The 72,089-nt window shown below is 40.5% G+C and overlaps 5 protein-coding genes across 5 annotated transcripts in view; 1 reads left to right on the forward strand and 4 right to left on the reverse strand.

The window, feature by feature from the left end:
- Positions 1-3,314: 3,314 nt before the first annotated feature.
- LOC310924636 (protein sel-1 homolog 3) lies at positions 3,315-16,375 on the reverse strand (the record flags this gene model as incomplete). The annotated part of the gene is made up of 23 exons (XM_083886424.1): positions 3,315-3,431; positions 5,129-5,225; positions 5,299-5,444; positions 5,896-6,005; positions 6,115-6,202; positions 6,525-6,615; positions 6,730-6,813; positions 7,493-7,620; positions 8,230-8,403; positions 8,485-8,547; positions 9,139-9,279; positions 10,193-10,312; positions 10,417-10,596; positions 10,807-11,003; positions 11,368-11,508; positions 12,337-12,463; positions 12,549-12,681; positions 12,762-12,823; positions 12,923-13,038; positions 13,448-13,569; positions 13,679-13,805; positions 14,653-15,136; positions 16,319-16,375. The coding sequence occupies 23 exons, from the start codon at positions 16,373-16,375 to the stop codon at positions 3,336-3,338; spliced, it is 3,084 nt and encodes a 1,027-aa protein (XP_083742550.1). The 3' UTR covers positions 3,315-3,335.
- A 4,971-nt stretch (positions 16,376-21,346) lies between these two features.
- On the reverse strand, positions 21,347-53,088 carry stim1a (stromal interaction molecule 1a; the record flags this gene model as incomplete). The annotated part of the gene is made up of 13 exons (XM_083886700.1): positions 52,974-53,088; positions 49,915-50,048; positions 44,741-44,871; positions 41,881-41,995; positions 40,069-40,180; positions 39,523-39,638; positions 34,943-35,120; positions 26,151-26,328; positions 25,854-26,021; positions 25,647-25,747; positions 25,052-25,284; positions 22,253-22,661; positions 21,347-21,857 (listed from the first exon to the last, which is right to left on the reverse strand). The coding sequence occupies exons 2-13, from the start codon at positions 50,033-50,035 to the stop codon at positions 21,347-21,349; spliced, it is 2,373 nt and encodes a 790-aa protein (XP_083742826.1). The 5' UTR covers positions 50,036-50,048; positions 52,974-53,088.
- Positions 53,089-56,846: 3,758 nt separating this feature from the next.
- On the reverse strand, positions 56,847-59,210 carry LOC310924637 (post-GPI attachment to proteins factor 2-like; the record flags this gene model as incomplete). Its single annotated transcript, XM_083886425.1, has 5 exons — positions 56,847-56,977; positions 57,388-57,496; positions 58,503-58,609; positions 58,696-58,945; positions 59,043-59,210. 5 exons carry the CDS (start codon positions 59,208-59,210, stop codon positions 56,847-56,849), a joined length of 765 nt encoding a protein of 254 aa, XP_083742551.1.
- Positions 59,211-63,633: 4,423 nt separating this feature from the next.
- LOC310924879 (post-GPI attachment to proteins factor 2-like) lies at positions 63,634-65,728 on the reverse strand (the record flags this gene model as incomplete). The annotated part of the gene is made up of 5 exons (XM_083886726.1): positions 63,634-63,764; positions 64,101-64,209; positions 65,032-65,138; positions 65,224-65,473; positions 65,561-65,728. 5 exons carry the CDS (start codon positions 65,726-65,728, stop codon positions 63,634-63,636), a joined length of 765 nt encoding a protein of 254 aa, XP_083742852.1.
- A 2,375-nt stretch (positions 65,729-68,103) lies between these two features.
- Positions 68,104-72,089, forward strand: part of chrna10a (cholinergic receptor, nicotinic, alpha 10a) — a gene marked incomplete at both ends in the record, with an annotated part of 8,583 nt that continues 4,597 nt past the window's right edge. Inside the window, 3 exon segments of the mRNA XM_083886426.1 lie at positions 68,104-68,170; positions 69,984-70,129; positions 70,251-70,373. Coding sequence (XP_083742552.1) covers positions 68,104-68,170; positions 69,984-70,129; positions 70,251-70,373 — 336 coding nt within the window.

Here is a 72,089-nt window from a genome sequence, read left to right on the forward strand (position 1 = left end):
TGGGAAGAAAAGGGTTCTTGGCGAGTCCAGAGGCGTGTTGGCACAGCAGTGAGTCCGAAGGTTCAGTGGTAGTAAAGAGGGGACGCACAATTCACCAGAGGGTTCACACTGAAGCAGGTGGAGAAGAAAAGGTAAGAAGTGTCGTAATCATCCAACCATCTCCCAAGGACATAGGGCGATAGGCGGGGTCACACCCTAGACAGGTCATCAGTCCATCACAGGGACACACATAAAAACAACCATCCACTCTCACACCTACGTCAATTTAGGCTGAATCCCAATTCCACTCCTTCCCCCTACCCCTTTGTCGGAGTTCCCCTTGGCCCTCAATACAGAGTTGAGGGTGCTAGGGGTAAGAACGTTCCCCTAAGAAATGAGACACACCTCCATTACGTCATCACGTCGTCCGGACTTGACGCTCGCGGACTGCTACATCACACCCGCTGCATTACCATAGCCACACACACACACGGTGCTGAGGGAGAAAGCTGCTCGCAGACAGAGCCGAGTAGAGCGGGGACAGAATCTCCTGTTCTGTCCTGAAGACGTAACTGTGCACTCCGACACCATTTGTAAATGTTAAAAAAAAAATAGCGATAGCAGCTAGCTAACCACTTACGAAAGGAACACCGGGATAGCATCGGCTACGACTAGCTAGTAATTCAAAACAAACTTGACCAGTGATTCAGAAACACCGTTGACAATTGAAGAAGACCGCAATACAATCATTACACATGACTGTCGTAATTAAAATGCTGAAAACGCATTTGTGCGAGTCTTTAACGGCCGGCTTTCAAACTTCGCTGACAGGTGACGCGGCGGAAGCTGGGAAATTCCTTGTAGCACTCCATTTCAAGTGTGGTCCTTCGGAAGCTTCATTTCAAGGGCTACGTAGCCCTACCCCTTAACCCTAATGAGAAATGAGACAGCCCTACCCCTCACATGAACGCGCAAAAACAAGGGGTAGGGGGAAGGGGGAGGGCTAAGGGGTGGAATTGGGATTCAGCCTTAAGCCCAATTTATACTCCTGCGTAAAGTGCTCTGCGTAGCTACGCAGAGTCCTCTGCGTCGACGCAGAACCTGTCGAAGAGCCTCTGCGTCGTCTCCGGGTGCACGGAATATTTTTTAAGTGTCCGTCACTCCGTCAAGGGACTACGGAGACGGCAAGAGCTGCGATTGGTCCTCAGGACAGGCCGAGCTAAGCTGCTCTGTGCCGGCTCTCAGTGCCCCTCCGGGCGTCCTGACAGAGGCGGAGCTGATCCCCGCCGATAACGCCGCTGCCGAACTATAAATACGTCATATCTTAACACACACAGCACATGTTTAGACTCTAAATGGCCAATTTCTCGCCTCAAATAATCTTAAAACTGCGTTCCGTGACACAGAAAAGTGAGAAACGGCCACTGTTTCAACAACAACAGTCTTTCTCTCTCTTTCTTTCTCGGACGCCATTGCTCACTGTAGCCAGAAGCACAACAACCTTGCGCAGCGACCCCTACTGATCGGGCGGGAAATTGCAGCGAGTGTCCGTCACCACGACGCAGAAGTATAAATGCTCAAGGCGTCTCCGTGGTTATCCGTCTGCGTCACCACGGAGACGCCTCGAGCATTTATACTTCTGCGTCGTGGTGACGGACACTCGCTGCAATTTCCCGCCCGATCAGTAGGGGTCGCTGCGCAAGGTTGTTGTGCTTCTGGCTACAGTGAGCAATGGCGTCCGAGAAAGAAAGAGAGCGAAAGACTGTTGTTGTTGAAACAGTGGCCGTTTCTCACTTTTCTGTGTGACGGAACGCAGTTTTAAGATAATTTGAGGCGAGAAATTGGCCATTTAGAGTCTAAACATGTGCTGTGTGTGTTAAGATATGACGTATTTATAGTTCGGCAGCGGCGTTATCGGCGGGGATCAGCTCCGCCTCTGTCAGGACGCCCGGAGCGCACTGAGAGCCGGCACAGAGCAGCTTAGCTCGGCCTGTCCTGAGGACCAATCGCAGCTCTTGCCGTCTCCGTAGTCCCTTGACGGAGTGACGGACACTTAAAAAATATTCCGTGCACCCGGAGACGACGCAGAGGCTCTTCGACAGGTTCTGCGTCGACGCAGAGTCTCTACGTAGCCTACGCAGAGCACTTTACGCAGAAGTATAAATTGGGCTTTAGGGTGCTTTCACACCCACAGCATTTGGTGCGCACCAAACATGTTTGGACCCTTGGTTTGGTTGCGTAGGTGTGAATGTAATCTCTGTACTTTGTTGCGCACCAAATCAACCAGTCCGGGACCTGCCTGAAGGGGTCGAAATGGGACAAAACAGTCTCGTTTAATGCATTATGGATATGAGATGAGATACGGGATCACCCCGAATTTCCACCGGGCGCGGAAAGTCAGCGCCACAGTTTTGTGCCGTCCTCTGCCCAGCGTCAAACCCTTTAGTCTTCCTAAAAATCACCTTTAGGAAGGTGAAGACAGAACCAGACTCAAAGATGTGCGACCATCTGCCTAGACAGGTTGGGGGAAAGTAAAAATTCAGGGACAGAGGAGAGGAAAGAGGAAGGGCAAGACATTGACTGTGAACATGAGAGTGACTCATCTTTCCGGTCCTCGTCAACACACGAGCAGCAGAGTTCTGCGGTAGCTGAAGGTGTGAGATAGGCCAGGAGATAAAAGCATTAGCATCTCCGTGTTGAGCGAGAGATGGGCGATGTTCTTCAAATGATAAAACCCTGTTTTAAATACTTTCTTTAACGTGTGGATTAAAACCATGCTCCGAGTCAAATATGACGCCCGGGGCCCGGGGCCCGGGGAAAAGGACAAGAGGAATTTAATTTGTTCGCCTCTCATCTCTTAAAAAGGAAGATGAGACGAGACTCAGAGTGCTGACAGCTGTCAGGCCTCCGGCACTCGTCGTTCATCTTCGTCTCAGCAACACAGTTAACGACAGCAGCCTTTATTACACGACAAAAGAGTGACAAACGGAGCAGCTCTCCTCCAAGATAACACGATTCAGTGTTTGACAAATGTATTAGACCACCTGTCATAAAAAGAAATGTTTCAAAAAATGGGTTTGAATGGGTTCCTTTTGACCAGATACAATGGGGGTAGTCACTGAAAACACCATGACACAGCACTTTTTCAAGGCTCTTTATTGTTCAGTCGAGTTAATTTTAAGTAAAACAGAACATTTCAACTTAAACAAAACAAAGCCAAATCCACCACTGTGATAATAATCCCAATATTCCCAATCATTGTGTGTATGATGACAAGATATTGCCGCGTCACTGTGTGTGGACTTTGACTTTGCAGTTGTTGTTTTCTTTTGTCCTCTGTGGAGACGTGTTGTGAATCACGGCTCTGGCAGAGACACAACTCGTCTCCTGAACGCGCTGCAGATGAGTAAGAACATTGTTGGAGCTGCAACCATGGCAACGGCAATGGAGATCTGTGGGCGATAACGAAAGAGTGAAGACCACGGTCACGTCTGCAGTGATGTGTTGGTGCTGGTGTTTTATATTTATATAGCCAGTGAGGTGAAATAACAAGGTACGTCTTCTCCAGCACTCTGTGAATCATCATCATAATAATACACCTTTTATTATTTATAAAAGGGTCTATTTTGTGACTATTGCACAATTAACACTACTCCCATTGTTTTGTTTTTTAAATATGCGATATAAAATCAATGATAACTTTGACTCAACAACATGTAAAAAGGCATTTTGAATATTTGACCTGTAAACACCCACCCCCAGGATGTCCATGTAAGGAGTTATGTATTATTCCCACAGGTAAGGTAAGGTCGGACAGGTCAGGTCAGGGTAGGGTACGATAACATAAGGCTAGGTAAGGGTAGGGTACGGTAAAGTCAGGGTAGTTTAGGTAGGGTACGGTAAGGTAAAGTAAGAGTAGGGTAACGAAATGTTAGGGTAACGTAGGGTAGGGTACGGTAAGGGTAGGGTAGCGTAGGTAAGGTAAGGGTAGGGTAGCGTAGGTAAGGTAAGGGTAGAGTAACGTAAAGTCAGAGTAGTTTAGGTAGGATATGGTAAGGTAAAGTAAGGGTAGGTTATGGTAAGGGTAGTTTAGGGTATGGGTAGGGTAAGGTAGGGTCAGATAAAGTAAGGGTAGGGTAGGGTATGGTAACATTAGGGTAGGTAAGGTAGAGTAACGTAAAGTCAGAGTAGTTTAGGTAGGATATGGTAAGGTAAAGTAAGGGTAGGTTATGGTAAGGGTAGTTTAGGGTATGGGTAGGGTAAGGTAGGGTCAGATAAAATAAGGGTAGGGTAGGGTATGGTAACATTAGGGTAGGTAAGGTAGGGTAAGGTAAAGTCAGGGTAGTTTAGGTAGGGTATGGTAAGGTAAAGTAAGGGTAGGTTAACGAAATGTTAGGGTAGTTTAGGGTATGGGTAGGGTAAGGTAAGGTCAGATAAAGTAAGGGTAGGTAAGGTAGAGTCAGGTAAAGTAAGGGTAGGGTAGGGTAAGGTAAAGTCAGGGTAGTTCAGATAGGGTAAGGTAAAGTAAGGGTAGGGTAATGTAAGGGTAGGGTATGGTAAGAGTAGGGTTAGGTAAGGTCAAGTCAGGTAAAGTAAGGGTATGGTAGTATACGGTAACATAAGGGTAGGTAAGGTAAAGAAAGGTAAGGTTAGGGTAAGGTAAGGGTAGTTTTGGGTATGGTATGGTAAGGTGAAGTAAGGGTATGGTTTGGGTAACATAAGGGCAGGGTATGATAAGGTAAAGTAAGGGTAGGGTAGGGCAAAGTAAGGGTAGGGTAAGGTAAGGGTAGTTTAGGGTATGGTAGGGTAGGGTAGTGTAAGGTCAGGGTAGGGAATGGTAGGTAGGGTAGTGTAAGGTCAGGGTAGGGTATGGTAGGTAGTAGACTACATAAGGGTAGGGTATGATTAGGTAAAGTAAGGGTAGGGTAGGGCAATGTAAGGGTTGGGGTAAGGTAAGGGTAGTATAGGGTATGGTAGGGTAAGGTAAAGTAAGGTAAGGGTTAGGTTAGGGTAGGGTAAAGAAAATAAGGTAATGTAAGGTAAGTTAGTGAGGTAAGATAAGCTATAAGCTAGGGTACTAAAAAGTACTAAAAAGATCAAATAGAATGAACATTATAGACATAAAGATCATGTAATTCAGGCCTCTAACCTTAATAGCAGCACTGTGTTGCTTTTGGAAAAACTGAAGATGGACTTTAAGGAGGGCGAGGCTGCATGGCAGGTAGGAGTCTGTGTCCTCTGAGTCCCTGCATCTTTAGGACAGAATTTAAAAATGTACTCACAGATTCATGTGATACTGCACTTTCACACCAGACACACAAACACAAGTCGACAAACCGTTTGTATAAAACACTCAGAAGCAGACTTTGGTCGAGCAGGAACAAATCTGAGAGGCCGAGTTCAGTCAGCAGTGACAGAGGGAGCGTGTAACCTTCTTCTGTCAGGAGGCCCAGGTTGTACCATCCCTGCAGAAGAACAACAGTGGGGATTAAAGGTGCAAAATATAAGATCATTCAGAATCTGCCAGTTTTTGAATGATCTAAAGTTGTCGTGTTTTTAACCATTTATCAATTTTCGGTCATTACCCGGGTGATAAATTGTGTATAAACGAAGGCAACTCAGCACAGGTGTCACAAGTCTCGCACCTGTATCTATTTTGTCACACTAGAGAACAGAGGCTGATATCCTGGGAGTGCAAAAACCATGATGACAAAAACACTTTTACAAAGCTTGAGACAAATTTACAAAAGAATAAGATTCTCCTGAACTGTTTTTTTCGTGTGAGCCCTCACTCTACTCTTGCCGCAGTGCTCTTTTTTAAACACTAGAGGCCGCTGTTGGAACACAATTTACATTCACAGTTAAAATGCACATTCACTCTGCTGTCAGAGGAGTTATTTTGTGCGCCACACAGACCTGTGGCTGCTTCCTCAGCGCCGCCTGTTTGTACATCTCTGCCGCCGACAACAAGTCCCTCTGACCTTTGACCTGACCCTCGTAGAACAGGTCACCCATTTTGATAAAAGCTGGGGGGACGAGAGTCATATAAAAAATCATGTGAATGTGTGCACAAACTTGCAAATTAAAGTTTAAACGTGAATAAAAGAAAATAAAAGAATACTCAGGGTTTTTTACCGTAAGTGTCTGGTTTTTGACTTTGCAGCGACAGATTATAATATCTGCACATGCACTGAGACGCAAACACTGGATCCAGAAAACTTCCCTGTTGACATGAAAAATAGGGTTAGTTTATAATAAACAACAATACATACATGTATCTCCTGCACTTTAAAATGTTAGTCTTACTTGATAATAAATGTTATTATTTAACAAAAAATCATATTTAATATTCTCTTTGTTTTCAACATAAAGGTTCAAATCAATAAAGGAATTAAATATTCTTATTTTTGATTATATTTTTCTCAAGTGTTCCAACTTTAAAGTGTTACAACACTTTACTTTAACCCCTTTCTTAAAAGAGGAGAAAACAACGCTTAAATGACTCTAAAGTCGCGTAAATTACGTAAAAATGTGGTATAACTCACCGCGTTTTGTTCACAGATGTACGCCACGTTGAATTGTGCGGCGGCGTATCCCGACTCAGCGGCCATCATGTAATACAACAGTGAGCTAAACCTGGGAAAAAGCCGTAATAATAATAAGAAAAATAATAACAACCATAATAATCGCAACACTAATAAGAATTAGAAGTATTGTGTCTATGGAGAGAAAACTCAGGCTGATAATTACTCGTCACCGATGAGATACGAATCCAAGGCTTTTCTTAAGACGCTGCCCAGGTGACCGTTGTGTTCTGCCGCCCACTTCACCCACCTGCACTCAGTCAAGACACGACAGCCACTTTATTAGGTACACGTCAAACTACAACTGTGTTGTTGTAATTAATGTTTTGCACATTATTATTTTTTTTTTATATGATCAAATGCATCATAAATGTTTTTTTTATGTGAAGTATAGAACGTTCCCCATCCAAACAAGCACTTTTATTTTGAAAGTCTGTGAAATATCATCATGCATATCTTAGTTGCGTTATCACAATGTAATATCCACACTTTTTTGCTTTAGCCCCGCCCCCCTCTTGGCCTCCAGGTCATTTGGTTGACAATATATTACCTACTCAAAGTGATCGGAGTCATCACTGCACGGCTTGCGTGAAACTGCCGTGACTTTGTTTCATATAGGCAACACAAACACTTGTAAAGCAGTTGTTTTGGGTATAACTGAATCACGAGAATCAGTTGATTAAAAAAAAGATTCATTAGAATCGTTCAGTCCTGAACTGAAATACCACTGAACGTGGTCGTGATTCGCTCACAGTCGCTAAATAAATACACCAGACTCCTCTGGTAAATATTGACGTTTTAGATTTCATTTGAGATTAACACGTGTTTAACAGGGTTCGTTGGTTCGCTTTGATTCTTGTGTCGGAACGTCGCGCTCATGACTCGTCCAGTGACGACGCTCTCTGACCGGTAGAAGACGAGTCACTCACAGAACCGCGTCTGCAGGACGTCTGTTGACGAAGCCTGGTAAACCTGTGCTCCACACTTCTGCCAGGAGAAAAGCTCCTCTGACGTGACCTCGGTCTGCTGACTTCAAGTAATACTTATAGGCCATGTACTGTGGGGAGAGAAAAAAAATAAACAGTGTTTAAATGTTAAAATACAGTGGTGTAAATAAGTCGACCACAAGGGGGCGCCTGCATTTGTCCATTCTTTCCACGACATTGTTATATAAAAATTATAATCTGATTCAAAATTAGTGTTTTTTTTTTTAACTTAATAATGTTCGCACAAAAAAATAAAAATGTTATGTTACTACACTTTTTAAAGGTCAAAGGTCAAGTTAAGCTATATAGCACATTAAATGGAGAAACAATCCCTGCTGTAATACTAATAAAAATAAGAATTATTAATTTAAACATAACTATTAAAAACATAATATGTGATGATTTATTTAATTCAATTGAATTTGAGAAAATTATAATTTCCAGGATTGATCAATATATTTTAACACTTTCTGATATTTTATGGATTAATCAATAAAGAAAATAATAGACAGATGAATCCATACTGAAAATAATCATTATCCTCAAGCCCTAAAACTACAATAACATGGAAAAATAAACAAGCACATGAATAAAAACAGTTTAAAACATATCATTATTGAGAACATTGTGGTTATCAGTGATATTCTGCGTTATTTTGCCGAGTAAAACGCTGAAATGACCTTGTCGGCGGCTCTTCCTGGATAGCGACCCTGTAAATACATCACCCCCAGGTTCAGAGCAGCGTCTGGACTCTGGAGCAGATCCGCTTGTTCCCACAGCTGCACGGCTTTTTCATAGTCCTGCTCAAAGTTCTCGTAGTACCAGGCCAGAGCGTTGAAGGCGGGAACAAAACCCTGCAGGGGGGAAAGAATATTTCAGCGCGCAGAACCGATGACAGACGAGTTTCTGTGATTAACATTTAAACAACACATAACCTGCTCCAATGCTTTCTTGAGGAACGTGAGAGCTTTGGGAACGTCCTTCTTGACGACGCGTCCCTGCAGAGAAAACACGTTTTCAGCCTCTTCATTTTTGGTTTGTGGAGAAAAAAAGACATTTGAGAAGAACATGATTTCCAGGTTTGGGTAAAAATAATCTACGTTTTATGACATTTTATGGACTACATTATTACATTTATTGTGGGTTTTTTAGACCATAAAATTAAGGTGCATCAAGACAAAAACGTGGAAATTAACTAAAGAAAATCATGAACTGATATGTATGAAAATGACTGATAAAAATAAAAAAAAAGGAAAAAATAAAATTATTATTTATAAAAAAATGTATAGCTTCGTTTTTTATGGACATTTTTGGGCTCAAGGGACTTTAACATGAGTATTTTAGGACATAGCCATTGCAAAAACTAAATAATGCATATAAACGAATGCTAATCTTTCACATTTCACATAACAGGCTGCAATAATCAAACCAAAAATAATCCCGTTTGGTTGAAGTATATGGAAAATAAATAATTTATTGTGTTGTGTTTTAGGCCATAAAATTACATCTTTGTGCTCAAGCGATGCTGAACCTTTTTTTTTTTTTTGACGTTGCATGAAAGGGTGAATGAGTTGAGTGTGTAAAGTGACCTGCAGCAGGACGATGCCATAGTCATACATGGACTGTGGATCTTTCCACTGAACTGCTCCCCTCTCATAATGTCTCACAGCTTTCTCCATGTCAGGAGAAACTCCCTGCTGACCCCAGAACAGCATGCGAGCCACTGCATTCTGCAAGACAAACGCTGGGTTATTGCACGACTTTAAAAACTTAACCTCGACTTGGTCTGATGTTAAATTCTTAGAATGTTAAAGCAAAATGTTATGTTTAATACTAAAATATAATTATTATTGTTATCCATGAATGTACTGTTTTACAAAATAAAACATTTATATGCACAAGAAGATTTTTCAGTTATGGTAATGGTATGTTTTTTTTTCAAAATTTTCTAAAGTTCATAGAAATTATTCTTTAAGAGGTTTGCAAATATTTTCAACGGATCCTTGTTCAGGGCGGTGCCGATTATTATGATGGCAAATTTCAAGTCATTCTGAGATACTTTTTGTTTTTGAGAAGAAAGTCAGCTCACTGTCAAAGTGCAGTGTCAAGTTGCCTGAATTTCAAAAATTCATAGAAATGATTCCTTAAGAGGTTTGAAAATATTTTCAACAGATCCTTTTTCAGGGCAATGCCGACTATCATTATGGTAAATTTCAAGTAATTCTGAGATACTTTTTGTTTTTGAGAAGAAAGTCAGCTCACTGTCAAAGTGCAAAGTGTCAAATTACCTGAATTTAAAAAAATCATAAAAATGATTCCTTAAGAGGTTTGAAAATATTTTCAACAGATCCTTTTTCAGGGCGATGCCGACTATTATGATGGCACATTTCAAGTCATTCTGAGATACTTTTAGTTTTTGAGAAGAAAGTCAGCTCACTGTCAAAGTGCAGTGTCACTTTTCTTCTGTCAAAAGAAAAAAAAATTCATATTTGGCATATATAATAATCCAGAGACGCTTTTCTGTCCTTTGAATGAAAACAGATGTAATAATAACAACCACGTTTTTATATACGGTATATACCGAGAGAACTTTGACACTGACCTAGACATTGTAAGAAAATTAAATCTTAATCTTAATCTCACCTCAGCCTGAGTGACTCCTCTGCGAGCCTGATGCTTCAGCCACTGGAACAGATGATGGTTCTCTTTGGTCTGATGTTTCAGCGCCTCCTCGTTGTTCAAATAAACAGCCTCCACAAAATTCTGCAAGAGAAAAAAGACGTAAAATGCGTCATGAGATTTGACGAGGCCAGGTTAGATTAGATTACAGGCGTCAATGTGTGTTTATTGAAATGTATTGAAATGACCTGCTTCGGTGAAGGATTCTGCAGGTCAATCGTCGTCTGCTTGGCGGCGTTTGCGTAATAAGCGTACGCCACGTCTGTGTCTGCAGGAAGACGGTGAAGTCCTCGGTGATGCAGGTGACCGAGACGAAGGAGAGACAATCTGTCTTTGTCCTGAGCCGCCAGCAGAGAGAGACGCCACGCCTGACCACAAACACGGGGACAAGAGGGACAAATATATGGACATTTGATCACTTCAGAGTAAATCATTTCCAGGATTCGTAACTTTCAGAATAAATCACCAAATTATTCATTCACAGGTTTTGAAAGTCTCTGCTCTTGTTAATAATTTACAGTTAATGTAAAAATCTGACATTACTTTGAGTCGGATGATGCAGGAAAACACACACTGACTTTATTGAGTTGTTTCTGGACTCCGAGGCCGCTGCTGTAGAGCACAGAGGCCACGTGCAGAGCTCTGTGGTCAGACAAACAGCCGGCCTGCAGCAGCAGAGGGACAATCCTGCTGACCGCTGCAACGCTGTCCAGTTTACGCAGAGATAACGCGAACAGAGCTCGACCCACAGAGGACAGACTCACTCTTTTTCCTCCTGAAAGACAAAGAAAAACAACGTATCGACTCAAACCGTGTCTGTTTGTTTGTTCATTTTTATGAATGGATTCATAAATGTGTTCATACTGTGAACTTTTTATGGTTTCATACGTCAAAACAAACACTTTGATTTTGAAATGACATGAAACATCATGATAATAAACACTGTTATGTAATAACACTGTCTTTTCTTCAAAAAGTTTTTTTTTCACTCGACTGCCATAGAGGAGGTCGCCTCGGGCGCCACCTACTGGAAGGACACTGGATGAACACAATTATTATTATTATTTTTTTTTATAAATATGAATAAAAATCTGCCTATGGGTGCCTTACTTCACAATAAACAGATGTATATGTCTAACCATGTTTAAGAACTAATCTCTTGGACAGTTTGGCCGCTTGAAGTCTTCGGGGGACAGTCGTCTCCCACTGCTCACACTGGGACTGTGATGGACGTCTGTCCTTCATCATCATCCACTCATGAAAGACATCAGGACAAGTCTCTGGGAAAACACACACATCACTGACAGTTATCTACAACAGAACATGGTCATTGTAGCACCATCTAGTGGACACAGAAGCCTACTACTACTACTACTACTATAACCACTACTATTACTACTACAATAACAACTGCTGCTACTACTACTATGACTACTACTATTACAACTATTACTATTACTAACACTGCAACAATAACTACTGCTACTAACTATTAGTACTACAATTACTGCTGTAAGTACTACTACTACGTCATGTACTACTACTACTATGACTAACACTGCAACAATTACTACTGCTACTAATTATTAGTACTACAATTACTGCTGTAAGTACTACTACTTCTACATGTACTACTACTACTCTTACTGCTGCTGCTGCTACTACATCTATTACTACATGTACTACCACTATGATCACTACTACTACGACTAGTACTACTACTAGTACTACTGTAGTACTAAAACTACTATGACCATTAGTACTACTACTACTACAGTACGACTACCACTACTACTACTACCACTACTACTACTACTATAGTATGACTACCACAACTACTACTACTATAGTACGACTACCACTACTACTAGTACTAATACCACTACTACTACTATTACTACTACTACTACTACTACTAGTACTACTATAGCACTACTTCTACTACTACCACCACCACTAGTAGTACTACTACCACCACTACTAGTAGTACTACTACTACTGCTACTACTACGACTATTTCTACTAGCACTACTACATTACTACTACTACTATAATCCTACAACCACCACTACTACTGCTAGTACTACTACTACTACTGCTAGTAGTACCAGAGTGTTGGGCGCGCAGAGCGTAGCCGCTGATCTTTGTGTTCATCTCCAGACGAAACGCTCGACACGTCCGTGTCCATCCAGTGAGATTCACGTCTCTGATCACGTCTGGAATCACAGAGTCCGACTGAAGAGGAGAGAAATCATTCAAAAAAAATCAAAAACAAAGAAACAGAAGCAGATCTGAAGAGAAAGTGCGGACAGAGAGTTACCTCGACGTGATGCGATGTTCTGTGACGATAGTAAACCACGGGTCCAAAATATCCTTCGACGCCTCTGACAAAATCTCCTCCTCCGATCACGAAATATCCCTCTGTGTCGTCCAGTCTCACCGTGTGTTTCAACCTGAGGACAAAAGAGCATTTTATTCATTCTTGTAAATACATTTAAAGACAGTAACAACAGAGTAAATCACAGCGACTTACTCATACTCTTTAGATTTGACCGTTCTCTGTTGCTGACCCATGCACACCATGGACAAGGTCACCTGAGATACGACAACGGCCACCATTTTGTTTCTCATTGATGACCATTATTTTACATGGTCGTGCATTACTGTGACGTCATCGTCATCATATCAACTCACTTTTCTCCCCTGAAGCGTCACACTGAGCCGACACCACTCACTCAGAGGCACTTTGAACATGGACAGGTAGGCGGACGATTGTCCGGACTCTCCACTCAGCTGGATGTGCAGCTCACCTGGACAGTGACAGCGTGACACTTTTAAGGTGCATTATGTAATAAATCTAAAGCAACTGGCCATAAAACCCTCCTAATATGTCACAGAGACTCAGGAATAATTTTCATATAACAAACTTAACTCACCAACAACAACAGTACAGACAAAATATTTTGCAGACTGCAAATCATGTTTATGTTTTGAAATCATGTTTTGGCGTCTTGTGGCGCCACCTACCGCCGTCTACCAATCATTGCAGTCAGTAGAGTCTCAGCTGCCGAGCAACCACGGGTTGCCAGTTATGTCAGAAAACCAAATCGAAAAGACCTCGGTATTTTGAACTTGAATGTAGTAACCGTTTTTGGCCACATTCTTACATATGGCACCTTTAAGTCACGTAAACACACAGACAGAACATAAAGAGCAGACCTGCGTTAGTGAGGAGCAGCGTGGGCGTGATGTAGTTATTGCCAGAGTCGATGTGATGAAACACTCCACACAAGGTCTCCTGACAGTGTCTGTTCACAAATATCCACACGGAGATCACACACCTGGACAAACACACACACATAAACAAACAAACAAACAGCTCATTTACAAACCACTGGATTTAAATTGAATCCACGTGACACAGTTTGGTGTGAAGTTTTGTCGTCTCACCACGGGAATAAGACGGCCTTCAATCGTAATTGCTCCAGGACGCCGCTGCTGTGAGGGCTCAGCGTCTTTATGACGCCAAAGTTCTCCCCAGTCGAGGCAAAAATGGACGACAGGAAATGCACCGTTTCTGAGCAACATAGACAGTTTTTAATCCAGATTAAGAGCTTGTTTCTTAATTTGCCAGATTATAAACTCAGATAGCTAGATAGATACTATATCTAGCTTTGTAGTTAGCAAGCTGATTATGCTTGATTTAGGCTTACTTTAAACTAACGTTTAGCTAACTTTAAGCTAGCTTTTAGCTAACATTAAACTGGCTTGTAGGTAGACAACTGTTTTAGCTCACTTTAAACTAACGTTTAGCTAACTAAGCTAGCTTTTAGCTAACATATAGATGGATAGAATTGTTTTCTCTAACTTTAAGCTTACTTTAGCTAACGCTTAGCTAACTTTAAACTGGCTTGTACGTAGGTAGGTAGATAATGGCTTTAGATAACTTTATGCTTACTTTAAACTATCGTTTAGCTAACTTTAAGCTAGCTTTTAGCTAACATTAAACTGGCTTGTAGGTAGACAATTGTTTTAGCTCACTTTATGCTTACTTTAAGCTAGCTTTAAGCTAACAGACAGACAGACAGATAGATAGACAGATAGATAGATAGATAGATAGATAGATAGATAGATAGATAGATAGATAGATAGATAGATAGATAGATAGATAGATAGATAGATAGATAGATAGAATTATTTTCTCTAACTTTAAGCTTACTTTAGCTAACGCTTAGCTAACTTTAAACTGGATAGATAGTTATTTAGATAGATAGATATTTTTGTTTGGTTGTGTGAAGTTAATAAAAAAATAGGCAACGGAAATTACATTTCTACAGTTTGTTATTTCTTCCTTTAGAATGCTGGAATCGAGAGTGTTATTTACTGCAGAAATGTTGCATATTACATCTTTAAATCCACCGTACCTTTCTCCAAAGGACACCGTTTCCTTAAAAAGCACTGATTCAGTCGCAGCATCTCTTGGCTCCAGTCAAAGCAGAGTTGGTGCTGTTTGACAGGTCGACTGAAAAAGGGCCTGGGCTGCAAATCTGTCACAGCCTGAGCTGCAACATCATCATCCTCATCATCCTCATGTTCTCTGCTGTACCTGAGTGAGGCTCTCAGCGTACAGCTCAACACCCACTGAGAGTCTGGAACAATCCCATCAGGCTGATACACCAGCCAGTCCGGCAGGTTCAGCCGCACGGTCCTGGTTTTTGCGTCGCCCGGGACGCAGCGCCACCGCCTGAGCGGCAGCGTGGAGACGACGCCAGTGTCAAAGATGACGACACAGTCCAGGTGCACCGTGGCTCGCTCTTCATCACAGGAGTAGAGGATCTTCAGAGGACGGTGTGGAACAGGCTCCTGTGGAGGATTCAGCAGCGTCACCTCGTCTGAAGCCCAGGCCACCTGGACGTGGAGGGAAGACACAGACACACATGAGATGTTCTGTCCACAAGTCAGAGGTCAATGATAGATTTGATGGGTTTGCCCTTTAAATAGGACAAACTCAGACTCACTAAGTCCTGGAGCTCCACACCAGGACCTCCACCGACGCTTACCCACCCCAGGGGGGCCCCAGAATGTCCACAACCACCTCCTGCCCCTAAACCCTGGACGTCAACACTTTGTCATCTTTTCACTAAGTCCAGGAGCTCCACAGAGGCAGTTTATACTGTATGACCCTATGTATTGAGGCCTCAGTGTTTGACACATTCAGCTGTGGTATCTGTCCAAAAATCTAAATTAAAGATCCTGAAAAATTATTATGCAATCTTGGGCTGAGAAACATCCCATCTGAAGCGACTGTCAATTGTTTGTTTTTGACATAAGTGGCGAACCACGACTTTCCATCCCGTCGCCTGTAACCAGTTCACCTGCTAATTGCAGTATCAGTATTTAACTTGTGTAAATATTGCTTTTTCTAACGAACAAACTTATGTTTTAACTGCAGTTTTAAAAAACATAATTCTATTGAGAATATACTGTTTTAGCAAACTTAAAGGTGCATTATGTAATAAATCCAAAGCAACTGGCCATAAAATCCTCCTAATATGTCACAGAGACTCAGGAATAATGTTCATATAACAAACTGAACTCACCAACAACAACAGTACAGACAAAATATTTGCATAAAAAAAAATATTTTGCAGACTGCAAATCATGTTTTGGCATGTGGCGCCACCTACCACCGTCTACTACTCATTGCAGTCAGTAGAGTCTCAGCTACCGAGCAACCACGGGTTGCCAGTTACGTCAGAAAACGAAACCTAAAAGAACTCGGTATTTTGAATTTGAATGTAGTAACTGTTTTTGGCCACATTCTTACATATGGCGCCTTTAAGTGTCAAGTATTTAGTGTTACCTTCCCCTTATACTTAACTGAAATGATAGGGACCTTAATTTAATAGCTGCATTTTTCCCATTTCATGTAAATAAACGGTGGTTATGAAGATTTATTCAAAACATTCTACATAGGTTATACTTACAGGACCAAATGTCAGTCACATCATTTCAATCAAAATGACTAGTGTTACGAGCAGAAGGACACAGAGATGTTTCCAGAGATGAAGAAGTGAAACCAGCTCTTACCTGCACGCCGAGGAAAAGCACATGACACAGGTATTTGAGCAGTGTGTGGAAATCCATGTCCTAAACAAGCTGCTTAGGAATATTTCCATTAAAAAAAAGATTTAAGAGCTAAAGAGAAACAAGGAGCCCCAAGATCCGGACTTCATCCTGCTCCACCTACAGTCCTGTTCTAGCTTTGGTCAATATTTACCTGCACATCACTCCACCCAATTCTTACGCACACACACATACACTGTAGTTAGTGAGAGGAGCTTAGCTTTTTTTTTTTTTTTTTCTCAATGAACATATCAATTTTCTTCTATAGAGAAAATCATGTGATTCATGCGTTAGGATTTATTATTTTTCACCTTCATTTTCGAGATTTGTTGAAGAAACCTTTAAAACTGAACAATTTTTCAGAATGTGATATGTAGTGAAATATCTAGAGCCGCTATAGTTATTATTATTATTATTAATAATAATCAATAACTACATTACTCACCAACTTCTTACTCATGGTTTAAAACAAGATTTTCAAAGGTTCAGTGTGTGAAAACCACTTTAACTGATTAACAGGTGATCAAAAAAGCTGATGGTTCATTTATTTGCTGATGATAACTGACTATTAATCAACTGCTAAATCAACAACAAACTATTGTGATGATTTTTAATTTAAATTGGTTTTTAATTGGTTCAGTTGTGGGGGGTTTTCCAAGTTGCATCTTGTTAAACGCTCAGTGTCTAACATTCTGGAGGGTTTATTGGCAGAAATGTAATATAAACTACCCAGCCATATATTACAAATATGTATAGAGGGTTCGCACGGCACACATTTAATTTTTTTTAACTTCTCCACAATGTTTCATCTGACTTCCACGACTCAATTTCAGTAGTTTAACCAAGATTGAACCCCTTTAGTGTCCAGTAATGAGGCTTTGAAGCAAAAATGGCCCACATGGAATATGGATTGGATCATCTTTGTCAACATCCCCAGCCGACTCTGTCTCTCTTTTGAGCCACATCTTATAAAAGCCGCACACTTAGAGCTCACGAACTTCATGCAACTTGGGAGTTTTACATCCGATATATTTGGGATGAGATCATCGGGCCATACCTAAATCAAAACATTTAAATGACTCCTAGCCATTATGACCGTGGGAACCCTGAACGTTATACTCTTTGATCGAATTTCCTACGATATCTCGTGCACACACGGGTGTCCTTACACTCTTAGAAATAAGGGTTCCAAAAGGGTCATTCTACAAGAGCTGAGGTTCTACCTGGAACCATTTGCTCCTGGAAAACCCTTTCCCGAAGAAAGGGTTTTTCAAGAGTTCTTATTAACACTAATGGTTCCAGTAAGAACCACATTGAACCAGAGAACCCTTTAAAACCCCTTTCCTGTATAAAGGGTTTTAAAAGGGTTCTTGGTGGAACCCTCCAAAAAGGGTTCCAGGTAGAACCTTTAAAAGGGTTCTCCTATGAGGACAAGCCAAAGAACCGTATATGGTTCTACTTAGCACTTTTATTACCAAAAGAGTGTAGTGCCAAGTTTGAAGGCGGTCAAGTGAACCGTTCAACAGATACTCAAGAGTTTTATGGTTATAGATGAGCAGAAATCTCACACATCTCTACTACAAACATGGCTGAACCTGGCACAGCGCTCCGGGTGAAAAAAATACAAGATGGAAGCAGATGATCTGCAGTGACAACCAGAAGCCGATCTTTCATCCATTTCTATCAATATCTCTTGCAATTCTTATCCCATCACCGCCAAACCCCCCCCCTTTGTAAGTCATTGAGAATCGTTCCGTGTATGAAAAACAGCTCTGCCTTCATTCAAAATAGTTTATTGCTCTCATGCAGGAGTTCAATAAAAGTCTAGACCATCACAGAAGATGCAAAATTATCATTTTCTCTGTACAAATATACTGTGTGTGTTTCATAAATAGAAGCTCAGAGTGAAGTCAAAGAGAAGAAGAAGAAAGAAAGAAAAAAAACAGTGGTAACAAGAGCTTAAGCTGCTCTTCGAACCCAATATAGGTTTTTTTTATCGTTACAGCAGTTGACATGCATCAACGTTACAGTGCATTGTGCTGGGTGCAGACGGACACACACACAGTCACACACACACTCGCACACATTCAGATGGCATAATCCATTTACAGCTCTGTCGTGCAAAAGAGGTACAAACATCACTTTATAAAAGTACCATTAGGAAATTCTTTTTTGTTATTTTTTTTTTTAAACACCTGGTTTCTTCTAAATTACGCGTCTTTTACATCCAAACCACCCGTTTACATTACGAGGCTGGGGACGGCCGACTCGTCTTCTGCAGCACTTTTTGGTTGTTCATTGATCTGGAGCACCGTTAAAGCTTCTCAAACGGCGCCCTTACTACTTTAGTAATCACCTACAACTACTGATGCATAGTTCAGTGCTCCTACGAAGCCGCCGATACTCAAAAACTGGCACTGTGTTCTCTGCCGTGGTAATCCGAGAAGAGGGATTACCTGTAACAGATGTAAACATATTGATGATACTATTACAGAAATTGTCTATGTGGACAATTCAGTGTCTAAACCCAGGATTATAGTTGGGTATTCATCTTTTTTTTTTTTTTGATAAGGTAGCGATACCTCAGTTGTAACCAACGAAAACATTGCAGTAAAACTCTTTGAGACTTCACGGTTAGCGGTACGCTGCATGCTAACTGCCACTGATAAATCACTTGCGTACCAAAATTGGTTTAAGTTTGATACCCTGCTTGAAACTTGGTCGTTACCAAAATGTATTGGGAGTTCGATAGGAAACCCCGTTCGGTCAATACCACAAACTATATGAAGATCATTACCCAGCCCTAAGTTTGGTAGATACCCCTAATGTATTTAACGGCAGATCGGTCAATCGCGCAAACAAATTGAAGTTTCGTACCTAGCCTGAAGTTGGGTCACCTCTTGAGGTTTGATGCCAAACCCAAATTTCAATAACCAGTCCATTTGTGGTGTTCGGCCGACACAACAAATGCATTGAAAATCAAAGCCAAGCCTGAAGTTCTGTCGTTCTCACAATTGTATTAAAGTTCAATGCTAAACCCCTAGGTTTGATCAATACCATTAAAGTACTGAAATTTCATAGCCTGCCGAAACTTTGTTAGAGACTACAGACAAATTGGAGTTTGATACCCAGCCCAAAGTTCGGTATCAAAGTTGGACCCCAAGTTCGGTCAATAACACAAACAAATATACTGTAGTTTCATACGTAGCCTTAAGTTCGGTCGATAACACGAGCACACAAGCAAAGCCTGACGTTCTGCCCATACAACAAAAGTTTTGAAATCCTATACGAAACCCAAAATTCGGTCAATATCACCGAGAAATTGAAGCTCAAAACCAAGCCTGAAGCTCCGTCGATCCGAGAAAAAGGTATCGAAGTTCAACGCTAAACCCAAAGTTTGGTCGATACCACTAAAATACTGAAATTTGACAGCCTGCCAAAACTCTGTTAGAGACTACAGACAAAGTGAAGTACCATACATACCCAGCCTGAATACCCAAAAATCCGGCCGATACTACAAACAAATTGAAGCTCTATACCCAGCCCCAAATATAGACGACGCCACCAAAGCAATGGAAATCAACACCAAGCCAGAAGTTCAGTTGATACCCCAAAGATATTGAAGTTCAATACCCAGCCCTACCCAGGATATACAGTATATATTGTGTATTTTTTTTGTATATAATATGAGGCTCAAATGGCCGAACACAGTACAAATACAAAGTCCTCAAACATAAGGAGATCTGGCACATCGACATGTTTGGTTTCCTGCCTTCACAACTTGTTGAGCTTCCACAGAAGGTGAACGGCAACATGGATGGAACAAGTTTAGTTTTTTTCTTATATTCATACAGAGCAAATGCTTTTGCCTTGTAGTTTAGCCCTTACCATCGCCCAGCCCTCACCGACAAAGTTGTCAGTGTCCACATAAATCACTAAAACACAATCGACCAGGAACAGGATAGAAATCATAGATGTCATAGTCGTTAAATAGAAGTGTTGTATTCCTTTTTGGTTTTCTTTTTTTTTTTTTATCTGAAAGGATTTAAAATAAAAATAATAATTTAGGTTGTTGATAGACATCTTGTATATTTTCTGGTGTACGCCAGGTTTAAAATTTTGGTCATTTCTGATACTTGTAGCGAACCAATTGTAAAACTTGTTTTCCCTTCTGGTTCTATGACATATACAGTTATTGTCAACCCCAAAATTTAATTAAAGATAAGCTTTGGCATCCGTTATATTAAACAAAAACCCTAGACCAAAAAGGCCCAAACTAAAATCTGATGAGGACAGATTTACCTCTCGCCCAACCCTCTTTTGTAGATTAAATCCAAGTTGTTTTCTCATAATTTTACACCATTTTTGACAGCCAAAAAAGGGGAAATCTTACACCAGCTACACTTCTCCGAGGACTTCCTTGCCGGTAAGACGACAACAAAAGACAAGAAAACGCGTAACCATCGATAAAAACAAAGCAAAAACAAAAAGGTGTGCATTCACTTTGGATTCATAGGCAAGGTGGTTAGGTAGTAATCAAAGAAACATCAAGTGTTGTCTACGCAGGTCGACGACGAGAACCAAGCAAACACTAAGCATTCGCGTTATCAATCAAAACGAAAGAGAAGACATGCAAAAAATGTTATAGATTTTCAGAACAAGGAAAAGAAAAAAAAACAAAAAAAAAACAACTGGGAGACCAGTTTCCCTCCGAGACTGGCACGAGTTTTCCTGCTGAATAAATAATTCTATACATTCCAATATACAAATCTATCCCATTCTCCCACAGATTCAACATTAACGCAGATAAAACGGAACGGCTTCTTGCTCCCACGGTCCAGTTTTCTCACAGTAGGCGTCCTACACCAAGACATACCTACACAAAGATGCATCATTTCACTAAACCCCGGCCCAAACTTCTTCTTCTTTTTTTTTTACTCGAAAACAGATACGGTCTTTTCAGCTTTGATTTGCCTGCAGTTCACGTCGCTCTTATTTCTTCGGTTTCTTAAAGATCTTGAAGGTGTGTTTCTTGCGGCTGGCAGTGGAATCTGTGTCTTCTCCCGTCGAGCCGCTGTCCTCCTCCAGCGGGCTCTTCTTGGACGTCAGCTGCGGGATGCGGCTGTTGCTCTTTGACGCCGCGGGCCCGAGCTGCCCTCCCGTCGGCGACGGCGTGTCGGGTTCAGTGGAGTTGGGGCTGAGGGAGCGGGACGACTCGGTCAGACTGTTGACGTCTCCCAGACTGGGCGACTGTTCCATGCCGTACAACTTCTTCATGAGTAGAGGGCTGTCGGCGGCGAACTCGGCAGGGCTGCCCTCCTGTGTGCGGTTCCCTCCATTGGGGGTGTAAGCGTGCGGCGAGACCGAATCTTCCGAGCGGCCGGAGAGGCCGTACATGAGAGACGAGGGCTTGATTATGTGGCCCTTGGAGCTGTAGGCAGCGAGCCGATCGCCAACTTGAGAGAGGGACAGGGAGGAGTCGGAGTCGGAGCGGTTTAAGTCCCTGTGAGGTAAAAAGAAAACAAAGCACAAGTTAAAAAACAGACAAAATATATATATTTAAAAAAGAGAAAGGCCAATGCATGCTTGGGTTTATCTAGACTATGCCTGCAAAGCCAAGGACACGCTGGGCACAGTCTGGACACTGGAGCTCCACACTTGTTAGTTGAGCAGGCAAAGAGCGGCAGGAACACCGAGGCGGGCGGGGGGGGGGGGGGAGAAGAGGATATGCATAGAATCTGTTATGCTGCATCAGGAGCCATGACGTGAAAGCAAAAAAATGAAAATCTAAAGAAGCATCACAACATGGACTCACAAAGTAGAAAAGATAAATGGGTTTCAATAAGTAAAAGAAAAAATACGCTCATGCGTGTGGAAAGTTGTGGAAAAGACGTGTACCCAAGGCTGTCGCTGCACGAGGAGCGAGCTTTGGAGTCGTCAGTGAAGCTGAAATCGGGAATGGGATCCATGGGCTGGAAAGAACCGTGATATAAATGGGAGGAATGAGAGGCGGTGCTGCCACCCACAGCGCTGGGGAGACAGGAGGAAGAGGAGGACAGGGAGGACAGGGAGTGCGAGTTCGGGTTTGCGGTACAGATGATGGAAGGGTGAGACACAGCTGAGGACAGAGGAGGCATGGGGACATAGTCGATGTGCCCAAAAGACTGGCTACGTGACTGCCTGTGGGGAGCCCTAGATCTGCCCTCTCCCTGCTGCCCTGCCAACAGACAACTCTCTACCAACCTCTGGGAGCCCATGGCCAGCTGGTGGTCAATGTGGCGTTGGCGCAGAGACATCATACTGGGAGCTGTGGGCAGAAAACAACAGCGTTATCAACAACAATCACACAGTGAATGACGGAAAATGGAGGGTAAAGGGTGGAAAGACACTCTGGTGCTCAGAAACATTCGCTCACAACGTCATTCTACTATTGTTACCAGTTTTAATGTCCAGTGTAGAACATGTGGCAAGGGTTTATTCGCAGAAGCTGTGAACTGCTAATGAGTATGTTTGTATTCGTGTACAGTCGTGTACAATTTTCAGAATAAAAATATTTAAGTTTTAGTGACATTCGTAAGGCCATGTTTCTGAGGCTGCTCAAACAGACATTTTGTAGTGACACCTTACAACGCAATAGCTCACTATGCTAACTTTCCGAGAGCGTACTACCCAAGAGCGGACTCCGTGAGAACGTTCAACGTAATGGCACACTACATGACGGCTTAATACTACGTGGGAGTTACCTACATAGTAGTACTACTTTAGCTAGCTAACTAGCTTAACAGAGGGGGTCGTACCTATGTTCCCCACTTTGTGGAAGCCTGGGTGTGGAGGGTTAGGTTAGGGTAGGGTAAGGTAAGGGTAAGGGTAAGGTCCTATGTTCCCCAGGTCCTTTTGGGTGAACAGCAGGGAACATAGGACCCTTTTAGGAACATAGATACGGTCCCTAACAGAGCGTACTATGGGACGGCTAACTACGCATAATATGCCAGAACGTACTACGCTCACAACGCGACGGCACACTACCTTAGAACTTCACTCCTGAGAGCTTAATACATTTCCTATGCAAGAGTTACCAGTAGGGGAGTGCTACCTAAGCGATTTCCATGTTTATTACGTGAGCTCTTATGACGTTTAGCTAACTATGCTAAGAGCATACTATGCAAGAGCTAATTGCGCCCGTTGCTAAATGAGCATTTACTACACTAGAGCTAGCGACACCTACTGCACGAGAGCTTACTACGTTTACTGTACCAAAGTTTACTACGTGTGCACCTAATACGATTACCACGTGAGAGAGTACTACGTTTATAGCTCCATACGCGAGCGCTTACTATGCTAACTCGGTGAGCTAGTGCCACGCCAACTACATGAGCGCAAGAGCTTACAGTTAAGGTGAAAGGATTTGCTGACATAAATCCGATGAGTGTCGGAGTGCTGATTATCCATCACAAGTTCTTACACACTGGACCTTAAATGAGACAAAAACAGGACAACAAAAAGCTCTTTTCTAAGGGGGAAGTGTCCATTAACAACAAACACGAGTGACACAACGTGGTGAAAACAGGGGTGAACTGGGTGGGGACAAGAGTAAGAGGGAGTAAACGTGGCAAGCAAGCAACTGTGGCAGGGTCAGGACTGTTTTCAGGTCAACTCAGTGTGGATTTGGTTTGGCTTGAGTTGGGTCTACCTGCAGCGTTCTGCCAATTAAGATGTATTACAGGTTGATGTGGGTGTAAGACAAGGGACAGGGAGTGACAAGGGATATCAGACTGAACTGGGGCATGAATAAAAGGCCAACCAGGATGTTTCCACAAGTGCTGACAGTCTGAACCGACGGACCACAGGTCACTGGCTCTCCTCTCCAGCTGTCTGGTGCCATCTGCAGTTAGGCCAATGAAACAGCAGTGGGAGCCAAATGCCAGATAGACGGTGTAGGGGGGGGGGAGAAGGGAGTGAGATAGGGAGTGTAATTAATGTTGATTAAAAGACTTACTCACTATTGCAGCTGCAAAAGGACTCTGCAGTGTAACGTTCGCCTGCAATTTTTCAAACCCAAACCTATTAACTGAAAACGTTTGCCTATAACAAGATTGCAACATAGTGTTATGGTCATCCGAATTGTGTCGGTTCTCTCAATTGCGTAATAATGTGTGAGCGAGGAGTGTTTTACGAGAGGATTCCATTGCCAGCTTTGGCATATTTATGTGTGTGGAAGTAAAATGAATTTGGACACTGCCCACTTTTGGGCACCAAAAAAAACAGATTGCAGGACATATTTAAGGACACAACCACTACAAATGGGTGTACTCATGAAGAAATATATTTTTCATGACAGTTCATTTTTCCAGTCTTCAGTCGCCATAATCGACACTTCTTTTTTTGTATCCAAAATGAGAAAAATTAACAAAAAAAGGCATTCAGCTGGAATGGTGTGTCAAAGAACAAGACAATATGATTTCACAAGGTACATATATTACACAGATGTAAAACAACTCTCATTCATAGACACATGTGACCCTCACTGTCCTCCATCACTGGGAAGGACACAGGGTTTAATTCATGGGATTGAAGGAAATAAAGGTCCAAATTCTCATGAGGGCTGATATTTGGATTTCCCCGGCTGGGTCTTGGAGAGTTTAGTGCTTCGTTTGCTAATCCCCACTGAAGGGCCGACAGATTCAGATGAACCCTTACATTGCAGAGTTCCGGGCACGATATCCTCGTCTAAGTCGTCCATGTCGTCGGACATGATGAAGTGCTGCGGTGTCGCTCTGCCGCCGCCCATGAAGGCGGGGTCCAGGTTGAGGGACGAGGCCAGCGAGGGCAGGCCCGGGTTGTTGACGATGGTGAAACCCGTGAGGATCTCGATCTGCTGCCAGCGATGAAGCCTCTCCCGCAACGCAGCCGTGACCTCACCGAGGGCTTGTCTGAAGAGAGGTGAAGTGGACGGGTTATTAGAAATTTTCTTTGATCGTCATTGCCTACAGGATTTGGCATGCATGCTTCTCATTAGCGCAACTTATAGACCTCTAGTGATACCTAGAAAATTCAAAACTATGTTCTGGCTATATGTCCAGGATAAAACATACATAAACCAAATAAAGACATACATACAACAAATACATCATCCATAATAACTTCTTTAACATCATTTACAGTATCTGTGTTACGTCTCTAAATTAACCTGTGAAGACAAACAAACTTACACATCTATGGAGTAAAAACAATAATTATGTTGTTATAAGTGACAAAAGAAGTCTGACAGAAAGTGCAAATTAGAGAGTCTTACTTTGCTGCCAGGATCTTGTGGTCCACGTCATCCAGAGAGGAGCTGTGAGCCACGTGGAAAGTCCCAAAGAGAGTGTTCCTCTTTTTCTTTATCTTCTCTGCCTGTGCAAACATGTCACCAAACATTTTCACTCACTCAGCTGTACCAACACTGTTGCAGCGAGTCCTAAATCATTGAACTCATTTAAAGAAAAAAAAAAATGCTCACCCCTTCTTTGGCGACCAGGAGTTGCCGTTCAGCGTTTTGCTTCTTGATGTTGTAGTACTGCACTTCCACCTCATGGGTGAGCTGTAGCCACTTTTGGAGAGAATCTGGTGGCGACCAGCTGCTGTGAGACTCCAGCTCCTTCTCAGCTTTCTTCAGTGCCATTCGTACCTGAAAACAAATGTCAGACACCTCGGTGACAAAGTGACACGCAAACACAAGCTTTGCAACAGTGGATTTGGATGCACTAGATAATGGACAAACCTATCATTTATGTCACACTGATCTCTTTGAAAGTACCTGTTCCAGCTCTTCTTCTGCATACTTCTGGCGACTCAGTTCGTTCTCTGTGCCCTCCCGCAGCTCTCTCAGCCGCTGGGCCTCCTGCTTGGCCGTGTTGATCTCATCCCTCAGCTTCTGCTCCAGGGTCACCTTCTCCACCTCCACTGTACGGTGCTCTTCCTGGGCGATCTGCAGCCTGAGGACAGGAGAAACAGAGAGAAACTTAGATAAATATGTGGTTTTTTTTTGTTCAGTTTGTGTGCATTAGGAGAGTTAATGGGCAGATATTAAATATACTACATATAAGTAAGTTTGTATTAGTGCGAAATGTGAACTTTAAGCCCATTTTTCTACAGTAGTGGAACATACAGGGCATCCAGAGTGTGTGCTCTGTGTTATTAGGTGGATGCTTGCCATGTAAATGAGAGTGGAAAGAGTTGTGAAACAGCGTTTCTATCCTTTCTGGTGCGCAAAAGCCACCGTCCTTCGGCAAGGCACTATGAACAAGAGCAGACGTGTCCTTGGTTTTTGTTGCAATCTGCATTTTCACCATGAGATGTCAATTAACATGACACACTGAACCTTTTAAATATTAAATTTAAGTAAGAACTTGAATATATTGAAACGTAAATTGTGTAAACACAAAGCTTATTCACAATTTTGTATTTTTTATTGTTTATGCTTTTGGTTTGTGGTCACCACAAAATAACGTAGGCCGCAGTACTTCCATACACAATATGCTAGCAGAAATGCTGGATGTTACAAACCTAAAAATCTCACTACTCCTTTTAAACAATGTCTCCACCTGAGGGGAATAAAAACAAGGGTCTCTGGTGGAGACTGCAGATGAATAAAAGCAGAGAGTAAGTTAATGATAGATGTGGATACTTGTATCCAGAGAGGGATGCAAAACAGATGAACATACAGATGAACATACAGATGAACTTTTTTTAAATGAATTAAATGAATCAGAAATACACTCTATACATTGTTAATGTGGTAAACAACTATTCTAGCTGCAAACGAATATGTATGGAATATGTACATAGGTGTACAGAGGCCCATTTCCAGTGTTCTAATGGTACATTGTGTTTGCTAATCGTGTTAGAAGGCTATTGGATGATTAGAAAACCATTTAAAACCCTTGTGCACTGATGTTAGCACAGCTGAAAACAGATTTGCTGGTTCTTTGACAAAAGTGTAAAATTATTATTTTGAATCATTATTTCATTATTTATGTCTTGACTATTTACTATTGTATATTTTCTATTCATTTAGCAACCCTTTTGATGAATAAAATAAAATAATGTCACCCCAAACTTTTGAACGATAGTGTATATAATGTTTTTATGGTACGTTATTGTAACTTCAATCTCTGTCTCTTGCTGACGAGCTAAAATTTACCAAATGGGTTCAAAGTTCATAAAAATAAAACAGATGGTGGGATGGCTATAAACAGAAGTGCACCCCTGTGTTTCCATATTTCTGGACCTTCTGTGGACAGCCATGGTGTGTAAAAAATATTCGTGTGGAACGCAGGACTTGCATCTGTCGCGCATCGCCGGAAACAATGGCTAACGCATATGACACAAAGGAGCCACGGTCAGCTGCTCGGCAGCTCACGGACAATACACCGACATCAGAGGGAGTGGAGCCCAGAATGCAACAGCTGTCATGTAACTTTAGAAGAGGAGTGAGTACAGTGCAGCACTCTGCGCTCCCATAATACCCAGAACATACATGGTTTGAGCGAGGGATATTTTTAGACTCTCGTCTTAAAACAGTCCACTGTTGTAAAAGAGGTTTGTCACTGATGACATAATCATCTGGGCTTAGCCACACACACACACACCATTTTAATGTAGTGTGCGTGTGTTTGTACAAATTGATTTGTAACCCTAGATGTGAGACTGGGCTCTCAGGTAACACGACTTAAAATGGAAATAATCGCTTACCCAAGCAGCCCCTGATCTATTCCATTAATCACAGAACAAGTCCAAGTATCACAAATCTTTTTAGTCTAGTTTATTTTCTCAAGGTCAGACAGCAATAGCATCTTTCAGTCATTAGAGAGCAGCACCACCTCCTGCCAGGATAAACACAACAGCAGAGGGAGCAGAGAAGGGCAGAGGAATGAAAGTTGATCCAGACATTTAGCTGTGGAAAATGTGGCCGCTAATGCTTTCGACCCTGACCGCTGCCAGTCTATAGCTACGATTTGAAAAAACGCTGGCAGAGCTACAAAGACAAGAAGAAGCCAAGTGATGTTTCACCTGACCTGCACTGCAGGGCTCACCGGACACAGACACATCGTCTCTGCAGACTTTAGAGAGCAGACGTGGAACATTCAATGTTTTTACTCGCGTCTCTTGTCAAAGATGTCGAAATGTGGGTGACTGAGCATCTGAGCCACATCTCCCACCAGTGAGAAAGAGGCAGGGGTCAAACACTGCTGTAAAAGGAGTCCAGGAAATCCAGGCTTTAGTCAAAGTCTCCTCCCACTGTCTCCCAACAGGGAAGACATGACGAGGACAGGCCACTCGACACCACCAGCACAGGATCTGCTTGAAGGTATGGAAAGAGAGCAGCTGGCAGCAGGGATCAGGGAGAAATGTGTGCCCACAGACAGAGGACATAACTCTCGCTCCTTCACCTCCTAAATCATGTACTGTAAGAGACTTTGGTCTTTCCTGGCTTCCAGTCACACTGACCTACAATACGGTTTAACATTAGATCCCCTTCCACAGCCACAGTGTGAGAATTAAGATCTGGTTCCACCCTGTCTCCGCAATTCCCTGCCATTGATATCAGCATGTCTCTCAGACAGTTGCACAGTGGAAAATAAAACAAAGTCTACGGAAGTGTAGCGGAGGAGAGAACAAATAATCTGAGCCGTTTCTCTTGTTTTAACGAGATTGTTTTTTTTCATTTAAACAAGATTGCTTTTTTACCTTGGGTTAATTGATTGTTAAAGAAGCTAAACGCTCTCTGGACATTTTAATGGTAATCGCCTCTCTGTCGAGGGTTTTTAGTGTCTTCAGCAGCCAGATGTAGTCCAAATCACCCAGCTGTGCACGAATTATAGCATTATACTCTAAACATGTGCAGGGATCGATCAGAATAATCAGGTGTGGAGCCGCTCTGTACGTGCTCCAGCTACAAGAGAAATGAACTAATAAAGTGAGAGTTCCTGTTGCAACCGTGAACCTTGAAAACAGAGCATCTATTACTTCAAAATCACCCCGCCCTGATGTCAATATCACACAATAAATCCCTCCCTCCCCCACCAAATACACCACAAACATCAGTTTTCATTGACAATGTAACATTAACAATAGGTTTCTTGAACGCAGCTCATCTAAGCTCAACACACTGCAGGGCCTGCATTATTTTCACTAGCTTTCATGAGAGATTATTAGAGAGCGTATTCGAGTACTTGACAAATGATAAGAGCAAATATTCAAATTAGGGCTGAATCAATTACTATTTGAAAACTATTTTGATAATCGATTCATCAGTTTGAGTGTTAAAATCAAACATGGATAATTTTCTTTGGTTTTCTTGATCCATATAACAAAGAAATCATTGAAAGATATACTTAATAACACATTTTTTATAATTTTTCCTGATATTTTATGGACCAATTTCTCAAGAAAAGAATCAACAGATTAATCCACTTTTAAATTAATTGTTAGTTGCAGCCCTAATCTGAACCGTCACTTCACAAAGTGATGTCACAATTGGAATCCCTCAGGAAAAAAATGCTTCAGCTCTAGGGCGCAAAGAGCATTCGGAACATAACTGGCTGTTCTGATGCAGTCAAGGCTCTCGTTTTGATCAGCGCAGGAGAATCGAGTTTAGCAGAAGAAGAAAGAAATGTCAGCGCGGACTCTAAAGTTGACAGTGGCAGGTGTGTATTCGCAGCTGATCGAAATATAAATCTTCAGTGGGAACATGCAGACAGACCTGGCAGTTTATCAGAGACACTGGTTGATCACGTTGTTCCCGCCAGAGCAGTCGATTACTTTTTTTCGTCGACGTTCAACGCACTTTCCGCTCCCTAACTGTGCTGATTCAACAAAGAACGACCAGGGTACCCACACCCTGGTCGACATCAAATTCAAGAACAGAGTGTCCTGACACAGCTTAAGATGGAAGGGTAAAAAAGCGTCTTCGTCCATGGCGTCCACTTTTATTGATTTGCAGCAAACTCTTATGGTCAAAGTCAGGCAAAAACTTTTAACGTCCTTTGACTTTTTTTTTGTTTTCAAATTCACAAACTTTCAAGGATTGCAAGGACCCATGGGAACCCTGAATGATACATTCATAACAGACACAACAATGTCAAGTGTTACTAAACAGAAAATGTGGTCGAAACTTGGAAACGAGAGTCTCTACCCTGCGTTAACTGTTCATTAAATTATGCCTCATCGTCTCATGTTTCGACCAAACCTGTTTCCCAAAAACCTGACACACAAGAGACTATTGAAAGAAAAAAAAAACACGGAGGTTTCATAAATACAACAGCTTGTATTTATCACAGCAGCTATCCCCCGTTCAAGGTCTCCAATATCAAGCCAGGAATGTTATGCAATAGTCATGTGGCAAACGTCTGTCGAAGGGACTCGGCCTCTCCCCGATTTTCAATCCAAACAAAACATCATATCACCCCAGAGATTTAACACTTTCCACGTTGGCCTCTGTGAGATTTCCTATCGGCTCAACTGCAGGTTCAAATTCAACTTAAAAATTCAATGAACAAACAATCTAAATCTAAAACTAACACTATAAACTCTTTCTTTAGTGTTTTCTGTGTGTTAATTACTTATGTGAACTTAAAGCACATAAAATGGTTTATAAGGGGCAATAAGTAAGAAAGGCATGTATAAAAAGACATGGATGTGGTTTTCACGGTCTGTTCTGAGGCCATTCAGGATGCAAGAATACATTTAACAAACAATAAAAACTAACTGGAAGTCTGTGGGAAAATGAGCTTCAACTTCTCACTTGTTTATAACATCAGTAAACACATTTCCTGGTGAGTTAATGGTTACAATCACTATTTTCAGATCTTTTTTACTCAAACAGGATGGCAATTCCACTTTGGAGGAAACAAATAAAGTACAACAAATATGGGTGAACACCAGTGTGACTGACAGCTGGTATCATCCAATAGATTCTTATGGGTGATGTCATGACCAGTTGCCACTTTCTTCCCCCCCAAAGCACCTCGGAGAAGTAAATCCTCCTTTATATAGACAGAAACATAACTAACCTGTATGACATGAACCTGTTTGAACATCCATGAAAGGAATCAGAGGAGACGGCGCATGTTTAAAACCGCATACCGTGCATTCTTCGAGGAATCACAAGACCAAAAGAAGTCCGATTTATCTCATAAAGTTCAGTTATTATTAGTCACACTCCTCTCAACTGTAATATAGTGTACATTTGGCTAAATTTGGGATGCTTTATAATTCCATGAGACTTAATCTTTGAGGCAGCAACAGCCCGATGATGCCCACCAGGCCAAAACAGACCAGGTGTGAGTTTGAAGTACTGCATGTCAGAACAGAAAGTTTACAAGTCTCACCTCGTCTACTTGTATTTGAAAAATCATGCCTTTGATCACGTCACAAAGCTCACAGTACGATCACCGCTGTGTGAGAGCAGGGGAAGTGAGTGCCCTTTGAGCGGAGGAGGCTGGCATCTCTTCACCATCACAGAATGACATAAAGTTTGTGTTACTGCAGCCAATATTCAGGATACTGTGTACAATTAGTTTAAAAAGAGAAACAGCACGTCAGACAATGGAATAAATGTGATGTTAGCAACAGAAACAAACAAAACTACAGAGGTTATTTCTAAGCTGCTGCTGCTCTGCACTGCTAAATCAGAGTATGCTGTAATTACACAACACAATATATAACATTATTTTGTGCTGTTTTCACTTGAGGATTGTGGATAATGTTGAGTGAATCAAGGCTGGACACTGTCAGGGTGAGAGGTCGGGCAACATTTGCATCCAACAGCATCAAGGAGCTTTATTTTGTTGTGTAAGGAACGAGAAACCTACCGGGGTCTCAGTCTCTGGTACTTACAAGTAAAAAGGGATTGAATAAAACCGAGTAAACTGCTGTTATTTATCGAGTAACAATAAACAACTGCAATATTATAAAAAACAACAGCAGCAACATATTACAATGCTATTTTTTTTTTAAGTGATTCTTGGTACGTGTGGCTGATTTTGTTATTATTTTTAAAGCATCCAATAATATATAACAGTTTAGCAATAACACATTTGCTTACGTTAAAAATTTAAAAACACAACTTATGTTTAGCAATGTTTTTTTAAAGCTATTTTTGTGGAATAACCATGTTACTGTGATGATTTGATTTAGTGGGTTAGTGGGGTAGATAATTAATACCATCAGTTAATAAGCTTTAGCTTCAGCCGACTTAAAAATTGCATATGTTTATTTACATCTTATTTATTTGATTGCATTATTACCCTCTGCCTGGAGGTATGTTTTTCGCCAGCCTTTGTTTGTCTGTCTTTTATAACTCGCTGACAGATTTGTCTCAAATTTTCAGGAAATGGTCTGCAATGGGATCAGGAACAAGTGATTAAATTTTGGGCGTGATCACTATTTTTATCGCTATTTCGTGGGAGCCTGAGCTGCCTTGGCGGAGGACTGCTCTCCGAGTGCCTCTAGTTCATCTTTGTTTTTGTATTTCGTGTTGAACATAAGCCAAAAATAGACATGTAAATACATTAACATTTATGTAAAATGTGTTTTTGTGCATGTATCAAGTTTCTGGGAATCAAAATACACAAATTTAACCTGGGACACCTTGAATCGGCACACGATCATTAATCATCATCATCATCATCGTGAGCTCGACTGTAAATTCGCCACACAACGGCCGCCTTTGTTCACACGTCAGCTCAGCTGGACGTTACGTAGACGTTGTATAAGGAAGTTGGCAGAGTTTAACGTCTGTTTAACGTCAAGTTCCAATGACTCAGACATTTACATTCACTCACCCATACGGATTCTCTGGTTTGTGTCAAGCAAAGTTCAGAGCTGCAGCAGCGTTTGTCTGTTACACAGAGCATGTAGATAAAAAAGAAAGAACTGCTGCTCTGTCTCTTAGAGAAGTCAGGGGCGTGTGAGGGACTTGTCAATGTTGTATTGACAGACAGAAATGTCACTAAAGTTGCTCAACTGGTCTAAATACCTTTGTAATTACTCAAGCAACACAGCAGACCCACTCATATACCACTAATATATAACATTTGTCAATAAAGTTGCTCTAACCTAATATTTAAACTTAATTTCACTCCTCTAACTAAATTAATTTAGACTCATTTGGCTAAAGTTCAGTCCGGGGAATCACCAATCATAACCCAACAGTTTCACTCTAATTTAAAAACTTTGTGGTTTTTGTAGGTGAAGTCCTGTGAATAACGTATGACTATAGAGAAAAGTACCTGAGACACTGAAGCATTCTAAAACACTGGAAGGATTTGCAGCAACTTGCCTCCTTTAAATGACAGCCTGTGCTACATAAAACCATAAAATACACCTTTGTCAAATATGACAACAGGAGAGCCGCTATTTAGAAAACAAGAAAAAGAGGCTTATCATTCAAAGGATATGGTTCATTGATGGTTGATTACCATCTCACTATCAAACTTGCTAATCTGCCAGAGTTATCTTAGTTAACTGAGATTACACTAACACACTTAAGTTCAAACAACTGAATTACTGTGTTAGTACAACTAACACTGGAAGTTGGCAGTTTAAAAGGTGAAAAATGACTGGATTGGAATGATTTCAGTACTGGTATTATATATGGAATAGTCATATTGTGCCATCCGTACAGACAGCTGTATATGTTCAGTTGGAGTTAAGCAAGTCCTCGGACACTCTGAGCAGGCACAGTTGCCACGGGACTTTGAAAAGCCGCGGAAATAATAGAAGACATAGAAGATGATGAAGAAGACAAAGGCGAGAAAACCATGACAAAATGTAGTCCGCAACACTTTTTTAACTAAAAAGGAGACTGAGTTTATGCTCTGTCAGCTCAAAGAATTTAATATTTTAAAGTTGATGGATGATAGAAGACTTGAAATTAGCTAAACTACAACCTGAAAGTGTGCATATTGCCCCCTAGTGTAGCGGAGGCTAAACCTTGCACAAGGGGTGGGAGTATGTCATGATTACGATGCAAGGTCCATGATACCGATAATATCATGATTAAATGATAATCAATCTTTTGCAGGACAACCATATAGTGATACATCAGGTAACTTCCACTCAGTTTCCTCTCATTCATTTGAGCAGCGCCGCCGAGGGGAGACATGGAGTAGTGAAGCATGGCGAGTGAAACTGGCAGGGACTGTTTACTTTAGAGTGCTATCATTTATGTATTAAAATATTGATATTTGCCCTGGCTTACTGCTTATAGTATTGCACAAGGAAATAAGGACGATATATCGCCAAATCGATATTTTGACTCACCCCTAGCTTGCACACGAGGACAACAGTTGTCCTATTTAATGCTGTAGTAACTGTGCATGGATGTCAAAGAAGAAAAAATACCTTGGCTTAAAGTCAATATAAGGAAGTGCAGAAGGTTCCGGGGTGCAAATATATTAAAAGTGAAGACAAAAATATGCTGAGCCCTATTTAATGTTGCATTTCCTGTGGGAAATCCAAGACTAATGGTACTTGTGCACAATACTGTGTGTGTGTGTAGAGTACAATAGCTTGTTGTGTAGAGTGGTGGGGAAAAACTCTCACTTCTGCTGCAGGTCATGCAGACTCTGCTCAGCTCTCTGCAGGCCCTCCAGGTCCTTCATCATCTTCTTCATGTGGTCCTTTGAGTAGCGATTCTGGATGTAGGCAAACCAGCATCCACCCATGCCAATGACTATCGACACAACCAACATGAAGTCCTTCAAGTGGTTATGTCTATTCACTGTGAGGGAAAGACAAAAGAAATGTCATATTTTTATTTTATTTTCAATAATCTTGCTTTGACATAACAGCCAGGAATTCAACTGAAGGACATGAGATAAAGCTGCCTGATCATGAACAAGCTTCACCAGGATGTGGTGTGTGAAGCTTGCACACGAGTGTAGCCTCGTCATTCTGCAAGTGTTTTTTTTTCAGAGTGACACAAATAGACTTGTCAGTCAGAAGCAGAAGTTCCTGGTTGCGGTGAGAGGGGTCTGAAGCAAGAGACCACGATAAAGCCAACTCAACACAGCCATTTTCACTCTGCTTAACCAAAGTAGACCATGCACACTGAACAAAAACAAACAGTGGCAACTATAACATTTTAGTTCTACAATGGGCATATTGTAAATAATTCACAGCTGCGAGAAAGCGGGTATTCTACATGTAAGAAGTCTCAGATAAGTTAAACACCAAGGCTAGCTTTTGATTAAACCCAGAGGTCTGAGTTTAATAAAGTCCATTTCATAAGTCAGGAGATAACTGCCATGCAGCGACTGACACAAACGCTGCAAGCTTCACAGTGAGGCAAGTTTCTGCAAAACCTGCAAATGGGTGAGCGGGAAAGGGGTTGTCAAAAAACCTGACGTCTACTTCCTGGAGTGAGACAAAAAGGAAGTAAAATTAGGCAATAGAGGCAAGTTTGTCTCACATCAGAATCACATCAGAATGACATGCCAACTTAAACGCAGAGACCTCCACCAAGTCTTAAACATCTGCGTTTTACATTTTCATACATCAACACTGCAAGTTCTAGCTGCTGCTGTGTAGGAACATGTGTGGGGCCAAAGAAATCATACTGGTACTTGCATTTAGCTCATAAGTCCCGTGGTGGGAACTCACCTAGTTCCCGGTTAAGTCCCCAGTTCCTGTGGTGAAAATGCACTTAAGTTTTGTGCATTTGTGGCGTGTGTGGCTGTGCTAAAAGATCTTACAGGAGGCCGGTGTGTAAATTCATGTGGACTTGCTTATACAGTCAAGAACAAACACAGGTTCATCAGGAGTGAAGCAGCTCAGAGCAGCTGTTCCTGCTATTGTTTCATAATAACAAACCAGACCTGGCAAACATAAAAAGTAAAAACAGGGCACTAAAACACTGCTCCTTTCTCTAACACACTCTAATGACTCAGTATAATATCACAATTACACTGCAGCTACATCTGAATCTGATTGGCAGGTATGTGCAGTTTACAATTACCTAAATATAGGTCACAGTATTTAAGTGAAAAGCATATTTGCCTTAATTCTGCATTCGGACTCTGTGCAGGAGCTTAAAATAAATTGAATTGTTTTAAACGGAGAATGGGTATTTGTAGGAAAATACTATACAAACATTCAATGGTATTCATGGTGTTCATACCATTGAATTGTTTAGTTAATGGAGCAGCTAATGAGATGCATTCAAAGAACCTGGTAAGTTTCATCACTTCTGGGGAACATATTGTGTGTCGAGTTTGGAGGAGCAGCTTCAAGATGCATTCAAGAAGTCTCGTAAAATTTCACTAACTAATCAAAGATAGGCCACAAGGTTAGGTCGTCATTGGAGTAATATAGATTTGTTTTCATAACTGCAGTACTTATCTTTCAATATTTTAAGAATAGTCACAGTAACTGACTGACTTCATATAATCAAGCCAATAATTGAATACTCATGCACCAACATACCATACCCTTTTCCAATGTGCATGTTTACATAAAGAGGCAATCAATTGGACTGAAAAGAAAAAAACAATCATTATATGATGACATGATTCTCTTAAACTATGCACAGTCCTTCTCCTGATTCTAGTTACTGCTCTTACCACACGGTCTATCTAAAAAAGGAAACACATTTTTGCCTTGTAATTTGTTCCGCCTCCTGCCTTTCAAGAAAACCAAGAGACCATGAAGTGACATTTAATTAACCAGGAAAACTGAGAGCGCAGAGCCCAACTGAGCTCGGGTCAATCATTACACAACTGTCCACTGGATGAGGGTCAAACCATTGTGAGACATGTCTTAAAATCCTGCTGCTGTTCACGGTGGGTCAGTCTGACTAATTGTAGGGCTCACTGGCTTTGAGAGGCTGTCAAATCCAGACAACCCTCACTGATGTCTCTTTTTTTTTGGGATGGAACTAACAAAACACCCATGATGACAGATGTCAGACACAGACCACTACACACCGTTCTGCTGTGTACTCTATTTTCAGAGCAAATGTTTCCTTAAAAGGGATAATGTCGCAGATGAAATTGTTTCGGCCCACGTTTTATTTATGAAAAATAAATGGCATTGGATATAAAGCACTGCCAGGGGGTATGGGAGGTGTCAAAAATCACCAATTTGTGATCTAACGAGAAAAAGGAAGAAAAAAAAACCCAACAAAAACAACAACCTGGAACAGATAACAATCTGTGATACCAGAGAACCAGAGAGTGGTTTGTCTCAGCACGCAGAAGGGAGTGTCTGGAATACACAGCAGTGTCAGCTCACTTCCTCAGTCCTTGAAACCAATACACGTGGTAACAAGATCTCCCACTGATACATATGTATAATGTGGGTCGACAAAACATAATGAATAAGTCAGTGAGTAAAGCTGTGTTCCATGGAAATTCAAAGCAACCTCAACTACACCAACATGGGATTCCAAGATGCCGCCATTCAGACGCGTACATTTTGTTTCACAGTAAATTAGTCGTACACATAGTACGGTTTGATTTTTAACTGTAGACATGTTGCTACTAGAAGTGTGCGTCGCAAATCTCTCCTAAACGGCTATGAAAAAGCAATTATCGGGGAAATAAATTGGGTAAAACGTATCATTTTAAAACTGTGCTTTAACCATTCACCACCAGCTGATGCAACCGAGCACAAATGCAAAACGTATGCATCACAACGTCATTAAGTTGAGTCCCCTGTAACTTTACATTCAATACACCTGAACTAATAAACTGGTTAAACGTCACACATCGTAAATGTATGCATTAGCTCGTAAACTTACCACACTACCACCTGGAAAACTGAGAAAACATGAAGCTCATCACAAGCTCTGTTGCTATTATTTTCACTGCAAAGGATTTCCAGTGAAATCCAATTTGTATGCATGTATTTCATAAATGCCAATGGAAGTAAATACAACTTAGAATATTAATGATAAACCTTTAAATACAAAAGGTACATTGCACTTGGAATCTTTTCCAAAGTGGATTCTCACCCTTTGTTGCTACAGTGTTTGTGTACGCAAAAACAAACAATGGCTATCACTGGCTAGCCTGGGTTAGCCTGGTGTGCTGATGAAAGATGCAATTGGCAGATGACAGGGTGAGGTAACTTTGCTCAATTAAGCTGTTGATGTTTACCGCTTGTGTTGTTCCAGTTCCAAAGTATCAGGGTGAAGTGCAGGTGGAGTTTACCAAAGAGGTGACATGTCGAAAAACATCTAATTTTACAGGGTTCTTGCCCTTTTACCAAATTAAAAATTTCGGATTTTTCAAAACAGAAAAGTAGTTTATACTTGTGTGCCTACTTTCTTGTTGAGATTGTACCTGTTATGTTGAGTAGAAAAAGTACATTTCAAAGAATGATGTGAATGGCCTCACAAATGTTTTGATAGGATGTTACTCCAGCACATTTATGTGACCAAAATTTTGTTTAATACACATTTTAAAATGCTTTTGTGCAGACTCTACTATGGGCTAAACATTTTCCCAGACTTTAAGGCCTGGAAAACAGTGTTTTAAAATGTTGCTTTGAACACCTGCACAAGCACTCTGACTTTAGAGGGACAGCGATGATTTCCATCAGAAAATATAAATGTTTTAAATAAATTGATGGATAAACTATTTCATTCCTTGAAAAAGGAATACCTTATTCTGAATCTCCTTTCTTCCATGTTGGCTGAATTTCACTGAGAGTTTTTGAGCAATTTGATTTTTTTTTTTAATGAGTCACACAACACTTGCCCTGAAGGGTTTCAGTCATCTCCATAGCAACCAGCTACACACTGTCTTCCAGAGGACTCTACCCAAATGGTTTATTATTCTGTCCGCTTGTTTGTTTATATCTACTGTGTATCTGTGCTGCTGCTTGTTGGTTTGTTTGTATGGTGGAAAACAAAGTAGAGGTGGTCAATGTGAGGTTTGAAACAATCGAGAGAGCAACATGGAGAAGACGTTGTGGTCCGATAAAATATGTAACATATTTTTGGTCAATTAGTATTGGAGGGAAATCTCACACTCTAGATAAATCAGACATAATCAGACTGAATCCAGTCTTGTCTCTACTCAGGGTTGGGGAGAGTCTGGAACAAATCATTGATGTTGCATGAATGAGAGTATAAGGCAGAGCTCCATCAGGAACTAAATAAAAAGAGTAAGATCACGTACTCAGAGGTGCTCCGAACAGAACAGTGTCCAAGGATTTGAGCTGCAACTTCTGCACGTGGCTACGATCCAAAATCTTCAGAATAGACAGAGTCAGAGTGCCGTTTTTAATGGCAAGCCTGAAAGAGAACAGACATCCATTCAGTCAGTCAGTCATTTTTGTAAGAACAAGGAAGTAAGAGTGAATGTTGTGATGTATTTTGGGTCATATGCAACATAATATTCTACACCAGTGTTTCGCAAACTTGGAAAAAATGTGGACTCACTTTTTAAAAATGCTAATTGTGACTCAAGAGCTAGAAATAAACTCACCTCAAAAAGGCAGTTCAACGGGTTGTGATCCAATTTTAAGCTAGTGCAACAAAATCCCATCAAGTCATTTGTGCTAATGGTTTTCTGCACACTACTACACAGAAAACCTCAAGGCTCAAGCGTTCCATTTTTATTTCTAAGCAAATCTTCAGTACAAATCAAGCACAAATGTATCTGTGGCCAATGCTGAGGTAGATTGACGGATTTCACACTTGTATATCATGAAAAGTCACTGACCTTGGCATGGCACTGCCATTAAAGCTCATCTTGCGAAAAGCTTCCACATATTGTGGCAGTTCCACGTAGGTGATGAGCCACTCCACCACCTCATCCACTGTCCAGTTGTACACTGAAGGGAGAAAAAAAAAACAGCCAAGCAACAATGAGTGTATGGTTAGAGAGCTCACTTCCATCTCTGACCCTGATTAACAATGTTCATATCAACAGCAAATGTGTTTTTTTGTAAAACTGAAAGATTTTTAAGCCATTTTACTTGATTGTTGAACCTAAACAGGTACAAAATATAATGTATTGAGGAAAAGCAGTTGATTTAATTGATTGTGTGTTTAACTTCTTATTGAGAACTGAAGCAAATCTAGAACTGAGAATTCCTAGAATCCTACAAACGTCAACATAGCAGTGACAGGACTGAAAGATAGCAATGCTACAAATTCAACCATGGGTAGCAATCCACCAATGAATAACCGAAGAAGAAAGTTCTTCACCACAGCGGAAGACATTGGGGATTTCTGTGTCATCGACACCAGGTAATAAGTGATGTCAATCAAATATTTGAGCTGCTGTGTCGTAATATTGGCTCTGTCAGCCAATACTATCAGACCAACACAGGGGCAAAAGGTCTTCATCATTTAAAATCTGCTGAATGACCCGGTTTTTGAGCAATAGAATCTGCTGTTGCCTCCGTCTGTCTTGACATAAAACCAATCACTTCCTGTGTGCAGTGCGGGAATATCTAAAGACAACGCAAGCCCTAAACAACACTATACTATGAGACACTGTGTGGAGATTCATGTGGCGCTGATAGGCTCAATCAGCACTGTGTAGACTCAGTTGACAATAGTTTGAATGAAGCAGAGTTTTGTTTATATTTTTTTTTTTTTTTTAAAAGGCACACACTACACAGCTTTCAGAAAAAAGGTTGCATCTAGGGATGTTTGCTGGGGTATTTTTTCCAGCACACAAACAGTCATTTAAAGTAGGTGATCATTGGGTAAGAGGACTGTCATCATTTCCTTTGAGAGCAAATGTGATGGTTTTGGGGTTTTTTCTTTGTGGTAACGAGGGAACGACAAGACAAGGTTACCGTAGTGACAGTGCTGGTTACATCTCTCCTGAGTAAATAACCTCACGTGCCTAGATTAGCAATTTTTGATAGGTCATGATGATATAATGTACATTCGTGCACATCCATATCCTGAAAGTTTTACCAGGTATCCTATGGAATAGCAAACACCGGCTTGTCAACAGTAATAAGCTCTTGACACAGAGTAAATCGTGTGTGTTTTCTGTGTTAAGCTGTTGCTCAAACGAAAAAACCCCGATGTGGTAAACCCTCCACAGACTGAGCGAGTTGGCACAATGAGAAAACAATGATCGAAAGGCAACCAAAGGAAAAGGGTGTGAAAGACCACGAGTGCCAGATACAGCAGCGTATGTGATAAGTGCTCTCGAGGCATACACACAGTAGGAAAGCAGAACAGATTGGTACAAGGTGGTGAGAACCCTGTGCTGACAGACTCGATGGTGTCTGCTCTGCCACTGGCAGGAACTGATAAGTATGCCGTGCTTTGCTCGACATGGCATCTTATCAACGGTTTAGCTCCTTTGTAGGGCAAGTGATAAGGTCAAGCAGGGGGGGTCATGACTGACCACCAGAGAAGTCACCACTGAGAAGTGCATAGCTGATTTAGCTTTAATAACAGTCAGTAGTAATAGAATGTAACAATTCATAAAACAGGACTCACTGTCTGCAACACAGACACATGACTGAAGAGATGATTTGAAAGGAAAAAAGCCTTAAAGCTGTACCTTCAGAGCCTTTCCACGCATTCCAAAGGTCCTCCACACTGATGAGCTGGTCATCCCCGTGGAAAGTGTTATGCTTGGCCTTTGGGTCATGGTAGTTTAGATCTTCTCTCAGGAACTGCGGTGTGACAAGGACATTTCAGCGGTTATAAAGAGTCTGTATGACACTGAACTGCATTTCAGTTCATTTTGGTTAACTTGGTCTGTGCAAATGTAGGAATAGTTCAATGCCACTTTTTCTTTTCAGATATAAATGTTGATATCACTAACATAATCTAGACCACACACACACACACAGCATTATTTATTTTAAATTTCACCTGCTTTGGTACAAATCTGGTCAAATTGCAGTACTTTTACATATTTACATATCTAATCCACTTGCTCTCAAGCTGAGACAACAGGGATACACATGGATGAACATATGAAGTGAAGTGAAAGTAAGATCAAAGAGTGCATTGATGCTTTGTTGCTGACTTTTTTTCCACTGAAACTTAAACTGTGATTTTTTTTTAAGTATAATTTGCTTCCCCATCTCATTGTTACAGACTCTTCACAGATATAAACCAACCACACAGGTGTTTTTGACTTGGTCTCTTTCACTTTTACAGCACCAGCATGCGTGTAACAACTTGTTGACGTTAGTATTCGTCCAAAGGAGTTTTTTTGGACATCATACATTCTTTCCATAGTTTAACAAGCTTTCAACCTGAGCAGGTGTAAACAGTCAGTGTAATCACGTGAGTGTGAGGGTGGACTTTGCTTTTGAAGGGGGAGACTTCCTCAAAAATATGAGAACCTTTTCACAAAGGCCTTTGCCACCAGAAACAGAACTTTACTTACACAATCTTTTTCTTTTTTTAATTCATATGTTTTTCATAAACAGAGCATCATTTAAAAAATTTCTTTATACACCCAATACAACTCTAAATACTCGAACACTGTCACAGAAAAACAGAACAAAAACAGAGAAGACAACAAAGACGGCACAATAGGACAGGTGGGCCTTTGATACCATTTCCCCAATGTTATGTATTGCTTGCATGTAAAAAAACTCGAGGATGATACATTTATTTAAAACTGCATTTGAGGGCTCCAAAAATGCAGTTTTTTTCATTATTAATACAAGATTTCTGATTGTTCTAGCTTCTTAAATGTGAATATTTTCTTGGTTTCTTTGCTCCACATAACAAAGAAATCATTAAAATTGAATCATTATGGTTTGTGAACAAAACAAGACTTTCGAGAACATAATTTCCAGCTTTGACAAACACTGATCAACGTTTAACATTTTCTGACATTCTATGGACCAAACGATTCATCGATTAATCGAGAAAATAATCGACCGATTAATCGATTACGAAAATAATCATTTGTTGCAGCTCTACTTGTTGTCATGTATACAGGACTCAAACTAACAACTAAAAGGGACCGAGTATATCACAAGGCCCCTGCCCCCTGAAACCAAAACCTTTAAAATGTATGAAATTTCTACATACACCAGACACCACTGCACATTAAATTGACACAGTGTGCTGCTCTAGATTCCGTTCCTGCCCCCACTGCCACTGGAGTAGCAGTCGTCAAGTACGAGTCACCAAGGACCCACACTGTACATCACCCACTATGTTGTAGGCTAATTCCATTCAAACTAACAATAACCAAAAAAAAAAAAAAAAAAGAAATAGACAACACAAAATCTTGCCCTCCTACAAGAGAGAACTCACGCAACATGTGTGGAAGACAACATTTGGTCATGACGTCTTTCCAAGTTGAACAATTTGTGTGGTAGGATTTCACGACAGGAATGAGTTGGTCTGAGATGCAGATGGAGGAGATCACACTACTGAAATAAATGATGAATCGATTGATAAATGAATCAAGAGCTATCCATATGTCATCCAGATCATTGGTCTGGAAAGGTCTATCCAATACATTTTGATCCACGTCCGCTGATCACGTGTCTCCGAAGTGGGAAGTGACAAAACCTGTTAGACTACAGTATGGCATTAGGCTATTTTTGTATTTTTTTGGACTGATAAAGTGAATTAATCAATTAGGTTATTTATCGGTAGTTGCACCTCTACTGTATAAACTGTATAACTGGATCTGTATAATGTGATTAAGGCCTACAGATCATTCTTAAAAGCTGGGGGGGATACACATTGATCTTTGCTGTACAGAAACCAACAATCCACTTTATTCTCTGTATAATGGCAGGAAACGGGACTCCTGTATTGACATGGTCTTGATTACATTTCTTGGATCAAAGCCACTTCAGATATGAGTGTTCCCTGTATATAATTTGATTCTTTGCCTTCGGGCTATTTGCATGCCAAGTGCCTCTGCTAAAAGCAGAGAGAAGGCTGCAGCCATGACGCTGCTGTCTTTGGTGTGGTCTCAACCACATGCCACTGAGTGGAGTTTAGACGACAGCACAGGTCGAAAGCTGGACTACAGCCCATATCGTTTAAAGAAATCGCTAATTCAAGCAACAGACGCGACTTTTGGTAAGCACAATACAGCGGTTTGCACTGTGTACGAAAAGACAAGCACCTGCCATTAGTTTTCAAGCATTTAAAAAAAAACAACGCAAACGTCATGCGTCAACATCAGTTAGTCCACCACAAATTTGCCAGTTGTGGTGGAGCCCATTTAGACCAAATCCAGCTTTACTCTGAGTGAGTTGGAAACAAGCAGGGCTATGATTCACTTGCCATCTTGGCAGCAAAAGCGATGACTAGTCCGATGACAAACGATTTACAAGGATGATTCTTGTAAGCCTCCTCTGACCACCTCGCTGACTGCAAACCAATAGAGCACTGGGATCGTGCTGATGCTGAATTTCTAGGCTGGTACTTACGCCATCCGTCTCTGCCACGTCCACATTGCCGTTGGCGTCATCGTCCATCTGCTTGTGGATACTACGGATAGCCTCGAAGCTGAGGAGTGCGTTCGCATCCTTGCACAGTGAGTCATCGATGCGACAGAAATCTGGTGAGGAAAAACAGAATCATACGACGAGGGTGTCAAGAAAGGTTTGAAACTCATGGCTCAACACACAATGGTCAGTATTATCCACACTGCATTAAAACAGAATCTTCTTCCATTTTTGTTGGACCTAGTGATTGCACAATATAGGATATATATCATCGCTTGTCGTGATAAAAACCACTTACAACGGTGAAAAATAAATGGAGAAAAACGGCTATATTTCCCGTGAGTGACTTAAAAATCCTGTCTAACTCAACAGCATACAGTCCTTGTGATTTATTCACTAAAAATATGCATCCTATTTTTTCCAGTCGTCGCAACAATATTGTGAATTACATTATTTTGGTTATTTTGGACGGGGTAATCGTGACGGAAAATGTTTATATCGTCGGATATATTATTATATCACACAAAGCACAACAACCACAACATCATCTGCTCCAACAACCACTGTGACAAGTAAGATTTTTAAATAATTTAATTTAAAGAAAAAAATACAATCTAGTTAATCTAGTTATAATGTACGTTGTTTCCTTTTTAATTCCTATGGATTTACAGCTCTGGAAACAAACAATTTAAATAAAGTTGTAGTGTTAGTTCAATGCTACAATAACTCCGTTATTGTCCACTAATCATGTGATGGCTACAAAGGTTCACAGCTTTTGACCTTCTGGGCTTCTTGTTGAAAGGTCAAGAGTCAAAGTCCTCTGTCTGGATTGCATTGCCCATAGTCTCTCTCACTCTCTCACTAAGATTACTGAACTGGCGGCAAGTTTACTTTAGGTCTTTCACTCAATGATGGAATGTTATCAAGAGGTGAGACACCTTGACTATCAGGACTACGGGTCAATCGATGGAAGATAGTGGATTTTTGAAGGCCGATAGTTGGACGCATGAATACTGATTAATCGGCAGGTAGCCACATAACCCCCATTCTCAAGAGAAAGAAAATAAACTAACTTTATTTTAGTACTCAATCAATCTGTAGATCATATGCTTGATTAATCAAGCATTTCTTTGGTCTGTCAGAAATTGGTATTGATTGGTGTTTCCAAAACCCTGTTTTGTTCACAAACCAAGATGTTTGTTACATGTTTATTCTTTTTAAAAATAAACCAATGAAACCAGAAAATATTGAAATTTAAGAAGCTGAAAAATCAGAATCTTGTTTAAATTGTAAAAATAAAAAAATTAAATAATAACAATAATAAAAAAAAAACTCTACAACGGAAAAATTGATGTTGATGATTCATTTAATAATCAATTAAATAAATCCATAGCCATGGAGCCGTCAACCAGTGTCAGATCCAGGATCCAGCGACACCAATTATTAATTAAGATGCCAGTAAATCAAATTAAATGATTTAACAGTCTGAATATCTGAATAATAGCAAACAGGTTCTAATAACTTAATTATTAAAGTGCTAGGGCTCTGTGACTATTTTTAGCCAATTCAGATATAATCATTATAATTATGCGATTAAGCAATCTGCGACTTATCTAGTACACGTCGCCTGCCCTCGGTGTTCCCCTCTCCTTCCTGAGGGATAACACATCCTCTGTCACAGATCACAGATAATGTTGCCGCTCCCAATCAGAGGAAACCTTGTATGTCATGTTTTGCAGACGCTCCGAGGAGCTTTGTGAAAGGCCATGGCAGCCCAAGGTTTACTGGGGTAACTCACAAATTATTCAGTTTTTTGAGTTCCTTGTTATGTGAAGCAAAGAAACCAGAAAGTATTGACACTTTAGAAACTGAAAGATCAGAGAACTTTTGACAAACGATTGACAAGACAGCCAAAAATAGTTGACGATTTATTTAGTAATCAATCAATTGTTTCAGTCCAACTGCAATTTCTTATAATTTATCACGATACAAGCAACAAATAACAATTGCATGGGTGGGAATTGCGAGAGATACCACTATATTTATTATTTAAGTCACAATATATGATATTGTCACGTTTCAAAAGCAATATAAGGCCACACAAAATATATGTATTGCGACTAAGTCTATATCGAGTGTTATTCATACTTTTGCCAGGTCACAACTTGTAAATGTGTGATTATTAATCAGACAGACTTTTTTTCTAAAGAAATAAAATACTGCAAGAAACATCTGTAAAACACAGCATATTTTGTTATACTTCTTTCAGAGCATTATACCCACACAAAGGAAGTAATGGATAATGAGGGATGGCTTTGCTCAGCAGCGTGGGAGAATTATTTGCACTTCCTAACAGGATGTAAACTTGGTTTTTAAACAAACAGCTAACCACCACGTTTATTTTATGCACATGTTGCTGAAATAACAACACTGCATTTTGAAAAAAATAAAACAGTTGAGTACTTTATACTGTTATGTTAGTTTAAAATTGTTAAATTACAGTCACACCTGCAATTCATTTAAAAAACAAACAACACTACAAGCTCCATTCCGTGCATCTGATCTAATACTGCGTCATCACTAATTATGGCCATCAGTTACCAAACAACGTATATTCAGTTGCAAGCATCCTGTTTGCATTGTGCCGACATTTACAGCATAATTCCCCCTCCTACTGATCAAACGAAATTTCAATCCACGCATTCTTATAGCACATTTATGACAGGTTGGCTTAGTGAGACAAAGTGGAAAATGTAAAACATGCTTTTACAATAGCTACTACTTCTATAGGTCACATGAATACTGGAAACCAGAGGTGAGACTCATGGATGCCCAACTTCCGCATAGTGAGGTTTTCCACAGTCACACAAGCAAAACAATTCAGTTTCAGAGAACCTGCAAAGCCACATAGCAAAAAGGCAACTACTTTCACACACACGCACACACACACTCACTCATTCACATTCAACAAAGAGTGACAGTTAACCTTGTGAAAGCCAACCACCTGCAACACTCACACACCCACTGGCCCCTTTTCTCATTTGGCTTGCAAACCTCCAGAGACACAAGATAAGATATTTACATACCAGTCTGCCTGCTTTTTTTTTCCCTCTTTCCCTTTTTTAAGAGCTAAAAGTTATGCAAGTCCTTCTTTGTTCCTCAACTTGGATGAGGAACATAACTGCACCATTACTATATCTCATTATCAGTAAAAACAAAATACACAAGGCTTTGAAAATCACTGTCAATAACCTTTTCTATCCCACACACTGTGGCCTCTTGGGACTGTTGCATCATGATAATAAAAGTGCTTTAACTGCAGAAAATGTAGGAGCAACTTGGACACAACGTCTGCCTGTTAAGAACTACTCTGCGGCAGAACCAACAAGGGATGACAACCATACATGTTTGCAGTACTGGGGGGGTGTTTGTCGACAGTGCAGTTAATAAAGTGAAGTAAAACGTGTAAACACGGTTGAGCAACAGCTGTAAACAGGTACAACTTTACTAGAAACTTAAAAAAAATCTTGAGTCATAGTCTTAACTGGGTCATATGTTCCCACAGAGATGGAGGTTATATAATTTACAGACAGACTGGAAGCTCAAAACATGCCTGCCTAATTGCATCTACTGTCAGTAACTGTGTATGCAGTCAGTCAGCTGGGGAGTTCACCGCTATAAAGAGGCCAACACTCGGTGATGTAGTTTTGGAGATTCATACGATAAGTTTAGAAGTGTAAATCCACGATGCAAGAGTGTACAATAGTTCATTAATGCTGGATTAGAATGCCTAACTGGACTGCGGTTCTGTGGCTTTGCTTTGCTTTGTGTCGAGTGTGGCACAAGTTGAATAATTGAACATCAGCCAATCAAAATCACGTGATGTCACTTCCCAGCACAGATGCTAACAAACAAAAGCATTTACTCACTCATCTTCTACCACTTTATCCTCCACATGAGGGTCCCGGGGGCTGGGATGTCTCAGGGCCGCATATAGAGACAAATAACCTTTCACTCCCTCCTTTACCAGTGTTTATGTTTGTCGGCTCATCCAACAATGATCACATCTCCATCATTTTAGATATATAAGCAAGCCTTACTGCGTTTACCTTTAACAGACAATGCTTTGCTAACCTCAGATAGTTGCCTTCAGTACCAAGAGTCAGACTCACGCCCCGCAAATTCCATTAACATTTGGAAGTTGGAGCTGGGAGTGACGTCACGTCTGAACTGAATAAAAACATATCCTGGGCGAGCCACTATTAGCGATACCAGTCGATAACAATGCTCTAAAACTGAGAAGCAATAAAAAGTCCAAAGATGAAAATGAAAAGTGCATGACTGATTTACTGTGAAACAAATAGGACAGAAGTGCCATTAACAGTAAACCCACAGAAAGTATACATTTTACACAACATCTCCAAAATTATGTTGAAAACATTTCTTGGAGAAACTTGCTCTTGTGAAAATTGATATTATTATTCAAGTCATGATTGCTAGCCATCTTTTAAGTGGGTTTGGGAACGACGGCTTAAATTTAAACCCAAAGGGCTACATCTAACGAGTATTTTCATAATCGATCGGTTATTTTATTGATTAATTGATTAGGTGTTTGGTACATAAATGTCAGAAAGTTGAACAATATTAATCAGTGTTTGCAAAAAATTGACGTGATGATGTTCTCTTGATGATGATTTCTTGTTAAACGGAGAAAATAAACCAGAAAATATTCACATTTAAGAAGCTGAACAATCTGAGAACTTTTGATTATATTTTAAAAAAAAACTTCAAACCAATCAAAATACTTAATCAATTTAATAATCGATCAATCGTTGCTGCGCTACAATATACTGACCTAAATCCAACATCTTAACAACAAACTATTTACTTACTCATCTGTTTCACAGACCATTAGGCAAATTATCCGCTGTATGACTGGGAGAGGGGGGGGTTAGGGGGGGTTGATGAAAGTTGGAGGACAGGTCTTATTGAAGAATGCCAGCTGTACTATTCTCAGCATGGCCACATTTAGTGCCTGCACAACCACAAAGATGTGGCACCAACATTAGTATTCTCAGTGCCAACCTATAGTGTGTGTGTGTGTGTATAAAAATTAAAAAATCTGTAACAAATTAGTGCCATGACTGATCACTCACCTGACATCCCATTCTCTACGCCTGGACTGTCCGGCGTGGGCGAACTTGGTTTTTCAGTCAAACTTTTCCCAAAGAGACAGAAGCAAAATATCCACAGGGTCACAGATCTGATCAGCTCCATGACTGGTGGCGCGCTGTGAAGAAAAGACAGAGAGACTCACAATTCCTGACAAATGTAGCATGACAGAAATGCAGCGTTTCTGGTCGGTTTGATCAATTAAGCGACTGAAAAACAATGCGGCTCCTTTGTCTCTTGAACATATGACATCCTTGCAGGGAGAAGAGACGGCATTAATTGGCTTGGAGCACATGGGGACCCGGATTGTTACATAAAGGATTTTCTGCAGCAGCCGCAGACGCGTGCCGTCACCTCTCAAATGTTGCCTCCTCGTCCTGAATGGATCAACATACACAGTCATGAGCTCGCTAATGCTGCCTTTAGGCTAAGGAGGCATGTGGAGCCTGTAACCACATAACTTGATTTTATTTAATCATACTTTGCACATTGCACAAATGATTCCCTCCTTGATACTCTTTTAAATCATGTCTTCAAACTTCAAACATGGCTTTATCTCAACTGTTGGCAATTGTTTTATTCACCTTCTGTAGTAAATTTGATCAAATGTATTGCACAACAACATATTTCCGTCACTTTTCCTCTTATTGACCATTTGTTTTTGTTGTAAAGCACTTAAAACATACAAAATTATAGATATAGAGGTATTTCATTAATGAATAACCCATCATCAAACATTAAAACAAGCATGTCAGCAGTTGCATGTCAGCAGTGTGTCAACTTACTAAAATGTCACTAAACAGAAAAGCTCAGTTTCTCCATGCCACACAATACTTTCATAATTTCAATACAATCCTGTGTCAGTGGGAGAAATCTGACCATAATAACCATGTAGTTTGCTTAGTGGTTTGGCCAAAAAAATAGTAATAATCATAATATGTATCAGATATTTCAAAGTTGAAGAAACCAGTTAAAAATGTGGGGTTTATTTTAAACATGTGGGGTTTAAACTTCTCTGCCGACAGGAAGTGACAGACGGAGAAACACCTCCCACAAATGAAGAAAAAAACGTTCCGTTATACGTTGCGTGTGTGACATGTCAAGTGTGTTTGAGCAAAATATTTGCTTGGAATCAGTTTTTTTCAACTTAAGTCATATTTGTAGATAAATGGGAAAGATGTACTGTACACTGCATTAGAGCAAGACACCACCTCAATATTTTAAAGCGGAACTAGACTGGAAGTTCCTATTATCGCCGTTTTTTTGGTGTGTATCTGCGTCATTACCTTGTTTATGAAGCCCTGACGGTTCGAAACAAACAGTTCAGCCATTGCTGAGAACGTTGTGTTTTATTGTAATCTCGGGGCTCAACGAGATCACTGAAAATCCCGTAATAGTTACGTAAGCAGCAGTTCTCCTGAACAACCGATTGTCCTGCTCCGGGCGGTAGTCCGGGCACATCCGGTTACGTACATAGAAATGCAGAAGAAGAATAACGTCCGTTGTGGAGGTGTTTCACGAGCAACAGTGTCTTCTGACTCTGGGTCTGACTCCGGTTTAAAGTCATAAAAGGGACTGCGGCGGGGAGTCGTGACGAAGCTATTTTTAAACACTGTTAAAACAATGTTTTGATAATGAGGAGCAGTGCATCCACCGTTCCAGAGGGGGGCGCTGCGCTTCTGAGAACGGATGTTCTGGATAGTACTGGCCAATCACAAGACTCTGTCTTCTGGGGGTGAAAGTTCACTCTGAAAACTCCCGAGCAGAAAAACAATGTCAGAAAAGAGGATTTCTATCGGCTAGTTTACAGAAACTAGGAGGTTTTTGACCATAAAAACAAGTTAATATATGTAAGTAGACCTCCATAACTAACATTTATATGCAACAGGACCACTCTATGTGACCTTTAATGTAAGTATTAATATAATATAATGCTTATGCTTCAAATAAACACATTTTAAGGCATCCATTCGGCAAAGGTTTTATTTTTTTAATGGAGGTATTTTAGTTATACTTTTTATTAGTATATTTATTTTGCATCATAAATACATGTTTATTGTGAAAAACAGATTGTTCTGTATCACCACACAGAACACTTTTATTTTGAAAGTCTCAAATATTATTGTTATTGTTATATAATGATGGAATATCATGATATCATTTTAAGATAAATTGGTTTTATTTCCCCCCACAATGTTTTATTACTACTACTACTACTACTACTACTACTACTAATAATAATAATAACAATAATAATGCATTATATTTGAGAGGCCTTTCATGACACTCAAGGTTTGACTTTTCTTTTCACTAGGCCAGACTACATGCTCAGTGGTCATTTTCAGGTTGAAACTCCCAAATTTAACAGGTGTTTACTGTCTTCTGTCCATAAATATGTTTAAACAATTTACTTGAGCTTTTTTTTTTTTTTTTTTAATCGCTGTTTTTGACATATACAATACATATACCGACTGATTACGTCTTTTTTTATTGTAATAATACTCTTGTCCATATGTAGTCCAGCCTCACATTGACTCCCTAAATCCATTTCTAACGAGTATTCTGCCAGAAACAGATGTTTTACATTAACAGCCCCCAAAACAGACAACAACGATTAGACTTATCTGATATACAGTTTGTCTTCTTTAAGGAAAAACACATGTCACTTCAAGGAGGGAAAAACAGATTAGATAAAGAAAAAGTAAAGAGCAGCCTGGTCTGGTTTGTCCTGCGTCTGTCTGTGTGACAAGCCCCGGCTAGCTAGTAGCCACCTAGCTTAACTATGTCGGGCTGTAACTACGAAACGAGGTGATAATATCCAAGCACATGTGAGAGTAGTAACGCTGCAATATTAAAAATTAAGACAAAATTCACATTTACGCTGTCATGTTTAGTCCGTTTGTGTCGACACGTTATCCCCACACACACACACGTACGTTAGCCTCCGCTGACGTTAGCAAGTCAAAGCAAGGCACGTTTACTGTAGTTGTGCCACGTAATAACGATGACAGAGACAAAACAAGACAACGAAAATGAAGTTCACCTGTCATGTATATCAGTGCCAGCAGATTGTGTGTCCCTTCAGCTGCGTGTCAACATTGCAGCAGATGCCTGGTTCCCCCGGAGTTGAAGCACAGTGAACTCCACCTCCTCCTGACGATGGGCGAAGAGAGAAAAAAAGAGAAAGACTTGTCTCTTTCCCAGCGACAGAGAAGAGACTGAAGCGAAACAACCGCAGAATGTGGACGAACAAGACGGCGGGGTGACGCTCTTCTTCTGCTCCTTTAATGTGGCAGCCTGCAACTGCACCTGCTCACGGTGCACTCTGGGGCGACCCCCTCAGTCTGGATGCAGTAATGGCCATTCAAGGTGAGGCAAAAACTCAACAAGATCCAACGTTTTTGAGAAAAATACGTCTAAATTACAATATGTATGATGATATTTCACATAATTTCGGAATAAGTGTTTGGTTTGACAGTCGTGTACTATATATATATACATTTTTATTTAATATATATATACATATAACATTATATATATACATATATATAATTTTATTATATATTTTTTGTATTATATTATGTATTGTTTATTTCGAACAAAACAGACAAAAGAAAACAAATGAATATGAGCATATAATATAAACGTATGTATGATGCAAAAATTTATCTATTCATGTAAATAAACAAATTGTTTTTTGCTATAAACATAGATAGACAGACAGACAGATAGTAAAGCAGCCTCCATCCACCAGAGGGCGCAGAACGCTGGGAGAAGCTATTTTCTGCGTCACTGTGTCTCTTACGTATCATCGGCACGTGTCGCCCCCTATGGCCTGGAATGCGTACTGGGTGGCACACAAATTGCTGAAGTCTGCCATCTAGTGGATACATTATTTAATGAAATACTGTACATTTTTTGTCATCATGTTACTTGGTAAAAGTATTTTTTTGTACATTAAACTTTGCCCCCCCCCCCCCCACACACACACACACATTCAGAGACACATATCCTCACTGTTGTTCAGTTCTTTAATTGTTTTAATTATTTATTATTTAATTTTTTTTCAAAATAAAGGCTTTGGGACCCTCTTCCTCCCTGTCACTCCCTGCCTCTATCTCACTTTCTGAATCTGCAGCAGCCTCCTCCTCTTCATCCCTCACATCCTCTTCTCCTTCACTCCTTCTCTTTCTGCTGTGCACTTTTCTTACTAAAAACCCTTTGTCAATGTGCCCACTTTTTGCTCTCCTTTTCACCGTGAGAAGCTTATCCTTGTATCAGAAGACATTTATTACACACAACAGTTATGTTTAGCCTGTTTCACATTATTTTAGGCCTTCCCTTTGCCTTCAAAGTCAGTGTTTTGCAGCCATATCATAATTTATGTTTATGTTGATTTAGCTTACGTTACATTAGATATACCTATGTGATGTGAGCTATCAAAGACGCTTAGAAGGTGACAGCAGAGTTAGGCCAGAAGAACACACAGGTTTAAGTCTGAGCTGAGGTCCAATAATGATGATGATGATGACGCTGATACAGTGATGAAGTTCAAAAACGAGCACTGGTGGTGCGGTGACTGTGTGGTAAGTGAAGCCCAGGTCTACTGAAGGGTGTTTGTTAAGAAGACACCACATGACTCTTTACTTTTTCAACAGTCTTTATTTATTGCTACACATCAACACATCCTCTTCCCTTCATGGAGGTATGGGTGGTTGTAAAATTATAAAAACATACAGATAAAACACACGGTGTAAACAGGCATAAAAGGTTGCAAATAAACCATCTATCTATCTATCTATCTATCTATCTATCTATCTATCTATCTATCTATCTATCTATCTATCTATCTATCTATCTATCTATCTATCTATCTATCTATCTATCTATCTATCTATCTATCTATCTATCTATCTATCTATCTATCTATCTATCTATCTATCTATCTATCTATCTATCTATCTATCTATCTATCTATCTATCCTTTAAGCCGTGTCAGTCTTGACTGTGGGTGATGGGGACCTCTGCTGGTGCTCTTTATTTAGGCAGGGTAAATGTTTTCAACTATATGCATGCACAAACTCAGTTAAAAATAATTATAGCCTACTTCTCCTTCTCCCAAACAACCAGCTGTTACAGCGTCACTATAAATAAAAAAAATAAATATACTACATACCGGTATATAACGAGAGCGGGATAAAATGTAAGAAAATAAGTTTGTGCGCTTTTATTTTGAAGTTTTTACGCGTCACGTCCGCTTCCGGTACACCTGTTGTGATATTGGTAATAAAGAAACAAAAAACGAGAACGAAAATTTAAAAAAAAAAAAATTGTTTTAGTTTTCGGTAAGAAATAAAAAACGAAACAAGCGTGGTGTTTCAGTTTCTCGTACATTGGTTTAAATGAAAAAACAATCAAAACATACACAGACCCTGAATAACCTTAGATTACATTCATTATAAATGTAACTTTAAGTTAAATTGGTGAGTTCAAACTTGGCCTGGGGAAACCAACTTCACCTTCAGATGGTCGAGGGGCAGCGCAGTCGCTCCTCTCTGTGCCGGGATGCAGAGCCACCGCAGCAGACTCAGCGCACTGCACGTTTGATACAGACTTTTATTTTACGATCTTTTGTCAATAGCCGGCCTGTGCGGACAAGCGATCGTTTGCTATGGTTTACTTTTCAATAAGCCGTGGTGTGTGGTAACTGTCAGCTGAATATGTCCGTGGTTGTGGTATTTGTATGAGTATCATCTTATAACTAACTAGTGTTGTGACGGTCAGGAGTGATTCGTTCGAAAGTACGAATCATTTGAGTGAACGAACTGACTGGGATCACTTCATGAACTGATTCGTTCTATTTTTAGTTCAGTTGAGCTCAGCAGCGAGTGTGGCGGCCGGGAGTGGAACTGCCGGGTCCTGTGAATCACTCGTGAAGTCATTCGCCGACACCGTTGCCTTCGGCAAATGACGCCAGCCAACGTGCGCCGAGCGGGGAGGGAGAGGGAGTGACTGTGAACTGTGTCTGCCCGGCCGTGCTGCTGTGATTCGTACACTGTCAGTACACTGACTCACTCATGATTCGCGCGTACAAACGAACTGAGAGACAGAGCGCACGTATACTGACGCTGAGGTACGAACTGACACACAGAGAACTGGTGAACTGACACTGAGGGATGAACTGACACACAGAGAACTGGTGAACTGACGCTGAGGGATGAACTGACACACAGAGAGCAGGTGAACTGACGGTGAGGACATGAATCTCGTCCGCGCTGTCACACTCACTCTATGACCCGCGGCGCGCACGTACTGCACTCAGGGAGGAGGTGAGTCACGTAGCGGGGCGCTGGGCTCCTGCTTAGAACTGAACGATTCGGTGAACGAATCTTTTGAACGAATCATTTAAATGAACTGATTCAAGTGATTCAGTACACTCAAATGAACTGCCGATTCCATCACTATAACTAACTGACAACCTAATAACTTGACTGACAAACGGATCGTGATAAATAATCGTGACGTAAATGTGTTCTTCTTCTTCTTTTTTGGAATTGACAGACTGGACGCAGCTTTATCGTTATTCTGCCCCCTACAGTCTGAAGACGTATCTGCATTTAAGGGGTGTCCCATTTCTAAGTGATAAATTAACCCTCAACACTTGGTTTTGAGGGCCAGTTAAGATTAAGGGTTGAGCTTGAGGGTTTAGATTGAGGGTTAAGATAGGAATTGGAATTGGCCCTATATTTACCATCATTGACTTTTGGTCAATTTATTGTTTGTTTCAAGCTTGTGGACTAAGCTTGTTTTTACAAGTAAAGTTTTTAAAACACAAAAGTTAGGGGGGGCAGCTCCGCCCCTGTCACCAGGAGGTCAAGTGGTTGTGCATTTAACACTGAGTCCTTGTGTTTCCTCGTCAGAGGGATTTATCTTCAGAGGAGCAAATGACCATGACCTCGCGTCTCTTAAAGTCCCACGCTGCCGTGTGATGGAAGGCCATGTTGGAGAAGACGATGAGATACTCAAACAGTGCGAAGAGCGAGTAAGCTGGGGGGGGGTTTGTGAAAACAGTGTTGTAATGTAACAAAGTACAAATACTTCTTTAGTGTACTTAAGCACAACATTCACGTATACCTGTACTTGTTTCAAGCAAAAACATTTCCTTTTACTCCACTTCCACTTCCTAACTAACTAGCTTTGTTACTACCAAATAAAATCAGAAGAAGAAGAGTATATATATATAGCTTTTCTAGTCTTGGTGAACTGCTTTACGCTATAGTTTTCACCCATTCAGATGATGCAACATGAGGTCAAGTGTCAAATATAGACGAGCAGAGGCAGGGATTCGAACCCACAACTTTTTCAGTTGAAGGACAACTCACCCGACCACTGAGCCACCACAAAGTTATTGGCTAAAATTTAACATTTAAATGACTGTAAACTCTTTCAATACTTACTCCCTGGTCTACAGTACTTGTTGTGTCTCCAGTAAAAGAATCCAGCGAAAGCACAGAAGGCAACATTGAGAAATAGAAAACGCACTTTCCACCGGTGAGACTTGGTATCCTGTAAAAGAAAAAGAAAAAAAGATGAATTGACGGAAAGACAAAGATTTTCACTGATTTTATGAACAAATTAAATATGTAAATATGTAAGAATGTGGCCAAAAACGGGTTAATACATTCAAATTCAAAATACCGAGGTCTTTTAGGTCTCATTTTCTGACATTACTGGCAACCCGTGGTTGCTCGGCAGCTAAGACTCTACTGACTGCAATGATTGGTAGACGGCGGTAGGTGGCACCACATGGCAAAACATGATTTACAATCTGCAAAATATTTTTTTAATGCAAATATTTTGGCTGTACTGTTGGTGAGTTCAGTTTGTTATATGAACATTATTCCTGAGTCTCTGTGACATATTAGGAGGATTTTATGGCCAGTTTAGATTTATCACATAATGCACCTTTTAATTAGATTTGTTAAAATGAGGGCCTGAAACACACCGAGTGAACTAAAGCAGCAGTCCCCAACTACCGGGCCGCGGACCGTGGGTCGCAAAACTTGCTTACTTGTGCAATGTATTCAGCCTACACACCTACACAAAAAAAAACCTCACTCACTCGCACTCATTACTCTCTCTCTCCCGCCCGCGATCTCGGCACATACCGATTCTGATGAACAACAAACAAATGCTGAGTGCTGATCAATAGTTTTGTGCAAGTAATTTAAGGTCCTGACTCTTGTTCCAAATATGACAGGCTTCATTCAGCGATTGAAAACAAACATATCAACGTTTACAGCTGTTTTGTGTATCTTATTTTGAAGGAACATTTAAGCGTTACCATAGCGACCAGAGAGCGTTAGGGGGCCGTTCCGTGAAAATATTGCCTGACATTAAACCGGTCCGTGGAGCAAAAAAGGTTGGGGACCGCTGAACTAGAGGTCCAAGTATGTAAAAATGACAGATCTGAGTTTTTATTGCCGTCTTTGGAAGTGTTCTAACTCAAATAGTGTTCAACAAACGAGATAATAAAAGTGTCAAATGTAGACAGTTTTAAACACCACGTTACCTGAGGACACAGTGAATTCCTCTTAATACTTTTCCACAGACGGCAGGTGATCAGCATGTAGATGATTGAGCTGATGAGGAACAGCGCAAATCCTTCGTCATGAATGACTGAGGAACAGACACAGGTTTTGATTTCAACGTCTCTACGGTGGACAGTTAAAAAAAACAACAACAACAACATAGAGACGACTCACAGTATCTCTCAGCGGACGACACGTATGTGAGGACCAAAAGGCCCAGGTTTTCCAAAATGGAGAAAACCAGGTTCAGGCAGCTGAGTGGACTCTCTGGGAACTTGGAGGCGAATCGCATCTTGTAAAGCTTGAAGTACGTAAACGCCACCAGGAGCCTCGGCGCCGAGTGCAGCCCGATGCAGAAGCGCCATATGTAGCACTCAGGACTGAGGCTTATCGAGGCACTGATGGATGGCAGGTAGTTAGGAACCTGTGAGGAACACACAGGAACAAATTATTTTATTCCTTAAATCACAAAACTTGTGATGATATGATAAAAAAAAAAAAAAAAACAATGAGGACATTACCTGGCAGTGTGTGCCAGTGGAGTCATCAAAGTGAAACACAGAGGAGATAAAGAGACACGTGATGAGTCCAAGCAGAGGCAGGGACAAAATGGACTGGATGCAGCTGGGGAGGGACAGTCTGATGACCAGAGGCCTGTCGTTCACCAAGATGTTTGGACCGTGGAGCATCTTGGTCTGAAACCGAGGGGGAAATATGTATTAAAAAAACAAATAAATATATTCACCTTTATTGTTTTGATGCTAATTGAAGGCTCTCTTAACTGAAATGTCAAGAGCTTGATTCCCAGCTCTACTAGCCTATGTGCCGATGTGTCCTTGGGCAAGACATTTCAACCCCACGTTGCTGCTGACAGTTGTTTTTGACAGTATGAAAGACGTGTGGAAGGAAAAGAGCTGCATTTGAACTGTATGAACGTGCGAGTGAATGTCAAAACTGGCTCGACTAGGAAAGAGAGCGACATAAACACAAACCATTATTCGCCATGAATGGTTCTCCAACACCTTTAGAAGGCAAGGGTGAGGTGAAGGATAAACAATTTTAGTCCCAAATTCAGTTGGATCATTTTAATAACAATAACTCTTGGGAGCAAAGAAGGATGTCATAATAGTAGTAGTAGTAAAAATACTTATGTATGGAGCTTTTAGAAAAACAATGCACAAAGTGTTTTCAACAGTGTAATAATGGAAGTCTCTGACAAAACAAGAAATTACCTGAATGAAATCCATCTAAAATAAACAGATTGTTATATATCACGGATTCATGAAGCAGCACACACTCTACAGTATCAGGTACCGTTAATTCTAGGGTTGACCATAAAATATACTATCATAGCATGTATTCATCAAAGGTACTAATCCTTAAAGGATAATCTCACATGTCATCACAGTTCCAAGATTCCACACAGATCCTGGAGGTATTAAGGGTAAATACAGCCTGTATGCATACATAAAGTATATATATATATGCATATGTTTAAATACAGGCTGTACACATATATACTTACTGTACATAGATATATGCAGTCTTTTTAAGCATACATACATGAAGTGTATATATACAGCTAGCATGTATATTTACTGTATACATATATATTCACAGGATAAATACAGGCTTTACGCATAAATACAATATGTATATAGCGTTCATGCATATATACACCCATATATGCAGTATATACATTCTTAAATGCAGTATATATATACACTCTGTATAAATATGTATATATATATATACATATATATATGTATGTATAATATACATACATATATATATGTATATATACATGCATAAATAAAGTGTATTTATACAGCTAGCACGAATGCACACACACACACACACACACACACACAGGCACACACACACAGTGTTACAACATGACAATAATCCTATTTCGACACAAAAATAGCGAAAATAAATCTCTTCGTGGCTTCAAATTCACCTACCTGCAGTTTTTGTTTTGTTTTTATTTATCAATGTTGTTGTTGTTGTTGTTGTTGTTTCCAAGCACCTGTTCCCGTAAACGTCCGCCACTGGCCTCATGGTAACAGCAGTGTTACGACAATAAATTACGACATGAAATAATGACATCAGTTATCAGTTCCGCCTGCTGCTGTCGCTAATGATGATGGTTGAGGATAAATGTCTCTCCTGCGCATGTCGGTTTCAGAAAGCGCTATTGCGAGCAACACAACAACATGTATTATCGTGCTGTCCGTTGCACTAATCGTTTTAACAAGCAAGACAAAAGTCTGAAGTTTTACCGGATACCAAGTTGCACCCCTTTCAAGGCTAACCGGAGACGTCTTTGATTGCAAGCCATAGGGAGGAGCGACTGGAATGATAAAAGAAGCAGGAATTTGCGTGCTCACTCCATATCAGCTAACGTTACGTTCATTTTTTTGGCATCAGGTAACAAGCTAACACGAATAAAGTAATTATTACTAAGGATAACAATGTTAAAAAACAATGTTTGAGAGCAACAGCGTAATTAAACTCAGGTTTAAGTCAAACTACCGTAGCTAAGAAGCTAATGTACTCAGGTTGTTTTGCTAGTTGTTAACTAGCTACTAGTTCACTTTCCAGCAGGTATGGAGCATGTATATTTTTCCTGTTTTTCTTTATTTTTTATTAACGTTGTTATAATTCTGGATGCTTTAACATGTTGAAATTGCAGCTTTTCTCTTCGGGAAAACGACTCAATCGTTCAGCTTAGTTGTGTATCACGGCTAGGCTACAATATCTAGCCTACTTGCGCAAGTTATCAAGGTTGATATTTTCCATTATATAGCTAAGTTTTACTAACCACAACAACAAACTTGCAAAGTTGCACTTATTTCCAATCAGGTTGGTTTGTTAAAAACATCTTAAATCATGATTTCCTCAGGAAATTGCTGACTTTGGCCAGGGAAGACGCCGTTGTCTCGAAACAGGAACCCGTGTAGGTTATTGCAATTGCATGATTTATATTTAGGATAATCGTGAGTTACTTAGTGGAAGTATGTACAATACAGGTCCTGTTACACAGGAACAGCGGGGCTATGACATCATAGTATTGCAAGATTGTTGTTGATACTATGGCAAGCTGTTTTAACATGTAATAGCTATACTGGATATGTATTATAGATATCTGTAATTCAATTCTTCCTAGTCAAAAAGAGCATTTCAGATATCCACAAAGAAATTACATCACTTTTGCCATTCATGTGTATTGGGCTTTCAATTTCAGGATATTCTGGATATCTGCAATAGAATTCTTAATCAGAGAAACTCCCATTTCAGATATCTTCAATCCAATTGTTACGAGTCATAGTTTTCATTTCAGATATCAACAATACTTTTATGGATATCTGCAATTCTATTGTTTCTCATAAGTATTCTATTGCAGATAATACAGAATGTTCATTCTAGATATCCAGAATGTAATTGTGGATATCTGAAATTGAAAGCCCAATACACAAGAATGGCAAAAGTGACGTAATTTGTCCTAGGAAGAAGGTTATTGCGGATATCTTTAATTACCATTCTGGAGAAATGCTATTATGGCTATCTAAAATGTAATTACAGATAGGAGTGTGGTTCGATTAAATGTTAAAACGGCTTGCCATATGATACAAGGCTTTTTAGAATATGTTTGTTTACACAATCACTGAATGTGTCTGATTTCGGTGTGGTTATCTTATTCCTAAATTACACACATACATACAATTACCCCATAAATATGATCATTTAGGTGTGTATTAGTGTCCTTACCCTTAATGTTAAAGGAAATACGGATTGAACGTGTTGACAATAATTTGTATATCTGGGTACATTTCTCACTTTTTTAAGGAGGAGGAAGTGGGAACTTGCTCTATGAAGGGACAGTTTTGCTGCCTCTGACAGGACAATGCTCTGCAGTGAGCACTCCAGGAGTGACAGGACGGGGCATACTGTTCGGCTTAAAGATGGTGTGAGACAAGTGCATTTTCAGTTTTCCAGCTCGTCTTCAAATGGTATGTGTATCACGGGTGCATAAGATTGATATATCGACATAAATATGTGATGAAATGTCACACTATAGTTTTTGTTTCTGCAAGTTACATAATGTGTTGTTTATTTCGTCACATTTTGGACACTCAAAAGTTCTTTAATTATGTTTATTTTAGTCGGTAGCAACAGGAAGCACAACCACTTCTAGAAGAGCGGAAGACAACCTGCCTGTGGACTCGATGCCTGATGTTGTGAGTATTTGCATGAGAACAAATGTTGTGTTTGTTTGATACAAAAGTTTAAGTTAACACACACACACACTGTGTCCTGGTGAAGGCATCTACAAATGAGACACAGAGGCTTTAAAAAACAGCAGTTTAATTGAACAAAACTGAAACAAACGCTACAGTAGAACGTTTGTAAATCTAACGTTTACACTTTTGGTGACATTTGGCGACATTGATGCCCTTTGAGAACTCGAGAGCCGTCGTCAGGGAAAAATACTGAACAGTCCCTGGTCCCACTCGACCTCTTGAGCAGCGGAATAAAGTCCTTTTGCTTTATTTTCAGAGGAGGAACTTATCATGACCTCGCGGCTCTTAAAGTCCCACACGGCCGTGAGATGGAAGGCCATGTTGGAGAAGACAACCAGATACTCAAACAGGACTAATAATGAGTAACTTGTGACAGGCAGAAGAAATGGGGGTTTGTGAAAACAGTGTTGTAATGTAACAAAGTACAAATACTTCTTCAGTTCAGTTCTGTTCTCTGGGGTGTGTGTAATGTCTTGTTCATGTGACTACTACCCGGGTAGATTTTGTGTTATTTTCTTATCCGAGTGAAATGAAATGAGGTCAACGGTTCTCTGGAGTGGGTCCCACAGCTCGCCACACCGTTCTCCACTCTGTCTGAGTCGTCCTTTCTAGCTCGCCACCGAACCTCCAGGGGCCCGGAATCCGAATCAATTCCTTATTCTGGCACCCTTCGAGAACTCGAGAGCCGTCATCAGGGAAAAATATGGAACAGTCCCTGGTCCCACTCGACCTCGTGAGCAGCGCAACGAAGGCTGTTATCACCAGGAGGTCGAGTGGTTGTGGATTTAACACGTCCTTGTGTTTCTAGTCAGAAAGATTTATCTTCAGAGGAAGAAATGACCATGACCTCTCGGCTCTTAAAGTCCCACACGGCCGTGAGATGGAAGGCCATGTTGGAGAAGACGACCAGATACTCAAACAGGGCGAAGAGTGTGTAACCTGTGACGGCGAGAAGAAATGGGGGTTTGTGAAAGCAGTGTTGTAATGTAACAAAGTACAAATAAATTCTTTAGTGTGTTACTACCAAATAAAATCAGATGAAGAAGAAGAGTTGATATTATGGTCTGTATTTATATAGAGCTTTTCTAGTCTTGGTGAACTGCTTTACGCTATGAGGTCAATTGTCAAATATAGATGAGCAGAGCCAGGAATTGAACCCACAACTTTTTCAGTTGAAGGAAAACTCACCTGACCATTGAGCCACCACAAAGTTATTGGCTAAAATTTAAATTTAAATTAAACATTTAAATGGCTGTAAACTCTTTCAATACTTACTCCCTGATTCACAGTACATGTTGTGTTTCCAGTAAAAGAATCCAGCGAAAGCACAGAAGGCAACATTGAGAAATAGAAAACGCACTTTCCACCGGTGAGACTTGGTATCCTGTAAAAAAATTATTAAAACATATATATTTAATTGACAGAAAGACAAATATTTTCACTGATTTTATGAACAAATTCAATTGAGATTTGTTAAAATGATGGCCTGAAACACACCGAGTGAACGAAAGATATGTAGTCAAGTATGTAAAAATGACAGATTTCCGTTTGTATTGCCGTTTTTGAAAGTGTTCTTACTCGAATGGAAATAGTATTTTAGCATGGACAACAATAGTGTACAAATTCTACAAAAAATATAATAAAAGTAAAAAAAAATACATATATATATATATATATATATATATATATATACACATGTAGACCAGGGGTCTCAATCTGGCGGCCACCCACTTAATATCATGTTATAATGAAAACACGACCTCACCTTCTTATAAACACAGTGTGTAGCTGAGGCACAGCTGCCAGCGAGGTGATAGAATATAATATGTTTGCTAGCAATGTTTTTTATTACAATAATAATAAGACATTTGGTCATAATTATCCCATTATTAAATGTATCATATACAACATTCAATAACATACGAAACGGCTCCTGGTACGAATTTTAATTACAGTTGTCCACACTATTATTTATGTAATTTAAAATAAATGTCTGTTTTTGATATTAATCCATTCATTTTGCATCATAAATAGTATTATTAAGTATACGTGTGATATCATGATGCAATATTGTGAACAGTTGTTTTATTCCTCCCACCTTTTGTTCTCTATACCAGCCCCCTCTTGACCACAATAGATGCACATTGGCCCCCAGGTCATTTGAGATTGAGACCCCTGATGTAGACAGTTTTAAACACTACGTTACCTCAGGACACAGTGAATTCCTCTTAATACTTTTCCACAGACGGCAGGTGATCAGCATGTAGATGATGGAGCTGATGAGGAACAGCACAAATCCTTCCTTATGAACGACTGAGGAACAAAAACAGACACAGGTTTTGATTCCGACGTCTCTACGGTGGACAGTAAAAAAAAAAAAAACATACAGACGACTCACAGTATGTCTCAGTGGACGACACGTATGTGAGGAGCAAAAGGCCCAGGTTTTCAAACATGGAGAAAACCAGGTTCAGGCAGCTGAGTGGACTCTCTGGGAACTTGGAGGCGAAGCGCGTCTTGTAAAGCTTGAAGTACGTAAACGCCACCAGGAGCCTCGGCGCCGAGTGGAGCCCGATGCAGAAGCGCCATATGTAGCACTCAGGACTCAGGCTTATCGAGGCACTGATGGACGGCAGGTAGTTAGGAACCTGCGAGGAACACACAGGAACAAATTATTTTATTCTTTAAATCACAAAACTAGTGGTGATATGCTAAAAAAAAAATGAGGACATTACCTGGCAGTGTGTGCCAGTGGAGTCATCAAAGTGAAACACAGAGGAGATGAAGAGACACGTGATGAGTCCAAGCAGAGGCAGGAACACGGTGGACAGGATGCAGGTGGAGAGGGACACTCTGATGACCAGAGGCCTCTCGTACCCCAAGATGTTTGAACCTTGGAGCATCTTGGTCTAAAACCGAGGGAGAAATATGTACGTAAGATACGTACACATGTATGTCACACATAAGAACCATATAAAAGATAGTTTTGATGCTAATTGAAGGCTCTCTTAACTGAAACATCAAAAGCTTGATTCTCAGCTCCACGAGCCTACGTGCTGATGTGTCCTTGGGCAAGACATTTTAACTCCTGGAGGTATCTACTGTATACATGTAAATATATACATTATAAATACAGCCTGTATGCATACATACAGTACATATAAATGCATATGTTTAAATACAGCCTGTATGCATATATACAATATATATACATAGATATATGGACTAGAGTATATATTCACATACATACATGAAGTGTCGATATCCAGCTAGCATGCATGTATATTTACTGTATACATATATATTCACAGGATAAATACAGCCTTTACGCATATATACAATATGTATACCGCTTTAATGCATATATACAGTATATATGCATGCATATGCAGTAAATATCCATGCATGTTTAAATACAGCCTGTGCGCATATATACGATATATAAACATACATATATGTAGTATATATACACATACATGAAGTGTAGATATCCAGCTAGCATGCATGTATATTTACTGTTTACATATATATTCACAGGATAAATACAGCCTTTACGCATATATACAATATGCATACCGCTTTAATGCATATATACAGTATATATGCATATATGCAGTATACATATGCATACATAAAGTGTATACAGCTAGCATACATGTATACAGTACATACACACACACACATAAATACAGTGTGTGTGTATATATACATTACAACATGACAATAATCAAACATAAACACAAAAATAGCTTCGAAAGACAAGACAATCCACCTACCTGCAGTCTTTTTGTGTTGGTTTGTTATTATTGTTGTTGTTTACAAGCACCTGCTGCCGCAAACGACCGCCACTGGCCTCATGGTAACAGAGGTGTTACGACAATAAATCACGACATTCAATAATGAGTTCAGTTATCAGTTCCGGCTGCTGCTGCTGCTGCTGATGATGATGATGGTTGTTGGGGCTCCAACAAAAGATTCCTGCGACATCTTGGAATTAGAGAGAGATTCATCTTCCTCCTCCTCCTCCTCCTCCTCCTCCGTGTGAGACAGACAGAAAGAGGACAGACAGCAGGAGGACACTTCAGCATCAGCAGCCGGAAGAGAAGGACGAACAGCTGCTGCTGCTGCGATAACACGCTGCTGCGCAAGAAATGTCGTCTTTATTTTAACAAAAATATCGATTAAAAAATGTGTATTGGCCGCTAGTCAATAATCTACGGAAGAGGATTAGGACCAAAAAAAAGGATAAAAAAGGAAATTTTATTTTGAAATATATATTTTTAAATTCGTATTTTCCTCCATGTTAAGACACATCTGCGTGTTTTTTTTACACGTCCATCCAATAACTAACGGTTGTGGCTCAAATGGAAAATAAAATCACACACAAATACACAAATAGACTAATAATATTATAGTATATCATATAATATATTCAAATGTCTGTGTATGACACATGTACATTGTAACACCATAGCACTAATCAGGAATAATACTGTATAGGGATACATATATACGCACACATTATACAGTATATAGGAAAAGATGACTTAGCCTCCCTCAATTATACAATTTATATACATACATTAAATATTTTTAGGAACATAAATAATGTAGTTTAAGGGAAAGAAAACATCATCATCATAATAAATAAATAACTTGTACTTGCGTCATACTGAGGACCAGTGAGGGTTTTTAACCAACAAAGTGAGGTCATTTTTACAAAGTGAGGACATTTTAGCCAGTCCTCACTTTGTTTTCATTGAAATCACTTCCTTAGGCTGTAAACATGCTTTACTCTGTTTTATTTTATTTTATTTTTTTAACAGAGGTCCTCAATTTGGTACAAAACCCTGTTTTTCAAGCCCTGGTGTTTCACACACTTTTTGCTGTGGCGCTCCACCTGCAGACATCTTATGGTACTGCACCCAGTAGTTCTTTATAGATGGCATTCATGAAGTAGATATTTGTAATTGTGTGGATTTATAAAGTGGAAATGCCGGTCCTCAGTATGCAGCAAGTGTGTGTGTGTCTGTGTGTGTGTGTGTGTGTGGGGGGGGTGTGTGTGTGTGTGTGTGTGTATTGCCCCGCCTCTCTCATTCATCTCTTGTTCTTCTGTTCAGATCACAGACACAGTACTGCATTACTGACCGGGTCACTGCTCAATCTGTCCGATTTATACAAAAATCAAACTTTGGTTTTATTGAAATTTTCTTCCGTTTTAAAAAAATATGTTTTGAATTGAACTTGCAGCTCAAATGCTCTGTGGACGGAGATCGTGATGATGAAAGCGTGGAGGAGAATCCACACTCTGTGTCTTTTGCTTCTGTGCGTCAGTGTTTTACCAAGTAAGTTTACCTTTATTTTATCCTGGTTTGTTTTCACCCTTATCTTAAAATCCAAAACAAGCAAAGAGCATCTCTTATCCTAGTGTTGACACCAAAAACATGCTCCAGTTTCGTCCATAAAGTGTTTGAATGTATTTATCCCTCTCATTTCAATTATCTGAGCTGAAATTTGAAGTTATAAATATTTAATGTCCATTAATAATTCCCATTCACATACAAAAAAAACACCTTTATTCATCCTCTTCATATGTGAATGTTTAAACTCATTTTACTCATCACTCACATGTTGTATGACCAGTGGATTAAGTATTCAAGCAACACATGTCACGGGCTGAATAGAGGAAGTCACTGCTGCTGGTACTTGATGTCAGATTTGCCTGATGATCTCTTTCCAGAGGTTTATAGACGGGCAATCAACCCTGACATCCTCTTTGTCCTGGTTCACCATCTGTCACGCCGGGCCACATGCTCTGCCTCTCATTCCACTCGCCCTCTGAACTTTATCCCATCACTTACACATAATCCACAAGGATCTTTTTCCTGCTTATTGAAAAAAAACAAAAAAAAAACAGATAGAAAACAATGGAGAATGTGGTGACCAAAGAAATTTGCTGACTTTATAGCTGGTGTTAAGCTGTGATCACGCCAGTGGTGGTTGCCGATCTTTGAAACAGGGGAAGCTCATTTCAGGCCCAGTTATTCATACATAAATTCTTAAAAAACAGTGTTTTTGTTTGCAGTGTATATGCACAAATGAAAATGGTCTATATCGCATCGCATCAACCAGTTATTTGTCCACCGTCTTCATCTCAAAATCCACACTAGTGATGGGATCGGCAGTTCATTTGAGTGTACTGAATCACTTGAATCAGTTCATTAAAATGATTCGTTCAAAAGATTCGTTCACCTAATCGTTTGCTTAGCGCTTAGCTTAGCAGGACCCCAGTGCCCTGCTACGTGACCTACTCCCTGAGTGCAGTGCGTTCGCACCACGGGTCATTGAGTGAGTGACAGCGCGAACGTGATTTTTCGTTCTTTTGAACGAATCACTCATGACTGACACAACACTAATCCACACAGGACTGAGGCAGAAAAGGCTCCGCTGTCGTGTTTGTTTCTGCAAACCTGTCAGTCAAAATCTGGCACCGCCTTTCGGACACTTCATTGAATCCTCACGCCCCGCCCACTGCTCCACTGACTCCCAGAGAAGCTGAGCTTCCATGGAAGTGATGTTTTTGCCGCATTTGTCCAATTCTGTTTTATTCTGTGTTGTACCATAGAGAACAGTTGAAGCTGAGCCTCAGGTGGTTTAATGCAGAGGCTACTACGGGAATATGAAAATCACATAAAACGATCCCGTCGTTCGTGCTAAACGGCTGATTCCGAGCGAACTAGTGACACGTTCTAATCGCCTTCTAGCGCATATTTAGTGTTGGAATGTTTCATGTTTTAAAATGCAGGTAGATCACTTTGACCTGGTCATTTTTAAAAGTAGCTCACAAGCCGAAAAATTGTGGGCACGCCTGGTGTAGGGTTGCTGAAAAAAATTGATCTACTATATACTGCATGCAGATAACACCACTAGTGACATTTCAAATATGCACAATAACAACAACTTAGTCTCTTTAAACTAAACATTTAAATTATGTTTCATCAATCTCTGATGACACAATATGGTAATTTTCCGACTTAATATCATCCATTTTTTCATCATTTTATAAATTAAAATGCACGTTTAATGTAAATCATTTACATTCAGTCGATGATTTGTGATGTCATGACTGTGGATATTTTGTTTTTGTCTTTGTCTTAGCGTGTTTGTGTGCTCATGGCAAATATGCCCAGAAACTCCTGAACGATCTATTCACCAACTACAAGAGTGCACTGAGGCCCGTGGAGGACACCAATAATATCCTGAAGGTGACGCTGCAGGTCACACTCTCACAAATTATCGACATGGTAAATCACACATGCAGATGACTCGCGACTTTATGTTTGAGGATTTCACAGCCAAAATCAGCTGTCATGCCGTCCTGTTGCTGATCATTAATGCCTTTATAATTTTCATTTTTTTTAACAGGATGAGCGAAACCAAATCTTGACCGCATATTTATGGATACGGCAAGTATGGGTTGACGCACACCTCACATGGGACAAAGACGATTACGATGGACTCGATACCATCCGTATACCTAGTAGTTATGTATGGAGACCTGATATAGTCCTATATAACAAGTAGGTCGGACTGGTATTGGGTTTATCATTTCGTTATATTGATGATATAGTGTGTGGATGGGTCAGTATATCAGGCACGAGCTGGACAGTCCTTGAAGTCATTGTTCATGGGAGTGTCCAGGCCTGTCTGCATTATATATATACATATACGGCCAAATGTAAACATAGGTGTGGTCATGAACAAACAAACAAAGATATACAATGCAGACAAAACACTGAGGTAAGAGTTCAAAAAAAGATGTTGATTCCTCCCTCAGTTGGTGAACTCATGCTTTAGTATCCCGATCCTGACACTCTTTCTACTCCACCAGGTAGTTTCCAGAATACTATGTCACATCAAATCAAACTTTAGTTGTACAGCACCACATCTCAACATACATTATCTCAAAGCACTTGACACATGGTAAAGCAGAAACCCAACACTTCCCTCAATGTGTAAACACTTAACATCAGTGTTAACACGACAGCCATCTGCCAGGGCCGGTTGGGGTGAAAGGAAGAGGGGGGAGGGGTGCTAGGTGAGGTAAGGGGCAAAAGAGGGGAGGAAAAACAGATAGAGAGAGAGACCATGCGCAGATGTATAAGAATGGTATTACGTTCTGTCAGGATAGTTCTAAAGACGGTTGTATTCATTTTATAGTATTATAATGTCAACAATACAATCACTAGCATGAATTATAGAAATAACAATACGACTACTGGTGATATCCTCGCAACTTTATCTGGATCCTGCAGCCCAGGAATCACAGGCATCTACTACTACTATTACTAATACAACTACTACTAATAAAAATATAGCATCAGGTCTGGATCTGGGTCCTACAGCCCTGGATCCACATATACCGGTAGAATGAGGAGGCACAATCTAGGGGAGACAAAAAGGTAAGTGTTCTATCATAATGTTAGCGCTTAGCTTAGCAGGACCCCAGTGCCCTGCTACGTGACCTACTCCCTGAGTGCTGTGCGTTCGCACCACGGGTCATTGAGTGAGTGACAGCGCGAACGAGATTCATGTCCTCAGCCACAGTTCAGTTCTGTGTGTGTCAGTTTGTTCGTTCGCGAATCATGACTTAGTCAGCAGCACGGCAGACACAGTTCTTCTTACTAGTCACTCCCCCGCCCCCCCGCACAGCGAACGTTGGCCGGCGTTGTTTGCCGAAGATTCAGGAGTGAGTGACGCCGTCGGCGAACAACTTCACGAGTGACTCACAGAACGAAGCAGTTCCACTCCCGGCGGCCACGATCGCTGCTGAGCTCAACTGAACTGAGAAAGGAACGAATCAGTTCATGAAGGGATCCCAGTCAGTTCATTCACTTAAATGATTCGTTCTTTTGAACGAATCACTCATGACTGACACAACACTAATCCACACAGGACTGAGGCAGAAAAGGCTCCGCTGTCGTGTTTGTTTCTGCAAACCTGTCAGTCAAAATCTGGCATCGCCTTTCGTACACTTCATTGAATCCTCACGCCCCGCCCACTGCTCCACTGACTCCCAGAGAAGCTGAGCTTCCATGGAAGTGATGTTTTTGCCGCATTTGTCCAATCACTGTTTTATTCTGTGTTGTACCATAGAGAACAGTTGAAGCTGAGCCTCAGGTGGTTTAATGCAGAGGCTACTACGGGAATATGAAAATCACATAAAACGATCCCGTCGTTCGTGCTAAACGGCTGATTCCGAGC

The sequence above is a fragment of the Microchirus variegatus genome (assembly GCF_963457635.1).
Source record: "Microchirus variegatus genome assembly, chromosome: 3".
NCBI lineage: Eukaryota > Metazoa > Chordata > Actinopteri > Pleuronectiformes > Soleidae > Microchirus > Microchirus variegatus.